This window comes from Juglans regia, chromosome 11 (assembly GCF_001411555.2).
Source record: "Juglans regia cultivar Chandler chromosome 11, Walnut 2.0, whole genome shotgun sequence".
In the NCBI taxonomy this organism is placed as follows: Eukaryota; Viridiplantae; Streptophyta; class Magnoliopsida; order Fagales; family Juglandaceae; genus Juglans; species Juglans regia.
In genome coordinates this window covers 26,810,122-26,871,069 of record NC_049911.1, presented here as the reverse complement: position 1 = coordinate 26,871,069, position 60,948 = coordinate 26,810,122, and the positions used below count along the sequence as shown (strand labels likewise).

Sequence of the window (60,948 nt, the reverse complement as noted above, 5' to 3'; positions counted from 1 at the left end):
CATTTGACTAAATTATTGGAGATCTCCGGCCGCCTCCCTATCCATGACTTTATATTTTCAAAAATATTATTATCCTGACTAAAAAACACATGACAAGAACGAGATATATAAGTCCGATCAACAAACTCATGTACGTGTGTTCATATTAGGATAATAATCCGTTCCCACGAAAACATCAACAAAAAATTTGAGATTTCTAAAGTTCAAACAAATGATTGCAACGTAAATAATAAACCCCCCTTTTATATATATATATATATATATATATATATATAAATAAGAAAGATAGGAATAAAGAAAGGACATAGCGTCACATGCATCACCAATATGGATGAAGACTTTTGGAGGTGAGGAGGCCTTTAATTTTGACTACCAAAAAAAAAATCTAAGTATATAAATGAATAGAAGCATGTCTAATTATACTTTTGCCGTACAGTTAGTGGATTTAAGTAATAATAATAGAAAAATAATAAACACGTAATATTTTTCACAATATATTTCATAATCATATTTTAAAATGAGGGATATTATTATAAATTATCATATAAAAATAACATCATTTTACAAAATATCCTCATTTTACATTATCTGTTGTGAAAAGTATTATAAATAGTATTTTGTGTATCATTGGGAGGACATATAATCTAGTAGATCTATTTTATAATAAAAATAATTTTATAATCTGACGTAGTACTATATCAAATCATATCAATTTGTAAGTTTATTTTTATATCATTTTTGTGTGTTTAAAGTATTTTTCTATATTATATAATTATTAAATGCGCTAGATGTATAGTTCTCACCGCCATGCTGAGTACTGCTGCTGAGTGGTGAAGATGAAGAGAGGATATTATGGGGGTACTGCGCGCGGCGACAATAACAATAATTGAGCATCTGATGCATCCGGGTTTGCACGCGGTTTTTAGCTGGCTCTACTCATTGACTTCCTTCCCTCTCAAGCTTCCTTCTCCGATCCTTAACCAACTCTGGACTTGAGGTGATCAGTTCACACCATGTGCCTGCGCGCCTTCCATTTCTTCGCTGAAAATACCTTTTCTTTTCTTTATTTCTTTTTTTTTTTATTAGTACTATTAAAGAAGCATGGATCCAGTTTTCTTTATGCATATGCCAATAATGAGTACAGCTGTCAGCCAACCATGCTTGCATTCAGCTCTGTTCCACTCCTTCAGCTCGGTTAATCCTTGATCAAGTTGATTGTTTCATTCCTTCCTCTTTGGTTCTGATCTGAGGAGTAAAACCTTATGTGTCACGACTCAAAAAGTTCGTCCGGCCTCATGTTAGTCCTAGACAAACTAGCTAGACAGTACTATTAAGTTATTAACAAATAGGTTTTTCCCCTCTAGAGCATTCACATCAAATTCTTTATAAAAAATTTTATAATTTAGTTAAAAATTATATTTCTTAAACAAATTTCTGAAATTTTACTCATCTTTCAAAAACCCACTGCATTCCATTAAAATAATATTTCTCTATTATTTCTTTATTACTTTTTCCTCTCCATTCACATTTAATTCTCCATAATATTTTTTATAATTTAGTTAAAAAATTATATTTCTTAAAATTTTTTCTTAAATTTTAATCAACTTTCAAAAACCTACTGCATCCCGTTAAAATAATATTTACCTATTCTTTTTTTATTTTTTTCTCACTTTCATTGAACTATTACTCTAGTGAATATTTTAAATAAAAATTTAAATTATTTTTTTGTGGACATGATAATATTTTTAAAATTAATTTTTTTGTATTTTCGTAATTAATTAAATTATTTTCAAAAGTATTATTTAAAACTATAATAAATATGAGTATGAGAGAAAATGTAGATAATTGGAAGAAAAAATTATTTTATGTATTAGAATAAAATATTGATAAAAATAGTTTAGGGGGTGAATAATAACTTTCTCTATTTGGAGAACCATTGTTCATCCCCTAAATATTTTTCCTAAAATAAAAATTTAAATGTAGAGAATATTTTGATCAAAACCGTAAAATAAATATCAAATTATAAGAAATTCGGTACTTTGGTGCATCAAATGTGAATGCTCTCAACTCTAAATTATTCTCTTAATTTCTATTTCTTACACGAAGTAAATTCACAGTTTTTATTAAGCATGTAACGTTATTTAATCGACACGGACGAATGAAACTAGCCAATGAAATGCTACGCATATGGTTGGTTGGAAGTACAATTGCATGGCATATGGAATTAGAGGGGCAGGAATGAGCACTAACCAGTGTGACGAGTTTAGTGAATGTCTGATTACTTGTGGAAAGAGTAGACCAAATTATCTTAATGCATGGGGCTTACTCACGAAGGCCAAGCCAGCCAGCCAGCCAGCTAGCTAGCCAACCTTCCGCGGCTCCACCACCTCCATTGCGGCCCTTTACTCCTCCCCGCGTTTACATAACACGCACCATGCACGCAGTTTTCATTAATTGCCTGTGTCTCTCTGTCTCTCTCTCTCTCTCTATCTATACATAGATGCAGATGTGCGCGTTCCATATAATATAATACCCTGCGTTTGCAAAGATAAGAAGAATATTGAAGCAAAGTAAAAGAAGCTAGCTAGCTAGCTACATCACAGAAGCCAGAGATCAAAGCAAGATCAGGAGAAGGAATTCCCATTCGAGAGGACGACTATCTCTACACAACTACAAGATCAAGAGGCCCAAGTACTACTGTTGTCTTTAAGGGAATTAGAAACATGAGGAGTAGAGGCAATATTGTGAAGAAACTGTTGTGCTGCGGAGCAAAGAGCTTTGCATCAGACTCGGACGCAGATGCTGTTCCAGAGGGTCACGTTCGGGTGAATGTGGGTAAAGACATTGTGTGCAGGTTTGATTTGGAAGCCAATTATCTCAACCACCCTCTATTTGAGAACCTGCTTCGGCTCTCCGAGGAAGAGTTCGGGTATTCCTATGATGGAGCCCTGAGGATAGCCTGTGAGATCGATGTGTTCCAATACCTTGTGCATCTGCTCAAGACCAGTAATCCCTCCGCTCATTACATGGAACTTCCGGATCTCATTTCCAAGTTCTACAGCGCCAATGCCAGACATTTACCTTCTCAATAACGTACACATGCATTATACGACTGAACATTCGATCTGTCCCTCCTAATTTTCTTTCCCTTTTTTTATTGTTGTCTTTTTTCTTTTGTTGTTTTTCATTTTTTGGAGTTTCTTTAGGCATACAGAAAGGCAGTATTCGTCGTTGAATGTCCATTAAGTTTGGAATGTTCTTTGGCATCTGATGTAATACATGAATTGAAAGCTTATAATTAATGAGCAACAACCAGCAACCGGCATTCTTTTCCCATTTTGAGTGGATGAGATCTTCTCCAAGTTGATGATCGTGATCATCGTTAATGCACAAACAATGGTCCGTACGTATTTTTTTAGTCATGATTATGGAGAATTCATGGATCTATTCATTATAATATTTATTAGCGCGTCCCTTATCTAACACACTCATGAATCCATGATAAAGCTTTAATTTTTCTTTTCTTTTTCCTCTACTTGCTAGTTTCGATAATTTCCAATTTATTATATGCAAATTTCGTGTATGTGTTTTTTTTTTTTTAGAACTTTTAAAAAATAATTAGTTCCTTATCTTTATTCATCTTATTTATCTCTATTCAAAGACAATTTTTTATATGTGCACACACTATTTTTATAATGTCGAAAGATATATTATCTATCTTTGCTCACTTTGTAGACATTAAAAATGACTAATCCTACTTACGGTCGATTTAAAAATAGTAATGTACCTTTTCTTACCACAATTAAACATGAATATCACAAAATTGTTCACAACTCACAGCCAATTCAATTGCAAAAATCACAATTTATGTTAATGTCGAGTTTAGTAAGCTTCTGGACCAAATTCTAGCAACTCGGATTTTCAAGCCTCGTTTGGATTTGGAAAGTATTTCATCTCAACTTATCTCATCATTATAATTTTTTCAAATTATCACACAAAATATAATAAACAATTCAACTTTTTCAAATCTCAATTCAACTTTTTTTAAATTTCAAAACAATAATAATATCAAAAAATAATATTCTAACAATATTTTTTTTTAACTTTCGTTTTTCATCTAAAACTATCGCATCCCATCTCTGAATCCAAACCAGCCCTCAAGGCTTTCACCTACACACTTAAAAAAATACGGAGAGTGGGAGGCCTTGGTAGAGGCCGGGGAGTCTACGATACTAAAGTCAGTATATCTCCTTAGTAGTTTGTGCATGAATTTTGAGGAATCAGATAGAGTTCTTCGTACTTGGGGCTCAGCTTTTATATTATGTTTCTGGGTGGAGACAACTCGTACTTGACTTCGGGGAGCTCATGTCCCTTCAATTGTTCGCTTAGTTAGAATCATTTAATGCAGCGTAGCTTCTGGGGCAGCGCCATTAATGCGACATAAAGTTTGGGGAGTGATGTCATTAATGCAATGTGGCTCCCTAACTCACTTTACTATGTGAACATTCCTTGTTAAGTCTCTCTATGTCTGTTGTTAAAAGATCAAGGGTTCATCATATTTCTCGGCCACCTGTCTATGCAGTTTTCGAGAGTAGGGTGTCATTGAGGAAGTGTTAGGGCGGCGAGTCAGGCGAGTCCCCTCTGCCCCTATCGTCCACTTTTCCCACGTGTGGGTTGTTTCATGGGTGAGTTTTGCTGTGTCGTACTCTACAAATTAAGGCCCACTAACTCCTTTTAGATGATGATCGTTGGGCTTAGTTAGACTCTCTGACTTACTTCTCTAGTAGTTTCTTGTGTGCTTGTTATACGGGCCAACGGGAATGAAAATTCCCATACAATTTACGTAGTCCTATTCCTAATTAATATATAAATATATATATATATATATATATATATAAAAGCCTGAAAAGTATATCTCGCCGTAGCTTTCTCAGCAGGATCCAAATACTATCTTTTAGGCTATTGAATTTCAATGTGTATAAAAAAAATTAAAGGTTATTTTTCTATTCTTAGAAGTTCTTGAGGTGTAAGGTTATTGAGTGAAGGACTCGGGTTAGTGACTATTAAAGATTACTTAAGTTAAATTCAACTAAGACTCGCCTCTAGAGTGCCGTTTGGATAGTGAATTGAGATGAGATAAATTGATATGAAAATTAAATAAAATATTATTATAATATTATTTTTTAATATTATTATTGTTTTGAGAATTGAAAAAATTAAATTATTTATTATATTTTATATAAAAATTTTAAAAAATTATAATGATGAAATGAGATGAAACACTTTCACTATCCAAATAAGGGCAACAAAAAAGAAAACCAATTCCCACACTTAATATGATATTTGAAACTTTTCAAACGATGGAAACCCCAATAAAAGATGGTTAATAATCTTCATGATCAAATGTTTTGGTATTCTCTTCTTCCTAGATCCCATCGAAATTTCGAAGCTTGATCTGTTCCTTGTACATAAATGCATGGTTGTAGTATATGGAACAGAGTTTCTTTCATCACCATCTGCGGAAAACAGAAGTCCAGAACGTTGAGTTGTTGATTGTGTGGACCAAGAACTCGAACGTTTTCGCCGACGCTTGGCAATATTGCTGAACTTGCTGAGAGAGAAAAAAAAGTGGGGGAAAACCTCCTGCGTAAAGACATGAAAAACTGCTCCATGGTGGGCCCGCACCGTTGATAATTTCAATGCAGGACAGATTCTTTTGTTTCTCCTTTCCTTTTTCTGTTTTTTTTTTTTTCTTTATTTCCTTTCCTCCTTTTCCTTTTCATTTTGTCCTCTTTGCCCTTTTGCTAGTACCCAAATTTACTTTAAAGGAAAAAAAAAACAAGGGAAACCATTGTCCTCTTTAAATGGAGGACATTTTCATAAAATAATTTATAAATATTTATAAGAGATTCATTATTTTTGAGAAATCTCATCCATTTAGTAAAAAGATTGAAAAAAATGTGTCCTTCATTTTCCATTTTCTAATCGTAGATTTTCTACGATTTCTCAAGAAAATTTGTTATGAATCCACTAGATAAAACTCACTCTTGAAAATTGGCTTATAAGGGAAGGGTGTCTAAGAACTTATAAACCACTAACCAATCTAATACTTTGTCGATGTGGGATCGTAACAACCATCACGCTCCGCAACCAACATCCACGGCGATCCCGACGCTCACACGGGCTGGTTGTGCACTAGGTCTTTCCTAGCCCTGGACGAACACTGTCATGTCGGCATCACCCCCCATACCGCATGATTGCAATCGTGTTAACATGGACTGCATATGTGAGGTGGCTCTGATACCATTTGTTATTAACTCACTAGGTAGAACTCACTCTTAAAAACCGGCTTACAAGAAAATGGTGCCTAGAGGCTTATAAACTACTAAACAATCTCATACTTAGTCGATGTGGGATCGTAACAAAATCTTAATAAAGAAAAAAATAATTGACTATATTTATACATACATAGAGTACTTCAGGATCATCAGACTCAATATTGCTCTCTCGTATGGTCTTAAAACCATCTTTGCTACTTAACAGAAGGGATGATATACGATAGAGAATGTGTCAAAGATTCATAGGGAAAAGAAAATTCTAGTACTGAATAAATAAATAAATAAATAGATTACGCGCCTTCAATTATCATATGGATTTTACATTTTCAATTGTCTCATGATGATTTTATCTCCGGATCTTCGAACATAAGAGTACAAAAAGAAATAATTTAGAAGACCGGAACAATTAAATCAAAGAAGCATAAGGCAATTTCTAAGATGGATGCGTGTGATGGTCAGCAGATGGAATATCAAGTCTTGCTGCCAGAAAGTAAAAGCAATACAAACTAAAATGAATTGAAACGCATAAAAATACCTGTAATCCCTAGCCACAAATAATATCCTCCTTCCCCTCGTTTGCTCTCTCCTTGCTGGCCAAAAATAGGGCAACCTATCCTTTAGACTCACCAAGTAGTTCAACATCCTTCACAAGAACACTCTCCATTCCATCTTTCAAAAGTTGGATTTCCTCTTCGGTCATGCTGTTTTTCGAATGGGGGGCTGTCTTCGTGTTTGACTGCTTGTCAACCTCCACAGCCCAACTATAAATTACCATACCGAGGACAGCAAGAATCATCCCCATGATGTTCTTGAAAGTCATTGCTGAATCGAAGAGTAGCCACCCCAGTGTGAGGACACACACTGTTTTCATGTGACCTAAAACCTGGAAGGAGACAGCTGAGAAGCGCCCAATGCATAGGTACTGGCTCACATTACAGAACACTGCTAGGGAGCATGAAAGAAGTATGAAAAACTGCACATATTAACACCATGTCATTAGACACGCTTTAAAAGATATACACTTCGTATACAGTAGTTATTAGACAGATGTAACTGGAAAAAGTATTGAGTTCTTACAATGGCACCAGAAGACATCTGGTAGTTTGTAATAAATCTGCCGGTAAGGTAGTAGTCAGCAAATGGACCAAGAATGAGGAGAGAGAGGGCTTGAATTGGGGCAGTCTTACTCAGCAATTCGAATGATCCAATTGAGTACTTCTTCTGCAGGGAGCCAATTGTCTGATCCACAAATTAAAAATAAATAAATTAACGAAATTAGAGAGCATAAAGTAGAATTAATTTTCAACGAGAGCATGAATATTTGTATTGAGAAATCATCATCCATGATTCATAACCTTCATTTAGCACCTAATTTTTTTTATGTGATCCCTGACAGGACAACTGATACAAGTCCTGCAATCTTTCACTCATGTCCCAAATAATATAACATGCTGAATATTATTTGAATTTTGCATGACAACTCAAACTGTTTCCAATATAATTCCTAACCCCATTTAAGTTCTTTCCCATCTTTCTTGTAGAACCTCCTGTAAAGCTATTAGCTAATGCAATCTTTCCCATCATCATGCCTCGCATTTTATTGCATATCACTGATCATAATATGAAAGGAGTTACCGAGCCATACAGAATTACCTACCACCTGTTCTAGGCCCTGGCAGGGAAGAAAAGTCATTGCTAAGCAATGCTGAGGTATGACCAAGGTAAAAAAGATAGGCTCTTAGGTAGTCATGTAGATATTTCTCTTAGAAAAGCTTGTTCTCAAGCACACTGAACATATCTCACATCTACGGAGGACGAGATAGGCTACTCTTACAACAGAATGATTACTCTCACAAACAATTTGCTAGGTCATTGGATCCCACATAAATTACCAGAACAAAAGTGAATTTCAGCGTTGGAGGAAACAGCTAAGGAAACTTGAGTGAAAAATTACGGAGATACTCACAATCTGCTGCAAAGATGTAGACAAAACTGCAACACAGGCACATAGAAAACCTTTGGCATTAACTTTCACATCGGTTACTGTGCAAACACCCACGCCAAGTACCACGACTACAACAGACGTCTTGACTTCCCTTGAGTACCGTTTGCTGTGAAGCATCCACTCCATCACACAGACCACCGGAATCATGCTAAGTTTTGAAATCTGCATAGTAGACAATGAGATTAATGGATGGCAAAAGGAAGAAAACCGGCCAGGCTGTGGAGATGGGGAGAAGAGCATCCAATTATGTAGTGGAGTTACTACCACTAAATGCATATTCTATACATTAAATACACTCTTCCATATCGACTAAGGCTTTGAAAGAAAATAAATAATGACAAACTTTCTCTTCGGTTAATTATGCCTTATAACAAAATATTAGAATTAATAACCGAGAGCTCGGAGCTGATGTACACAAATAGAGAAGAAACCTATAGAAAATGAAGATGCTAGAAAGAAAAGACGTTGTAATTCATACTTGGTAGAATCCGACAGAGTTGAGCATAAGGCTCAAGTTCATCCCTGTGATTGACATATTGGCAACAATTGAGAACCAGAGAAGCTCCCACATAGGAACATGCTTTGATGCGGACAAACCCGTAGCATTTGAGACCAGACCAACCAGTGCGGTTACGGCGAAGTGGAACCCAGTTAAAGTTGTAGCTGAAAAAGCACAACGCGTGAAAGGTATTAAACCGGAAGCAATTTTAAATAGCGAGACGTAAAAATCTTAAGGGGCACTTATCATAATGCGTTTGTAGGAAGGGTGGTCATGTTCTCTTCTAAGTGTTAAAAAAGACGGGCATTCTAACGCAGAACCGATAATTTTAAGAGCTAAATACAAAATCAAGCTGCAAAGGGATTAAAATTTTCAAGCGAAACTGCATAACAAATAAACAGACAAACAGGAGATCTAGCTAAAAAAAAAAAGTAGATTAGCAAGAGGAAACATACGAGGGGGCGGCCAAAACAGGAAAAAATCGAGGTAGAGGTAAAGGGTCGGAGATCTGAGATCTAAAACATACGAAAAAGAAAAGGGAAATGCGAATGAGAGCGAGAGAGAGAGGTAACCGAAGCTGAAAGCATAGCCGTTGGCGGACATGAGCTGCTTGTTGGCCATGATAATTCCGACGGAACTGATGACGTTCATGGCCCACGCTCCGACATCCGACACTGCCGCTAACTTCTTCTCGCTCTCCATCACCATCATTCCCTTCTTTTCCGTCCTACTCACAAATCACAAAACGTTTGAATGTAGGGAAAAGGGCGAGTGAGGGAAGCAATTGAAGATCCGGACTGTAGAAAAGCAGATCGAAGAAAGACGAACAAAATGAGAAGGGAGGAAGATCGTATGATACGATACCAAAAATTGCCTCTCCGGCCCTCTTCCTCACTGGGCCTCTATCTTGTTTTTTGAAAATTAAATTATAACCGAAGAAAACAAGTATCTTCCTCCCCCGTATAAGCTTAAATTATATCATAAACTATTCACAAAAGAAATGGAAAGGGAAAGGGAAAGGAGAAAGGAAATAAGGGAGGAAGCAGCGCTCGGAGATGGTGGAAATCGTGGGCAGATTGTTTCACAGTTGGAAGCCTTGGCAGATCTCTCACACCCAAGCTGCAGTTCCTATAGAATAGAATAGGCAGCCACGCAACTAACTATACGGCTCTACCCTTCCCTATCCTCTGTCTGTCTCTCTCTCTCTCTCTCTCCTCTAACACCCATGCCACCACAATCCCAATGCCTTCTTTCTTTTGTACTTACTATAACACCAAGCCACCATAATAAACTACATCATAATCCTCCTTGCCGACTTGTCATTAACCTTCCAAGTTTATGAAAATTGATATAATTTTATATAAAATGTCATATATATTTTATAATAAAAATATTTTTATAATTAGACATATTAATTTATAAATTTATTTTTTTTATACAAATTTTAAAGATCAAACATTTTTTCATATCGATATCAAGATATGTTTAGATAATACCAAAATTTTCAAAATTTCTCATAACTTCATTATCAATTATCACTAAAATATTTTTATTTAAAGTTTTTTCTATTATTTTTCAAAACACAATAAAATATTTTCAATCAAACTATTTCATTAATATTCTCACCGATCAGGCTCTTTTTTTTTTTTAACTATTTTTTTCAAACATTTTTTTAAAGTATTTAAATATTTCTTAAAAAAAATCATAAATTTATTTACAGTTCCACTGCAGAGCCGTCCGACTATTAGACTGAAAATAGCAGCCCACCATTCACATGATGACATGTAGACAAAAACACAATAAACTAATTAAGGGCAGGTTTGGGGCCAAAACCAAAACACAAAATTCTCATCTCATCTCATCTCATCATTACATATTTTTCAAATTCCCATACAAAATATAATAAACAATTCAACTTTTTCAAATCCCAATACACATTTTTCAAATCCCAAAACAATAATAATACCAAAACTTAATATTTTAAACTTCAAAACAAAACACAAAATTCTCATCTCACCCCCCAAACCTACCCTAAGCCTCACCACACAGGATCACCACAAACAATTCACAGAAATCATATTTCAAGCCTTTCTTATTCTTCGTCTCCAAGCACGAGAACACTATCAAGAGAGATTCCACTCTTTTTAATAAATATATATATATATTTTTAATAGTGGACCCTACTCTTTTTCAAATAAATTGCATAACGCTTACACACTCCACGACTATATATAATATTATTCTATATAATATGTGGCAAATGGGGAGGAACTATCTTTGCAAGATAGAGTATACAACTCTCTCGATGGCAAACATTAATAGCATTTAATATCAAAATGAAGAAAAATACAAACCATAAAACATTGCAACAAGTATGAAGCATACAAATTTGCAGCATATAGGATGAAAGGGGTAAAACATCCAACAAGAATGCTTTCCTTGTCCCCTAGCAATAAAGGAGGATTATAAATGTTACATCTTTGACTGATGTGAAACTCAAACCTATATTGATTAAGCCAAATCCATTGTTTTTTGTTAAATAAATTGACAGACAAATGAAATTAAATGATGAAAATCAGTCTCAGACTTTTTAGGACCATATGCAACATTGGAAAGCCTGATTAACAAGAAAGATACTAATTTGAGTGAGTGTTAACCCATGGGAATTGGGAAGGTTACTGTCTCCATCAAATCACGAACCAAAAAAGATACTAATTTGTGCTTGTGGCTCTGATTTGGACCTATCAAATTACAGAGCTACTTGATTTGAGATGAAGAGTGGAGGGAGGATGACTTACCAGAAACTTTAGAAACATAGAGCCCCAGAAGTAAGAAAAGCTTGGGCAGTCCTAGCAATTGAAGGAAGCCTCAATTTCAGCTGAAATGCCTAAACTAATCTGGAAGCTGTGACCTGTGAATGGACCAATTGATGAAACAACATTAAATTTAAATTTCCTTGACAAGGTCAATGATATTGAGGGGCTCCACGCCACGGCTACCCCTTTCCACGAATTCTAATTCGAAACCAAGAGGAGCAATGCTATTGTAGAACGTTTGTGAAGCATCATGCGGATATATAAGACGCACCCCACACTCTTTCACCTCAATCTCGCCACTCCAACCACGATTAACGTTTTGTGTTGTAATCGAAGTTATAATGTAGCTCCATCCATCCAAATTATTCCATCGTTCTGAAAACCACTGAGCTGATATGTACACCCAAAACCCAATCGGCCCAACAAAAGAAACTTGAGGGCCTCGAATGGAAACGGATCTTTTTACAGGATCTTCATCGGTTTCAAAACTAAACCAAAACCAGATGTATGGACCAAAATCACAATCAAAAATCCTATAATTCGAATTCTCTGTCTGGTCATGGACTTCATAAAGAATAAACAAAGCACATCCCTTCCACTTACTATTGTGCAACTCAAGTTTTACAGAGGAACCAGGACTTCTATTGTCAAACCACTTTGGGATTCCATGTACCAACGACCAGCCATATAGAATCTGCAAAGTAAAAACAAAAAGATTTTAATTGCAGTATTTTAAACAGCCACTTCCAAGAAAACTGTTCACACAACGGGGATTTAGTGAGTGTGTGTGCGTGTGTTGAAAACTTGAAAGTTAGGGAGAGAAAGAGACTCACATCATAGTCATACATCAATGGATTGCCTATAGCCCGCAAATAAATTCCTAGTCCATGCAATATACTGTCGCCTTCACCTTTATATTCAACATAAATGGCATGTGAATAGCATTCTGTACTGCAATATGATAAATAAGAGACACGGATGGGATCTGAGCTTTTTTTTGACGGGTAAAGATGGAAGCGCGAATCTCTTGATTTAGGTGGCAAACCTTTGCATCCACTAAGGTGTAATTCTTTGATGTTCTTTGGACGTAGACTGGGGGATGGCAATTGTGTTATAGCAGTTTTCTCCAATGCAAGCAATTTCAGACATTCCATGCTACTCAAGTCTGGAAATTTCTCTAGTCTTCGGCAGTCACATAAATCCAGTTCTGTAAGAGATGACAAACTATATATAACACTCGGGAAAATCGAAAGGTTTTTGCAACCTCTTAAAAACAATCCTTTAGAAATGCCGGATAAATTCTTAAATGATAATGGCAATTCTTTTATGGCAGTACAACCCAAACTAACTTCCTGCAAAGATGTCATATCTCCCACAATATCTGGAAACTTCTCGAGTCTTGAACAATAAACAAGAGAAATTTTTTCAAGAGATTTCAAATTGATTTTGTCTGGAAGGCTTCTAAGACGTCCGCAGGAATTTAAATCCAGCAATTTAAGCCGTTTGAGAACTCCAATGGATGGGTGGACCTTAGACAAACTTCTACACTCTGAAAAGTTTACTGTCTCAAGATTTGGGGTTCCGCTGAAATCTGGTGTCTCGATCAGGTTTTTGGACCAGCTCAGGTCAATGCGTTTCAAGCTTCCCAAACTCTGCTATGGACCAAAATATAGTTGTTAAAAATTAAGAAACTTCTTTGAAAAAATAAAAGAACAAAAGAAGAAGAAGAGAAAATCTTACCTTAGACCCCTTCCATAGTTGTTTAACTTGGCTGTGACGCATGCTGAGATCAATCAGATTATCGGATTGGAAATTGCTTGGAAAGGATTTCAAAGGATGCCGAACTAATTCTATGACTCGCAACTCATTGGATGACAAGGATTTTAAAGGATCTCCATTCCATTCAATTGCTGATGAGTTACCATCAAAGCAGTAATGGTCAATCTTAAGAATCCTCAACTTTGTCATCTTTGAGAGGGCTTCAGCTCTCAATTTTTCACTCTTTTGAAAAGGTAAGTTTAGGACTATGCCTTCGACCGGTTCGTTTCCCTACAAGAACAATAAATTAGTTGTTGTGGTGGAAATATTTGACAAATACTTGAAGAATGTGTATAGCAAAAACATATTGAATGTGTATAGCAAAAACATATTCTTTATGTTCCTGTCTACACTAGTCACTCACGTTTTTACTCTTTAATACACGAAGGATGTCCTCGTAACACCACAATCTAGTACGTCGACCAGGATCTTCAGGACACTCACGACGAACTACTTCCTGACCCATTTTTCGTAGCAAATCATGCATCGACAACCTCCCATATGAGATGGTTATGAGGGACTTGTCCATGAGAACATCAAGGTTGATGCCTGGATAGTAACCAAAACTTTCTAATACATCCATTAATTTGGTATCAAGCTTCTCTCCTTCAAAGAAACATGCGATATCCAAGAATAACTTTTTCTGCAAATACTCCAGCCCATCAAAACCTATCTGAAGTACATCCAAAATTTCCTTATTAGGATTTTCTTGTAATTGATCCCAGGCACTTTTCCACGCATTTAGTGTTCTACCAAACAAGAAGGAACCCAAAACTTTAAGAGCTAAAGGAAGGCCTTGAGCATAATTCGCGAAGTACTTGGACATATCCACATAAATTTCTGTAGGATGGGTTTTCTTGAAAGCTGACAAACTAAAGAGTTGCAAAGCTTCATCGTCATTCAACTCCTTAACCTTATAGATATCACTCACATGTCTTTTCAATAAATGACCATCTTTGCTTGTTATAATGATTCTAATTCCTATACCAAACCAATCGTGACTCCCTACGAATCCTTCTAGTTGTTTTTCACAATCCACATCATCAAGGATGACAAAAACCTTTCTTTTATGTAGTCTTTTCCTTATCACATCGATTCCGTCACCATCATCCCATACATTTATTTCTTCTCCCATGATCTTAGAAAGAAGTTGTTTTTGTAAGTAAACTAGACCACCATTTTTAGTTTCTTCTCTACCACAAGTAATAAAGCTCCTAGCTTTAAATTGACAGGAAACTCTTTCATAAATGACTCTTGCCAGAGTAGTCTTGCCGATTCCACTCATCCCATGAATTCCTATAAAGCGAACATCATCCAACCCTATACCAAGTAAGTTCATCATTTCCTCGACGCTAGAGTCTATTCCAACAAGTTTCTTGTAATCACTTGATAATCTACAATTCAATCCAATAAATATCTTCCCGGTGATTTCTTGGATAAGTGGTGATTCGTAGCTGCAGAAAAGATTGGACAATTAATTTTGATGCAAGAGTACATGTGATAGTCATAATGAAGAAACAAAACTTTAAATAATGCGCCCTGTTTGGCACCATTCAGCAGAGAAATGGAGACTTCTTTAGTTCATACTAAGGTTTAATTTGTATGGTTAATCAAATAAGGTACTCCTAACTGAAAGTCTGAAACTATGCGGTTTCTTGTAGCAATAAAGGGTCAATAATTTGAGAATGATAGAGGCTAAAAAGATTTGTCATGTCAGTCAATTGCGGATGGTTAAGTGCCAATAGCATTTTAATTCATCAGTTCTTCATTGCTCGACTATAAGATGCAAAGTCTTTTCGTCATCTCTATTGAATTAGTGATCATTAATCGTATCAAATCTTAGTACTGAAAGGTTGGGATAGATCGATTAAATAAAATGAAATGATGAAAGATGTTTCGAAATTATATAGGTAATAGAAAATCAAAGTTTACTATTTTCCCAAGGTTTCCAAGTTATCTTTGATCTTAGTGAAATAATGAAAGAATATATGTTACCTATCATGCAAGTGCCATCCAGAGAGATTCCCCACCTCTGTCAAAGCATCTCTCCATGTTTGGATCTTCTCCTTGTCAACCTTTAGGCTTTCTTCATGCATAGAAAAAGCTTTTTCAAAAGTTCCCGTTTGATTTCGTACGTCGGAGGGATCCACATGGTAGAATATGGGATAAATTGTCAGCCTCTTTTCTCTCATGCATTTGACGATCTCGGCAAGTTCCATCAAGCACCATTTGGAAAAGGCGAAGTTTCTTGATATGACGGCAATCGCGTACAAAGATTCTTGTATAGCTTTCAAGAGTTCTTGAGAAATATTTTCTCCTTGTTGAAGTTTTTCATCATCTCTAAAGGCGATAATGCCTTTCCGTGTCAAATCTGCGTACAGATGGTCCGTAAAACCCATGCGGGTGTCTTTGCCGTAGAAACCGAGGAAAACCTCGTTTTCCCACCCATGCTCTGACGGCGAAGATGAGGTGGAGGCTGTTTGAGTGCTCGTGGAAGCCATTGGAGACTCACAAGCTTAAACTTTAAGGCAACACCAATTTTTCAGACTAAATAAGAAAACGGGGAAGAAGAATCGAAGATTGCAGTAATACATGCAAGTTTAATTAATTAATTAAATTCCTCTGGCTTTCGGTTCTGCGAAACAGTCTACGAGAGGCCAACTTGCAGAGTAGGTGGGAAAATCACCATAAACGCGTATTTCAAGAGTATTATGTAGAATGTATTTTTTGGTAATGTTGTTTGGCTAATGAATTTTGCATGGGGTCTACTTTCTAGGACTACTTTCGTGTGTATGACCACTTTATTTTGGCAAATCTGTTGATGGAGTCCTTTTGGCAAATCTGTTGATGGAGTTCTTTGCTGTTGATAGAGCTCTTTTGACAAAATGACCACTTTCTTTGACAAGGTGTCATCTTCTCCTTATTTTATCATGGAGTTCTTTGCTGTTCTTAGACATATTCGTGAACCATTTCTCCGCAAAGGCATAGATTTGTGGTAAAGTGTTTATAACGCCTCTCATATACTGGATGTTGGGTGTTATGGTGACCATTATAAATTAGCTTTTCCTCCTAAAATCTTCTTCGTAATCTCATATCTGCTATTAATATTTGGTTGGAGCTGAAACACTTGGAACTTCATTTTTCATTTCATTTGGTTGGAGCTATTAATATTCGTGAAACACTAGGAGCTGAAACACTTGAAGGTGAGATATTGTTCAGTTCAATTTCATTTTTGTTTCTAATAAGCACCTATAAGGAGGGAAAACTGCACGTCATGACTAACCAAATCCCAATTAAAGTGATATATTTAGGAATAATCAATGTGGTCTAGGTTTAGGAGAGGAAATGGTTTTCTGAAGTTGATAAAAGAAATAACAGTTAATTTATTGTATGCCTGAAGTATTCAAATATATCTAGTTCCACGTTTGTGGATTTGTCTTGTGAGCTTTCATTTTCAAGAAGCCTGATGCTTTTTCTTTTTTTATAATCATAGTGACTTTCTTCGGGTATAGCTATCATCTCTATGTTTATCATCATTGTACACCTTTCATGCTAATCCATTTTGATATTTTATCTATTTGGAAATTGGAATTGGTATGTTATATGTATATCTGCCAACCACAAGTTCAGAAACTTAAACCACAATCTCACAGCCACGTGATCAGCAAAAATGTACACTTATTAGCTCTAATAATTGTATTGTATTGGAATAATTTAGGAACAATAGTGAACTAGAATATAATTTCTTTGTGAAGATTCAAACTTTGTCTCAGATTTTTGCATCCTGATGAAAGGAATATATCATGACTTTTCTCTACTGTTGGTTCAGGTGTCAACTTGGCACTCCTCTCTACTAGGGTCATGTCATCCCGGCTTTCCCATGGAACCTATAATGGTGGACTACTTTGAACAGAAGCTAGGACAATTGCACGAGTGAGATGACTATGGCTGGATACTTGGGTCAGAGTAGACTCTTGAATGTCACCCTACTTCACTCTTCATTTGCATTTCCTCCATTGTGGCATTCCATCGAAACTCCGAATCTTTGGGAAGGGTAATAGTTTTGGCAAAAGAAGCCAAATATAAAACAATGGAGAAAAGTATAAGGGAATCTTAAAAGTGTTGTTGACATCGTAGTTGTCGTTTATTGTGATTTTTTATGTAATTTTTATGTATCCCAAAAACATGTCTGTATGTCAGGCAGTGCTTCGACTCATGTAAGCTATTTTAGTTTTAGACAACTGATTGTAATGAACATGTGATGTAATTAGTCGTGTTTAGTAACTTTAATGAACATGTGATGTAATGAGTTGACTTTTGTCAATGTTTATGAATGTTATGGACAGGTTTTGACATAAGGGCCTTTTCACTCTCTCTCTCTCTCTCTCTCTCTCTCTAGTGCAAAATGCTCAAGATGTAATGCATGCAGATAAGTGCACTTAAGCATGCATTACGAATATATACATGCAAGCAAGAATATACGGCAAATTAATTAAGAATAATCTTGCAAATGCTGTAAGAGAGGCTGTATATACATGCAGCAACCTGTAAATCCAGCAACCTTTTTTTGTTTTTATTTTTTTTTATGTTTTTAAAACAAAATAACTAGTTATGTTATATACCAAAATGTGCCATACCGAAATTGAAAAATATTGGAATGCAGCAAAACAAAGCAAAGCTCAACCTAAATGAGCAAAACTCACATACAGTCAACCTGGTGCATTTATAATAAATGAAATGCAGCAAAACAAAGTATAACTCAACCTATAAAAAGCAAAACTCAACGCTAGCACAACCTCTAATAATCCCAAAAACATTCCACCAACAATTGTCACATACAACCACAATAGCGAAATAAATGTGCACAAAATACTTCAAGATTTCTATGATTTTTATAATAATGATTTTTATACAAGTACTGCATTCGACTATCTGTACATTCTTTACAACCACAACCGCCAACAAAAAGGCTCCAGCATTTTACAAAATACTTCAAATAACCCATCAAAAATATAATAATGATTTTCATACACATTGAACACCCACAAATCTATATATTCTTTACAACCACGACCTTCAATAGAAATACTTCAAGAAACCCATAAACAATGCTTCACAAATTCTCATCATTGTCCGATGGTGTTTGTTGTGTGACAATACTATATTAGGTTCCAACAACAACATCTTCAACGTTAGCACCAACTTGGGGGGCTGGGACCTCAGCAACTCCAACTTGTTCATCATCAAATATTTTTCTACAAGTCTAATTTCCAAAATGTCAGAAAATACACATCTATTAGAAATAAAACAAACATCTATCCAACATATATACAATTAATAAAAAAAACCGAGTACATGTTTCTTCTTTCTCTTGGTTGCGGCCTTCTCCAATAGTGAAAATTATGTTTATCGCTGCTTTCTATCCAATGCAATTCTATAAATCTCTCCCCCCACTTCTCCCATCCCTTGGTAAGTAGAATTTTATGAACCTCAATAGATTCTACTTTAGTGAATCAATAGACAATCACCATGTAAATTTTCCATTAAAAAAAACTAGTATAAAGGAATCATAGTTTTGAAATGAATTATAATGGTCTGTTTTAATAGGTAGGAATCCCTGCACTGCATGTTTATTCATAAATGTAGCCGAGAAATATAGATATTAGTTGTTCATAAATGTAGCTGGAGCAACAACAAAAAAATGATTACTCGTACATTTAAATTACATACATCATACATTTGAAAACTAAAATAAAAAAAATAATTGACTTTTAATGCAATTTTCTCATACTTACTTCATCAACTCTGTTACACAGCGCATCAAAAAAATAAAACACCTAGCAACGGCACTCATATGTGCAACCCAATTGGCTTTTAATGCAATTTCCACTCTTACACAAGACATATAAAAAAAAAATTAACCTACACTAACACCAACCCTAAGTTCCAAGTTCACAAACAAATTGAGAAATGAAATCTATCAAATATACTGTGATTTTCGGGCAATAGTAGGAAAAAAAAAAATAAAGCAAAGAAAAATCCAAACTTTATCTACTGTGATTTTCGGTGCTCTGTTTTCTTTGCAAGAGTTGACACAGGGGGTAAACCATCAAATGAGAGCTCCACGTAGAATGGAACAAGCAGCACTGATCTGGAAGCGAGCTGAAGTTGAAAGAAAAACATAAAAACGAGATTGTAACACATAAGAAAAACGGAAATGGCTCAAAGATTATAAAACAGAAAAAAAAAAAAAAAAAAAAAAAAAAAAAAAAAAAAAAAAAAAAAAAAAAAAAAAACCAGATCACCTTTCGTGTGCCGTATGAGAAAAAGGGGAAGGTGTATAGAAGGACAGGCTGGCTCATGAAACGAAGATATTGCCATAAAGTATTGGATTCAACATCATATTTTTTAATTTTTAATTAATATATAATTTTTTATTTTTTAATTAATTATTTAAAATTTATATTAAATTAATCATCACATTTTCTATAATAATAAAATTTTATTATTTTTTATTATTTATATATTTTTTAATTAATTTTTATTTTATTTCTATAATCTTTAATAATTTCCAACAATCATATTCATTTTCATTTTCACAATCTAACAATCTATAATATAATAATCTCATATATATAGATGGTAAAATCTCATATGAATAAAAATCTCATATCTATAATATAATAATTTTAAAAAATACTTTTAGATTTGTTATAGTTCTTTTCATATTGGAAAAGAAGAATAGATTTACTGTAATTTATATTTTGGATGAAAACAATTTAGTTAATTCAATGTGGAGTAAATTCAATGTGGAGCATATATAGATGATATTTGTTAAATTTAAAGATGAAAGTACATTTGACTAATCCAATAACAATGCACACATAATTATCCCCTACTCAAAATCTTTTAAAAAAAAACAAAAACAAAATCGGTGACCACATGAGCCACGGCCATGGCTCCTGCGATCAACAAGAGATCTTTCTTTCTCCGGCTGACTCTCTACTCTCCGCCTCTCCAAGTGGAAATGTAATAATATCAAACTCAAATTCATTTCAATGCAATGCCACAATTATTAAGATCTCATAATTATTTTTAATAAATCACCAATGTAAAAAAGTTTCACTACAATCTTGGATAACGATTTTAATTTTGATTTTGATTTTTTTTTTTAAATCTAGTAATCAACCATCAATTATATGTATGTATGTATTTACATGCAATTATGAATTGGTTTTTGTTGATGGTGGCCAACTGCTATCCAAAAGCATGTGGTATAACTTGATTTAAAATATAAATTTTAAATTATACAAATCAAATTTTAACATTAGTGACCGGATGGTGTGCTCTATACAAAATAACTCGTATAAATATAAATCTCTCCAGATCTCCATGCAAGTTTCAATTTGAGGTGACATAGCATTTCATCGAAGGAAATAGTCGCCTTTTACTTCTATCTAAATTGGAAAATGCTATTTAACCCTCTCAATATTTTCGCTCAAAGTTACCACTCGAGTATTTTAATTTTTTTTTTTTTTTACTTAATGGTTAAAGAAATGATTATTAGTGAAGTTGTATATTTTTTAATTTTTTCTTAATAGTTAAAGTTGTTAAAAAATATTTAAAACAAAATAGAAAAAAAACAAAACAAAAGTTCCAAAAACAGAAGCTGGGTGGCCCCCTAGCATTGTCCATCTAAATTATGGGTGATACATTGATAACCAAATGACTCGAGTATTAAGCAAAATCCTCGAAACTAATTATGAACAAGTGAAACCGAAATACAAGAATGACAACCCATCAAAAAAAAAAGAAAAAAATCACATTAAGTGGCAGCCAATCGCAGCCAGAAATGGTGACAAATGAAAAACAATACCTTCCTTCTACAACCATCTCCTACTCCTATATGCATATAATTATTTGTCTGCCATAGATACATACATTACAGCATGCGCACTCAGCCAGAGGTGGGATGTGCTTTCCAGCACAATCAGCTATTCATACAACCACGACATTGATACATATGAAAGGTATTATACACGACAACCATTTCACACATGACATCAAACCTCTGTTCCATCACTCCCTGCCCATTGAAGAATGTCTTGGCGCACCAGGTGGAGCCGTTGGCCTTGGGAAGTTAAAGCCTCCAATGTTGGTGGGGGTTTCCACATAGGGGCTCTAGAGCGTCCAATTGTTCCAAAAGGAAAAGGGGGAGGAAAGAGCATAAGATAAGATGAAACAAAAGAGAAGATAAATTAAGGTCTTCATCCTAGGCATATGTAAATTGGCACACTATTTGGGCCGATGCTACTGTCTTTATCTGAAGTGTGCATGTTCAGTAGCGATCTTCCAAATTCACCCCTATGCTTGTCTTAGACTCCATGAGAGAATGGAGTAAATTTTTTTACCATAAGAAGATCATCAATTGTCTGTGCTCTTCTTCTTCTTTTTTTTCTTTTGCCTTTTTTCCTTGATCAATTGTCTGTGATAATGAAACCAAAACCTACAGCTACCTAATAAAGTAACAAAATTATATCCAAGGAGGATCCTGCCTACTTGGTGGGAGCTATGCCAGTTTTCGTAGTCTTTTAAAACTTTCCTGAACTTCCATCCTCTCGATTTTGTTAAAAAAAAAAAAAAAGTCCAATTTGTGACCAACTTTTTGTTCATTTCTTTCTTGAGTGTCACACAATAAAACATCTACCGATATTAGAGAGTTGAAAAGCTAATTCTCGAAATTCGATGAAAAAATCTGGACAGTTAATACAACTCAGTCACGTTTGGGATTAAACATATGACATGTTGAATTGATTAAAAAAACTCATGAACTTATTAGAGGGAAAGAAAGGTACCTCTGGTACAGATGTGGAATAAGATGGATCTTTAGGATTTGAAAATTTCGGTGATGTACTAGGAGAAGTAGCATCATTGCTCGATTCACTTCCATTCATTTGGCTTGATTCACTCCCATTCAATTTGCTTGATTCACTTCCATTCAGCTTATGTAATCCACCATTTAGCATCATTTCACTATCATTTCCGTTGGCTGATTTTACCCTCTATATGTATAGCACAGTATCTGTTAGCCATCTATGGTGAGAATTTTGATATTAACCACACGAATTTGTGGAAAAGGCACCCAAAAATATACCTGGAAGATTTTACCAAGAGTTTTCAACCCCTTTGCTCGTGCACGGATCTCCTCTTTCTTGGCATTGTTGTCTTGAAGAACCTAAGTACAATGTATAGATTACACAAAACAAATTTTGACCAAGTTTCTACTTCAGTTTTCTACTACTGGAAATAACAAGAGTAGAAAAACAACCATCTGACAAACACGTGAAAGAGTGGCCTCAATATCAGCTACGTTAAGCTTCCACAAAGAATCAATCATCAGTTTTTTGTGAGATTGCAGGTAAGCTTCGAGTTCGTCCTCTGAATAGTTTCCTTCTGCATTCAATTGCTTTTTCATGTCCTCCTGTAGCTGGATCAAAGCAATTGCACCTGGAGCCACCAGCAAGAAAAACCAATTCATCATCATATGCAAATATTTCCAAGGTGGTCAATCTACACAGAGGGTAGTCTTTCCCTATTTCCGAGCTTGGTTGGTTAGCTCCTTTCTTGCTTGTATTGTATTTGCTTTTCGTTGACTAAACCGCTGACCTATCCTAGATCTTCCCATTTTCAAGAAGATCCCGGGCCCTTTCTCAAGGCATTTCTTTAGACAAAAACTCTGTTTTTTCCTCTTTTCAGAAGTGGTAAATATTTCTCAGAACATGAAGTGTGAATCAAACCCACATTTGAATTGAAATTGAGATACTGATGCAAGTTCTTACCCTCTTAATCAGATAGATTCATCTGAAAAAGGTTTACAATAAGTTCTTTCAAAATTGACTATTTGTCCCTCTGTTAGAGGTGTTCCAAAAATGTCTGCGATCGAGTAAATAGCTCTACGAACGAATGGATCAAATCGAATTGGAAAATGTAAAGATTTGTACAAGTTATACCTTTTGTCACCACTTTGTGGAAAATTGTTAGGTATGAATATGTTAGAAACCTATGACTCGATTGGTGAAATAGTATCTCTCTCCAAAAAAGCATGTTTTTTTACCGCCGCACAAAGAAAACCTCTGACCTATCCTAGATCTTCCCATTTAATATAGCCAAATTTGAATAAGATGAATGAGTGACACGAAGGACCTCTAGCTACTCTACTACCGCCTTTCCTACTAAAAAGTTAATCCAACCGAAGGAAATTACATAAGGTCTGGAAAGGGCTATACATAATCTAATTCCTCCCTCCCTTTCTTCCCCTGTTTCGGAGATAGATATAGCCCTGACCGAGAAAAACAAGTTCCAGAGGCATCTTCCATTCATATCGATTTGGGTTTTTGGATCTGCCTCTTCTTCAATCCGGCTGAGGATGTTGAAGATTTCTTCAAATCTTTATTAGAGCAAGGGTTGGTTGATCTCTCTGGTTGGGGCTGCATTCATTTATTCAACTTGACACGTGGGAAGCGCTTACCCTCCTAGTGGCTCGGCTTGGTCTCGCTCCCTACACAGTTTATACACACAAAGAGCACCCCAGATAAATGCTACCTCGCACCAATTGCCCCAACCTAATTAATGATCTAGGTGTCATACATTGGTTTGACCCCACACAAAAAAATATTTTTTCGTAATAGTGGATTTTATAACATAAAAGAAGGCATAGCCCAAGTACACGGGTTGAACAAAGTTACCAATGCATTGCAATGAGACACAGATCTAGGGTTTCAAGGACGATGATAAATTATTAACAAAATAGCAATCCTAAATAAACAGAAAGCTACTCTATTGATTCCACCGTTAGCCAGATATGACCTGAAGGATCAAGTCAATGGGTAGATTTGAAGACACCATCACAACACAAGTAGATGTCGCCATGGGCCAAAGCTAGCAATATGCACTAACCTGTTGCTGCTGTTACTTGGGATTTAATGAAATGCCCTTTATTTCTAAACCATTCAGCAACAAATGGCACACCCAAATATATTGCCTTCTTCCCTAGCTCTTTGGCAGCCTGCCTTGCATATATATAGCCAATTGTATTCAACATATCACTACCATAAGCTGTAGAAAAAAAGACAATATAATTCGTGAGAAAGAATCACTTGCAATGCATTAGTAAAGATATAAAACAAAATACAGAAAATAAGGATATGTACACCAAAAGATTCAGACTGCACAAATAATATACAAAACTAGATCTTTTCCACACACCCCAAGTCATTGCACGACTTGCTTGCTGATATGTAAACCTAGCAAAAAAAATCTCTCAAAGATAAATCAACAATTCACTGTACTTTGAATGGTCTCCATCAACTAACCCACCATACAGATAATGACATTAAATGGTGGTAATTTTATTTGCAAAGTCAATTTTTATGTTTATAGACCAATTTCATAATGAAATGGTCATCTGACTTAATCTCCAGATTAAATTTCCTAACATATCTAGTTGGATCGAAATTTTTCAAACAGAATAATGCTAATGAACATTAGAAATAACTAGATTTTTTTATATAAGTGAACAAATTAAAGGCAAAAATATGAAACAAATAAAGGACTAAAAATAACTAGATTGCCCAAGGAGTAATGGCAAGAATTACCCGCATTGGATAGCCTCACCACTTCAGCTTCAGCATGTCTCTCAAACTCCTCCTTGTTTCCTTGCACATATTGGTTGAGTCGATCTTTCAGTAGTTCTGCAAGCTTTTCTTCTCTTTCCTTTTGAACAATCTGCACAAATGAAGAATTTGCAAAAACAATCCAAATGAACATGGGGTTTTGCACATCTAAGACAGAATGAACATAAAATAAACAACGGTTGTTTGCTCATTTCTATTATTATTTTTGTTGTTGTTTACATTGGTAAATACAAAAAAAATTATTTGTGATTGGTAAATAACTACACGACACCAGACTTGAACCTATGACTTCAGCCACACCTCATAAAGGAGGTGATGTCATGGGTTCCTCACCACTTAAACGTGCAAAGTTGTGTGTGTGTGTGTGAGAGAGAGAGAGAGCGAGAACATCCAATGAACTTATTTCATATACCAATAAATAAAGCAAAAAGTAACAATCACAAGAAAGGGCAGAATAGTAAAAAAGGTATTCATGCCACCATTCTGATAGAGTTCAATTACATTTCACTGCTACAGACATGCAATGTCTCTGATAGGAGAAAATTTCCCTACCATATTACCCCAACCAATCATATGTCATTCTCCTCTCTCATTTAGTATGCTAACCAGCAACAAGCATAACTCCCTAAGAACAACAAGAAGATGGTACTTGTCAAGAAACAACACGAAGACAGTAGACGAGCATGGCAATGTTGGGATCATCAATTCATTGCAGCTGCACAGCCCAATACTTTTGGACTTCTCTATTCCACTACCACAACGACTTCAATAGCATTTGTTCTCAATGTTGTGGTATTAAATAGGTTGTTCTTCAACTTCTATTAATTTCATATATATTTTTCCGAAAATATCAATTGGCATGATGCATATGTTGCTCGTCCTAGTTGCCAATAATACATATTGGACGTATGTCCATGAGAGATTTTTTTTTATTTTTTTGGCACCAGGTGTTTGAGAACAGCATCCCAACTAATCCCAGGGGTGCACAGGCCCTCGGCAAAGAGTTTCCCGCAAGTGCACCTCGGGTAATTCAAATGGAAAATCCCCCAGTCTGATGGCCCCTAGAGATTGTTTGCACCCAGTGGGATTTGAACTTTGGACCTTGAAGGGAGCATACCACCAAGACCAAGGCTTTACCACTTGAGCCAACCCCCCCTAGGGGTTCTTAATAATGAGAGAATTTTTTTATATATAGGTAACCAAAAAGTTTTATTCATAATAAAAAGCATAGCCAAGTGCACAGGACATATACATGAGTAATACCTAACATGAGAAAATTGAAAGATGTCAATAGCACAAATTTATTGTCAATTCTCGAAAAGAATAGCCAGAAATGGCGACCTGTCAAGAAGTAAATCACAACCTAACCATTTGTGTATGCAAGAAAGGTTCAAATATTGGTATAACCTCTCGATAAGTAAATTGCAATTGACATAAAAAGGTAAATTGCAATCTAACCATTTCCATATGCAAGAAAGATTCAAATATCGGTAAGTTAGTTCTACTTAAAATGTATGGATACACCTTTATTCACCTTTCAACATTTGTTTCTCTTCAAAAGTTTTGAGACCACTTTTGTTCAACATTGACCCCTAGGGAATGTTTGGACACTATAAGAATTCTCAAAACTTCTCATAATTTCATTCTCAAACATCACTCAAACATAGGGCTGCAAACAAACTGAGTTGAGTTGAATTCGAACAAGAGTACTCGAGCTCGATTAGCATGTTTACTCGTTCAAACTCGACTCGAACTAAACTCGAATATCTTTGTTCAAACTCGGTTCGTTAACCATTAATGTTGTTCAAATTCGGCTCAAGCTCAACTAAAAATAAACAAATGACTCAACCTCGAACTCGACCTCGATTTTTTTTTTTTTTTTTTTTTTTGAAAATTTTAAATCTTATCTTTTGATTAATATAAAATTTTAAATTTTACAAAAAACTGTAACCATTTAACTATTCAACTAAATAGTTTTGATTAAAAAAATTTTATAGTATAACTTTTTATAAAATAATTTTTTTTATCAGTAAATAAGTTTTATTGATCGTAGGAATAAGCAAAAGCCTAATTATACAGGTCATATACAAGAGCAACATCTAGGAGTGATGTTCTAGTGATACAAGAAATTCATGTATGTTCATGCCATTAAAATCTATTACAGTCGACCATTGGAACAAGATGTTAAAAAAGAAGGTTCTAAGTTCATCCAATGACCATTCTCGATCTTCGAAGCTTCAATCGTTCCTCTCCCTCCAAAGACACCACCATAGGCAAATCGGACCCATCTTCCAAATTGCAGCAATTTGAGAAGTGCCTTGAAGACCTCTCCATGAAGCTAAGAGGTCGATCACCCTTCTTGGCATCACCCAAGCTACACCCACTCTTGCAAAACAATCATTCCACAAAGTCGTGGCAATCTCACAATGAATTAATAGATGATCGATGGATTCTCCTCTCTTTTTACACAAACAACACCAATACAAGACTATGATTCGCTATTTCCTTAGGTTGTCGATAATGAGAATCTTCTCCCAAGAAGCTATCCATACAAAAAAGGACGCCTTTAAGGGAGTTTTTGTCTTCCAAATGCTCTTCCACAAGAATGGGTTTACATTACTCTTAGATATGGATTGGTAGAAGGAGCATACTGTGAACTTCCCTTTCGCCGAGGGTCGCAAAAAAAGCTTGTCTTCACCTCCACCCCTCATAAGAACAGAATATATTAGATTGTAAAATTCAAAAATTGCTTCAACTTTCCAATCATGGACAGCTCTAAGAAATGTGATATTCCATTGGGAAAAGTATAGTTAGATTGATCACGGAGGTCCGCAATCGAGGCTTCATTCTTGCTATACCAAAGAAGTCGGGATAAGTTTCCTTAAGTGCCCTGTCACCACACCATATGTCATGCCAAAATTTGATTTGGGACCCGTCACCCGCCTCAAAACGGGTAAATCTAGAAAATTCAGTCCATCCACGACGAATGTGCTTCCAAAGCCCCACCCAATAGGATCCACTCACCTCGGTCAAGCCCCAACCTCCCCATGCTCTACCATATTTTGAGTTTAAAATTGTTCTCTACAAGCTCCATGTTTTATGGGATACCTTTATAACCATTTGCCCAACAACGCCTTATTAAAAAGCTGCAAATTGCGGATACTCAAGCCTCCTTCGGAAATTTGGATACAAACGGTGGCCCATTTTACCAGAAGAAATTTGAACACATCATTCATCCCTCCCCATAGAAAATCCCACTGTATTTTCTCCATGCAGTGAGCCACCTTTGATGGAAGCGAAAATAAAGAGAGGATATAAATCAGTAGGTTAGAGAGGGTACTTTTGAAAAGTCTAACTCAGCCACCTTTAGATAAATACATTTTTTTTTTATAAGTGTAAGTATATTAATAAAAGAATAGGCAAAAGCCATGTTCAGTACAAAGAATGTCCTAACTAAGTAGGAGCATTAGAAACAAGGAAATCTTGGCAATTAAAGTTAACGGCATTGGCCCAAGTACAAAGAGTTCTAAAAAAGAAAGCATTTAGTTCCTCCATTGATCTTTCTTTGTCCTCAAATGTCCGTTCATTGCGCTCCTACCATAAACACCACATGACGCAAATAGGCAACATCTTCCATACAGCCTTGATCTGTTGGTTACCTCTTAGATCTGTCCATCTTGCCAACATCTCCACTACAAACTCAGGCATAACCCAACCCAAGCCTAGTCTTCTAAATCCTCCATTCCCTATCCCTCGAGCTACCTCACAATGTAGTAGAAGATGGTCCACTGATTCACCCTCATTCCTACACATGCAGTACCAATCTGCGATGATCACCCCTCGTCTTCTCAAGTTATCCGTTTTGAGGATCTTACCCAAAGAAGCGGTCCACACGAAAAACGTTGCTTTGAGAGGCGCCTTGTGTCTCCAAATCCTTTTCCAAGGGAACTGAGTTAGAAGTTCTTGTGACAGAGATTTATAATACGAGCGAACCGAGAATAAACCTTTACCCGAAGGTATCCACCACAACAAATCAGCTTGATGGTAACTATGTTTGAGTGAATACAAGAAGCTGAAAGGAGCTGCAAAACTGTCCAGTTCCCAATCATGTGCCGCCCGGCTAAAATTAATGTTCCATTGGATTTGTTCCCCCACTATCGCCATAACTTCAGCCACAAAGACATCATTGGCACTTGCCACCCTAAAAAGAACAGGAAATAGATCCTTTAAAGCACCATTACCACTCCAAGTATCATACCAGAATTTGATTCTAGTCTCATCTCCAAGACAAAATCTTGTGTGCCAGGAAAAGACTCCCCATCCTCTTCTTATATGTTTCCACAAACCCACACCATATGCCCCACTCACTTCATTGGTACATCACCCCCCCCATAATTCTCCATATTTACTCTCAATCACCATTTTCCATAAAACCTCATGTTCTTTATGGTATCTCCCCAACCATTTCCCAAGTAGCGCCCAATTAAAGATTCTCAAATTTCTAATGCCCAAACCACCCAAAGAAATAGGACTGCATACTTTCTCCCACTTGACTAGGTGAAATTTAAACTCTTCACCCAATCCTCCCCACAGGAAATCTCGTTGAAGTTTCTCAATACGAACCGCCACACTTGCTGGAATAGGGAACACGGACAAAAAATAGGTCGATAAATTAGATAGCGTACTCTTTATCAAGGTAATCCTACCGCCTTTTGACAGATACAATCTTTTCCATCCTGCTAATCAATGCTCTACTTTCTCAATCACTATATCCCATAAAGAAGCCGCTCTTGAGGCAGCCCCCAACGGAAGACCAAGATATGTCACAGGGCCTTTAATACTCGAATCAGATTATTATCTGCCTCACAGAAGATAAGAGTGTCATCTACAAACAATAAATGCGAAATATTAATAAGTCCACCACCCGAGGATCCTATCGAATAACCAATCACACACCCATTTGCGACCAGGGCTGAGGTCATTCTGCTCAAAACCTCCATTACAATAACAAACAGTTGGTGATAGCAGATCTCCTTGTCTAAGGCCTCGTGTGCTGTTAAAAAAACCTGTTAGACTTCCATTTATCAGAACTAAAAATTTTACCGTAGATATACACCAACGGATCCAAGATCTTCATCTCTCCCCAAAACCACACCTCCTTAGGAGGTCAAGTAGAAAGTCCCAATTAACATGGTCATACGTTTTCTCTATGTCTAGTTTGCAGATAATCCCAGTATTGCCAGCTTTCAGTCTACTGTCCGGACATTCATTTGCCATAAGGACTGCATCTAAGATCTGTCTATCCTTTACAAAAGCATTTTGAGGCTTTGAGATTATCTTTCTCACTACCTCACTAAGGCGATTCGCTAATACCTTAGAGAGACTCTTGTAAACCCCATTTACTAGGCTAATGGGTCGGAACTCTCTGATCTCCTCTGCCCCAACCCTCTTCGGAATCAAAGCAAGGAAAGTGGCATTTAGGCTTTTCTCAAATTGTCCAGCCGAATAAAACTCCTGGAACACTTTCATGAGATCATCCTTTAATACCTCCCAGCATGTTTGAAAAAACTCATAGAAAACCCGTCAGGACCCGAAGCCTTGTCTTTGGCCATCTTTTTCACCACTTCGAAAACCTCAACCTCCTTAAACGGCCTCTCCAAACGAATACCATCCATAGGCCCTATAAAGTCGAAAGCTAGCCCATCAGGCTTTGGTCGCCAACCCTCCTGCTCGGTAAGTAGTTGTTCAAAGAAGCCAATTACATGATCATTAATTCTCTGCTCATCCTTACAATATGCCCCATCTATCTTTAGCATCTCAATATTATTATATCTCCTATGAGAATTGGTTACCCTGTGAAAAAACTTAGTACATCTATCTCCTTCCTTCAACCATAACGCTATCGACTTTTGCCGCCACGAAATCTCTTCTAAAAGAACGATCCTCTCAAGATCTGCAACCAACACTAGCTTTTTAGCTAATTCCTCCTGTGTTAAGGTCCTGTAGCCTTTCCATTTCTGCGATCTCCCTTGTCTTGGTTTTCTTGTGTTCTCCAATGTCCCCAAAAGACTGGCTATTCCACAACTTTTAAGTCTTGTTTTAGAGCTTTCAATTTACCCGCCAACATGAAACTTGGAGTGCCCTGAATCTGATAAGATGACCACCACTGTTTGACCCTATCAACAAAACCTTCCATTTTTAGCCACATGTTTTCAAACTTAAAAGTACCGACATATTCTTTGAATCCCACCACAATCCAACACTATAGGCCAATGGTCTGAACATATCTGAGGCAATCTCTTTTGCCAAACCTTCGGGAAGTGACTTTCCCACTCAGGAGAAATTAAGAATCTATCTAGTCAAGACCACGTCTGATTATTGGTCCACGTGCATAAACCCCCCACCATTGGTAGATCCACTAAATTCAACTCAAATATACATTCTGAAAAATCAGACATAGCTGGGTGCAATCTTCTATTACCGAAGCTCTCACTAGGAAATCTTGTAACATTGAAATCTCCATCAATACACCATGGAAGATCCCACCAACTATATACACCGGCTAGTTCATCCCACAATAATCTACGATCATTGTCTGAATTAGGACCATAAACCCTTGTCAATGCCCACAAAAAGCCATCTGAAACGCTCGTTAAAGAGCATGCTACCAAAAATAACCCCATGAACTCATCTTTTTTCTCCACCACCCTTTGGTCCCACATCACCAAAAACCTCCTGAGGCCCCGTTAGCTGCCAAATGTACCCACTCCACGTGTGCGCAGCTCCATAAACTTCTTTCAATTCTTGTGGTAATAACTTTCAACTTCGTCTCCTGTAAATAAACAATGTCCGCCTTCCACCCTCGCAACAAGTTTTTTACTTGAAGACGCTTACTCGGCTCATTTAGACCGCGGACATTCCATGAAACAATTTTTGGTTTCATTTGGGAAAGGACAGCCCCTTTCCTTTAGTCCTCTCCCTGCTAGCGCTACCTTCAGAGTTCATTGACTAAGTCAACCTCCTGAGTTCACGCTGTTTCTTGGAACCAACTTTCTTTTGTTGTTGATGACCCGCTTTGATAGCCGTGAGTAATGCCATGAACTGCTCCTCGTAACCTTCACACTTCAAACCCACCATTTCCTGAATATCCTTTACTGTGTTAAACACCTAGTCTGATACACTCGACTGATCTGGAAACAAACACTTCAACAGGATAGGATTTTGCATTCGAAATTCCGGTTGTTCCTCCATATGCTCTTCTCCTAACACCAAACTCACATCCCCAACAGAGTTGTTTGACACCTGAATAAGCCTCTGAGGCCTCGTTTGTATTCGTAACCCATCTCAACCCACCTCAACTCATCTCATTTCATCATTACAACTTTCTCAAATTCCCACACAAAATATAATAAACAATTCAACTTTTTCAAATTTCAAACAACTTTCCCAAATTTCCACACAATATAATAAATAATTCAATTTTTATTCTATTATTTACAAACCATTTCAACTCATCTCTGAATTCAAACCACTCCTGAGAGTTCTCCTCATCAGAAAGGAATAACTTTTCACTGGTCGAGTCCCCTATTTCATTGTCCCCCATTAAAACGACATCGTTGAACAACACAGGGGCGCTCGTCGGACCCTCGACGCCTCCCCCACACACAGTCAGTAGTTTTTGTGCACTCCTCAGAGGAGGAAATGCACTCGGTGGTGGTGGAAGGTCCACTTCTAGAACTGTCGCATTCTATTTCGTCTCCTGCAGATTCATTCCGCCCTCCAATTGCTCCACCACCTTCATCGACGGCTTCTGAGGGCGTTGCGACGAGGACTCCGGCAAGTCCACCGCCCTCTGGTGGTGGCACGGCGACAACTCCCACTAAGAAGGCTTCCTTCCTCCACCCGCAAAAACTGCCCTAGGCCTCCACGCATTTCGGGCCTTTGGATTGGGCCTCAGCCTAACAGCCCTCCACCCTTGTCCATGAGGGTCACGGGCCTGGACCAGTCTCGGCCCATAATGGCCCAACCGAGTATACAAGGCCCTTGACGGCCCCTTGCTGGCCCTTGAAAGCCCCTCCACCTTTCCTCCCCTTAAACGCCCTGTTTCACCCATCTCCATGCCATCCCCAACAATACTCAACAACTTGGCCATTTCCCTCTGCAAATTCCCCAACTGCAACTGCACCTCCCTCACCATGCATAGTACCTACTGCACTTTGCTTTCACACTCTCTTTCCCGAAAGAAGCCCTGAGGCGCTCGAGACTCTTCACCATTATACCCTCCCCTGCCGACCCCATTTCTTGGCACATCGAAGGTCACCAATGGAGATAATGCTTCTTTATAAGATTTCGAATGCACCACCTCCCCCCACTACCTCCTCTGGGCATCACCACCAGACCCAGCTCTATTTCTAACCACCTAGGTGACCTCCCTCAGCACCTCCCTCATTCTTCTCCATCCCCTTCCCCCCTCTTCTTCAGGGATGATGATAAAACTACGACGGCCCCCTTCAGCATACACCGCAACCTCCAAGAATCTACCACGATTATTCGAGCATCTCTGCGCAATGAAGCTCCGATAACCCTCCCTTAATGACGAGTAATAATCCTTTCTTTCACCTTTCTCACTCTCCTCCAAAGCTCTCTCAAGCCACTGCACAGTGCTCAACCCCAGCAATAACTCCTGCTTAAACCTCCTACCTCTCTCAGTGATACGTACCAGACCACCTTCTCTCACGACGGAGAAAAGCTTTGATTCAATGACAAGTTCCCTTGTGCATCCCATCTTAGCCAACGTCGACGGAGTTGATAAAACTAACCAACCACCATCCTCGACGGCAAACAAGGGAAAGAAAAAAAATTTTACTTTTTTCGCCCACGTACGGAGAGAAAAACCAGAGCACGGAACTTTTTTTAGGAACCTTTGGATAAATACATCCGCATCCAACTAGCAAGTTTCCGCCCCATCTTTTCTAGTCCATCATTCCAAATGGATATCGATTTGTAATGAGCACCCAATGAGAGGCCAAGATATTTCATAGGTATATGAGATATCTTACATCCCAAAATAGTAGCAATACTACCACATTATGCACATGCCCCAACGAAACAACCTCTGATTTTCCCAAGTTCACCTTCAAACCGGAAATGACTTCAAAGCATAGTAGGAGAGCCCTCAATGAACGGATATGATCCTGGCTGGCCTCACAAAATAACAAAGTATCATCGGCAAATAAGAGATGAGAAATGTTGAGTGAGCCAGTATTTGTGTCCCCCACTGTAAAGCTGGATATAAAACCACCCGCCACGACCTCATCGATCATTTTGCCTGCCATTACTAAAACAAATAGTAATGGAGATAACGGATCCCCCTGTCTCAATCCTCGTGAGCTCCAAAAGAAACCATTTGTTGTGCCATTAATCAAGATAGAGAAACGTACCATAGAGATGCAATGTTTGATCCATGAGCACCACTTCACCCGGAAGCCACATCTCTCGAGCATATAGAGTAAGAAGCTCCAATCGACTCAATGATAGGCCTCTTTCATGTCTAATTTGCAAAGAAGCCCTGGCTCTCCCAACTTGAGTCTATTATCCAGACATTCGTTAGCAATAAGCACCGGACTGAGTATTTGCCTCCCCTTCACAAAGGCATTTTGGGGCCTCAATATTACTTTCCCCACCACCATGCTTAACCTGTTCGCCAAGACTTTTGAGATGATTTTATACATCCCACTCTCCAAGCTAATAGGGCGATAATCCTTAACCTCAACCACCCTTGGTTTTTTGAAATGAGAGCAATAAAAGTTGCATTGAAACTTTTTTTGAACCATTGATTTACATGGAATTCTTGAAAGGACCCCATGATATCATCCTCGATCACTTCCCAACAAGACTGAAAGATCGCCATAGTGAAGCCATCCGAGCCTAAAGCTTTATCCCCTACCATGCCTTTTAACACTTTATGAACCTCCATTTCTTCAAAATGCCTCTGGAGCCATCCTTTTACTTGTGGGTCGATGGTATCAAAGGTAAGCCCGTCTAAGCTCAGTAGCCAAGAAAATTGTTCCGAAAGTAAATTCTCATAGTAGTTGACAATATAATCCATGATCTCATTTTGGTTAGAGATAGTCACCCCATCTGCCAACAGGGAATCAATGGTGTTGTTCCTCCTATGTGAGTTATCCACCCGATGGAAGAACTTGGTACATTCATCTCCCTCCTTCAACCATAGGGCTCCAGAATTTGGTCTCCAAGATATCACTTCCATAAGGGAGACCCTTTCAAGTTCTACAGACACTTGAGTTTTGCAAGTACCTCCAATATGTTCTTCATACCCTTAAGTTCCTCCAAGAGTAGTTTCTTCTGGTCTTCCATATTACAAAACACTTGTTTGTTCCAACTCTTCAAATATTTTTTTAGTGCCTTCACATGCCAGAATATAACTTGGAGTTCCCAAGAATTGATAGGAACTCCACCATTGTCTAACTTGGTTGATAAAGCCCTCAGACTTCAGCCACATATTCTCGAATTTGAAGTACCTTGGACCTCCATGTATTCCTCCACAATCAAGAATTTGAAGTACCTTGGACCTCCATGTATTCCACAACCAAGAATCTATCAATCCTCGACCAAGAAGGATGTTCACGATTGCCAAGTGAAGGAACCACCTATATGCTTCCATGAGTGCATTATAAGCATACACATCTGGCTCATGCCCAACTTCTTGTAGCTGCTCAAATATCTCTTTGTTTTTTTATGAAATAAAGTAACTTATAGTTATAAATTTAAAAAATAATACATAAGATAAATGTAATACAAACTAAACAATTTAATATATATATATATAATATAATAAAACAAAATTCCTAGTTGTATGATATATTAGTATACAACTTATCCTATACACACTTTGGGAACATAATAAATATATTAAATAAGTTAAACTATAAATAAATTAATAATATATAATTAAGTATATAAAACATAACTAGCATGTAATACATAGAACACATACATATATAATACATATTACAAGCTTCAAAACGAGCTCAGAGAAGTTAAGTTGGGTTTATATGAGCTTCACTCACAAGCTTAAACCGAGTCGAGTCGAGTTTATACAAGTTTTGCTCGTTTAATATTAGTGTTTTAAGAACAACTCATTTATTAAATGAGCCAAGTTCAAACCGAGTATACATGAGCTAAGCTCGAACTGTTCACGAGCTACTCTATTCATTTGCAGCCCTACTCAAACACAAAACACTTTTCAAATTCAAGTTTTCAACTTTTTCATCTAATCATTACCTAATCATTATTCAAACACAAAAATCAATACAAATTTTACAACCTTCAAAACACAAAAATTAATGCAACTTTTACAAACTTCAAAACAAAAATAATATTAAAAAACTGTTTGAACTTTATTATATTTTTATTCAATTTTTTCTCTCTCCTTTCCCAAAATCCAATAAAACATCTTCACTCAAACCATTTCACTATTATTCACAAAATTCCGAGATACTCCAAGTGTCCAAACATGCCCTTAGTTTCATTCCTTGAGCCACATACAAGTAAGTATATCATTATTTACGATTACACTCCACTTCCTTATAAAGCCCTAGCTGCATCTTCTCTTACTACTCAAAAGGCAAGTCTCATTTCTTCCATAACGCTGAAATGTTAAGTGTCATATTGTATCATTGGGCGAATGTAAAAATAAAAAAATAAAATTTTGGTATGGTGTTATTTCGTTAATTCTTGAATAAGATGCTTGGATGGTACACTGATATCAGTCAAATAATTGAGGTCTAATCGCCAAAGCATCCATTTCAGAGCCATAACAAGATCACCTTTATGGTGCATAACAAATAGGGTTGTTCATGAGCACAACATAAATCTAATCATATGCTATACCAAGATTTTAGTCTAAGAATCACCAGCTTTGGAAGTGAAACTAAGAGAATTATATCACACTTACTAGTGTGCAAATTCCCTTTCCCTTCTTTTTAATAAAGCATTTTTATTTCCATCATGATTAAACACCCAACTTCATGTTCTCACAACAGAAACAAGACAAGACCTTAGCAATGGTACAAATAAAGAGTACATGAGGTCCAGTACAAGATAATATAAAATAATAACAAAAAGCTTGAATTGATGAGGCATTGTAAACTCATACCCTCATTTTTTCTTGCAGCTTTTTAGTGTCAAACTGTTCCCCTTCTGTAAATATGTCTAGTGAAGCCATTGATGCCATCGCAAGCTGGCCTATGTATTCCTCAAAAAGCTCACTGCCAAAAAGCATCGCAAAGATAGCTGCAGGATCGATAATTCCTTCACTGCAATATTAGGGAACCATGCTGAATCAAATCAAATTTGACAAAAATTTTATTGCATTCTACCTACATATAGTACAAGAAGACACACACACCATCACTCTTGAAATACATCTATTGATAAATTGAGAACAAAAAACTAACGTCGAGATTCCTGATTTCCCATAAGTGTCATATGCTTCTCGTTGGGCTGGATCACTCAATACTTGGTAAGCTTCACCCAAAACCTGAATCCAAATGAATGAAAGAAATAAATACATATAAATATTTCCAATGGTTTGGAACCATATAAGAGTAGATGAAACATGGGAATTAGCACTGTTCCTCAAAAATTTCAGACTGCAAAAGTATCAATCCTAATGTTCTTAGTAGATTAGTGGCCAGTGATTATTTCCATGTTGAATATGCATGTAGAAGGGAGGGCTATGGTCACAATTAGAAAAAACTGGATAGGCTCAATTATATAGAAATAATAATGATGATATTAAATTCCCTATAAATAAATGAAGAAATTTGAGAGTGACAGCCAAATGGATCAAAAAATACATATTGGGCTTGGGAAGAAACCAAGGAAGTTTGAAATATCGATCCTGGACAGTAGGCTGCTGAAACAGGAGCTTTTGTATCTTCTAGGTGCAATACAAAACACAACTTACTTTAAGCATTTGCAGTAGAATACAATATTCAATAAGCAAGAAGGGAAATCTTACCTGAAAATTCTGTGCCGCAAGAGGATCATCTGGGTTTTTATCTGGATGAACTTGCCGAGCCTGAAAGCAAGAAATAAAGGATGATCCATGAGAGCAAAGAATTAGTTCATTCTTAGCTAGTGGTCTTCAGCATTACAAAGCATGGCAGGAGTCGATTACGCTAGACATGAATGAAAGAATGCATATTAAAGCTTATGCTGGCATGATCTTTCCGACAAATAAACTTTAAACGGCATCATTTACAGTCACAGTTTTGGCCAACCTGATGAAAGTTTCTTTAGCAATTAATCAAATATATAGCAGTCGTATATTTGATGAATAAGTAATCAGAAAGCTGGCAAATAAAAACGCGATAGAAAGAAGAAAACAAAGAGCCAAAAAGAAAAGAAAAAAAAAAACACAGGGGGAGTGGGGAAGACGGTAGCGGGGAAGTCAACTCTGTGCTGCCAAAGAAGTCAAATGTTAATAGATCCAACCGTGCGACCAGGGAAGTTGTAGCTAGAACACCATAAGAAAAGGGCAATAAAATCCGAGGCATGCCCTAAAAATTGAGATTACTAACAATCAAAGATATCGTAAATTTCTAAAACTTATCGCAAATAATCAAACCTAAAAGAATTCCTCGAAGATATCGCCATTTCTCAAATTTGTCACAAATAATCAAACCGGAAACCAAGAAGATTAGATTCACCTTTATGTAATAAGCTTTCTTGATTTCGGCCTCCGTGGCTGTGGGGTTCACTCCAAGCACGTCGTAGTAATCTGTCTCCTTCACCATCTCAGACTTTCCTCTTCCGATCCGATCGATTATATGCAGCTACAGATTCCCCCGTCGAACGGTCCGGAAGAGAATGAGATTCACAGACTAAGGAAACGCGTCCAGAGAGAGAGTTCAGAGATCAGATTATGTCAAAACAAAAAAGGGCCTATATAGAGAGCGACAGCAAGATAACAGGAGAATATTATTCACCGGGTCACAATTTTTTAAAATTATTTTTTTAACGTCCGTGACGTTTCTCCGCTAGTTTAGGATGTAAATGCATAGTGACGTCTATAAAAATTCATTTTTTAAAATAATTAATAATTTATTAACATTATATGGTGTATTAAAGATAATTTTGATTTACCAAGTGATTGTTTTGCCAACATTTCTTTATTATAATATTAACGGGAAAGCATTAAATTGAAAATTAATAATTTATCACAACAAAATTTTTTTAAGGAACAAAATTACCCTATGAACCTGTTCAGAGACCAATAAACAAATTTAATTTTTATTTAATAAATAAACCTTTCATTAAAACTAATTGTGGTTCAAGTATCAATCAAGTTATTCGTATCAATTCAATTCAACTAAATTTGTATGCACACAAATCTTATATAAAAAAAATTACATGGCATTAAAATAATACATTATATATATTTTATAAATAAAAATATATTTATAATATGATATATCACGTTAAACTATGTCAATGTATAAAACTTTTTATGTGAGATTTGTGTGTAACTAAAAATATATATATTAAACAAAACCTTGAAAAGTTAAAAATATACATATATATATATATCAAAATAAGCAAATAATTTAAAAATAATCTGAAAAATGTAAAAATAGAAAAAAAATTAAGATATTATTCAAAATCTGTAAAAAATATTTTTTAAAAAACATATAATGTTTTAGTTTTCTTCAAAACATTTTTATTTTTGAACAACAATTTAAGAGAAATTTAATTTTTAAATTAATATGAGTTTTTTTAAAATAATTCTATCATTTTACTAAAAAGGGTACATTGTAATCTTTTGATTGTTTGGAAGGGGGTGGTAAAAGTTGATAGTTTTGGATTCCTTATAAAAAAAAAAATTTTTAGGGAAAGTGTCATCATTCATTCATAAGAGAAATTTACATTCATAATCGGATACATTCTGAGATATCTCCATATCAAAATGACATCATAAACCAAAATAATGTGTTTAAAACTCTACCAGTACACTATTTGTAATGCCCCGGTCTCGGGGGTCCAGAGAGTTAGATATTATTACTTAATATCAACTCCAATATCACAACTATAAAATTTAGAAAATTCCATAAAATACTAATTTATTTGTTCAACCTAAATATCCATGTTCCTTCATAAAGATTTGGGGATAACAAATAAATTCTCAATAAAATAAATTAAAGACTCCCTAAAGATTTGAAAATATCATTAACTCATCGTATCAAAATAATCAAAAATAATCAATTTACTAACTATGACTCTTAAATAAATATTTGTACCATCGAACACTTATTCCTCTACGAACATCAAACTTCTCTAACACTGTCTACTCTTGCTCTCTAGCAAAACCATCATGCTCTCTAGCAAAACCATCATGATTATCTAGAAAATGTTTAGAGGTAAGGGGTGAGTTATTAACAACTCAGTAAACAGAGAACATATACTAGTATGCAAACACGAGCATTTATAGAGTTTAGAATGCAGAAAAAAATACTTTTTTATTTTTAGAATGCAGAATTAGAACATGTTATTAAAAATATTTGAGTGAAAGTTAAAAAATATTCATAATCAAAATTCATTTGGCATAGCATAAACTGAAACATTACATCACATCTTATCGTATCAGAATAAAGACTATGTTTAACCCTCGTGGTAGGGTTGTGCAAACTCCGACGGCTAACTAAGCAAAAACAAAATGTGAGTTTTCTCATTATTATTCTCGGAGCTCCGAGTGTGCACACAGGAAATACCATGCAGAAAACCACTTTGCTTCTAAAGTGGGTGCACCGAAAACAAAAAAATTGGTACCAACCCGAACAGAGATCACAGTTTTACACCCGTGGTAAGGTCAGAACAGAACATAAAAATAAAGAAAATATCATACCAGAGGTTTTCAAAAATCACATCATATCATATCAGAGTAGAGAACATCTTTAGAACAGAACAAAATCAGATCACAAAAACATAATTTATGCACAAAATTTAATATTCATTTTCTTTTTTGCACAGTTCAGAAATAGGATGCCAAAATAACTCATGTCTACACCAGTCATACTAAAAAATATTTTATTCTTATACAGAATTTCATGAGTAATGTATAACAAATAACCGAGGTTGTTCCAAATTTCTTTTTATAACAAAACATGCATATTTTTTAAAATTGACCTAATTCCATTTTATTTTTATGCAAAAGCTAGTATAGGAATCTCGCTTGCATGGACTTCTTAACTTTTTGAATTTCTTCACAACAGTTCATAAATATATGAGATTTACACATTTTTCAACACTTAACCCGAAACGCTAGGTAACCTATTTTCCTAAAAATATAAATTAATCAAAGCCCTAAAATATCATAAATTTTCAAATACATATATCCATTTAGTTCATCCGACTAATATATTAATTTTAAAATATTTTTGTACTAATATAGAGTGAGAATAGGCCCACTAAAAATATTATACCAATTTTTTGCAACCCAAAGGTCCATGAAAATTTCACACCCAACCTAAAGATATAGAAGTTCAGACTTTGGCTTGTAAAACTCAAAGGGCATAATCGTACTTTCATCAAAATTTTATGTTCACTTTACAGGCAATGTAGCTACTTCCTGCTTTGAAAACTCAAAACAGAACTAGCAAAGGTGGAACAGCTGAGACTTACCGAGACGGAAAGAGGCGCGACAGAGCCTAGTCTGGGTGGTTGAGCATGGAGCTTGTGAAGGGTGGTGGCTTCATCGTGGGAGGGTTGCCTTGCGAGACAACAATTTGACTATTGAGAGGTTGTTGATCTGTACAGTGAAGGATGAGGGAAGGAGACGACAACCCTATTATTGAGTTTTCTTCATGCACAAAAGATTAGGCAAGTATAAATAAGCGAATGAAAAACTAAAAACAAACCTTAGAGGAATGAGGGAAGGAGAGACGTATGTGCATGGGGTACGGGAGTCGTGTGAGGTGGGGGGTTTAAAAACTATCTGAACGTTGGTTGGCTCTCACGGGTTGGGTTTTGGGATGATCGGGTAGGGCCCACTTTAAATATTTGGGCCCACATTTTTGGGTGGCGTAAGAAATTAATAAATGGGTTTTTTCCTATGTTTTGGGCATCGAATTAATCTCTAAAAAAAATAATCCAACTCGTCCAATAGATTTTTCGGCCCATAAAAGATTTTAACCTAATTATCAAAACTAATGAAAAATCATAATTCGCCAAAACAAAGTTATGGGCCCGAGGCCTATAACCAAAATACTCGTTAAAAATATTTCAAGTGGGCTCCCTATACATCTCAACCTTTGGAAAAAAAAAAATTACAGAACGCGCCTTGGCCTGGGTTTGGTGCTGGACCCGGGTGTTACACTATTTCATTTTGTGACTGATCTGGTCTTTGCTATTGTTGTAACTTTCTACAAACAAACGTTCAAGAAACAATATTATCTGCCTAAAAATAGACTCAACCCCACCTTCCCTAAAAAGGGATGACTCAACCTCTACAGACAAACGTGTGAGAAATGAACAGTTTTTTTTTTAATTAATAGTAAAGAAACAAAAAAAGAAAGTAGTAATATTGATGCAAAAAGGACGGATTATAGTTTGGACCAATTCCGATGGACTTCAAAATCTGTGACGGCCTATGTAGGCAACACAATTGTCTCTATTCAGACACAAAAATCAAATTTGGAAGGTATGATGGTGACGAGTCTGGTGATCTGGCGCGTATGTCAAGAAGAGCTGTTAGAAGAGGTGGCGCATGAGGACAATGCGCAGATGTGGGGGACACATGAGAACCACTACCGATGATTTTTGCAAAAATCACCACTTTCCTCTGAACGATTTTTTACTCGTGAATTTGCTTGTGCCACATGTGTCTCTCTCTCGAGAGTTGTCGGAAAAATATAAATCTATCTTTTTTTACCTTGAATAAAGTAAAATAAAACTAAGTAAAATAAATATTGATAGACAAAGTGGATAAATGGGAGAAAATGAAAAGACATGGAGGAGGAGGAAGAAGTCAATACCTCCTCCCCCTCTGGCAAAAATCATAGATGGAACCCTTGATTTTTTTTTTTTTTTTTGTGAGAGAGAGAGAGACAGCTTATAAATTGGATGGTAGTTTGATAGGAGTTTAGGTAATTTACTTAGATGTTATTGTATGCTAAATACATTGCATTGCACATTAATTCAGCTAATTGGATTTATATCATTTTTTCAGCAAGGGAGTTGGATTTATATTGGCTACATGTTTGTACTTTACATTATGTATATTTATACGATTATACTATGCACATGTTAAGACCATTAAAAAATGATTTTTTTATGTGAATTTTATATTTATCCACTATTTTCAAATAGAGTATGAAATGCTTGCACGATCTAGGACTATAAATATAATTTATCTATCAAAGTAATATGCATTATAATATTTGTATTTATAGTCATAGGTCATGCAAGTCTCGTGCATTCCTTTTGAGTAACACCCTGTGATAATTTTTTTAGTTTTGCTACTTACAGTCATTTTTGCATATTTCTTACGCACTCCACTAATGTGATTGGTCAAAATAATTATTTTATATTAAAAAAAGTGACACAACCAATCACATTAGTAGAGTGGATAATGAGTACGTAAAAGTAACTGCATATAAAATTTTTATATTTTTTTTAATAATGAAATTTACTTTTTTTACATGTACAACTCTTTACACAATTATATTCTAAATTTAGAGTATTGTATAAACACTATTATTATTTTTTAAGTTATATTACAAAAATATCTATAATTTAAAACATATGTATATAAAGAATTGTGAAAATAATTATATGTGTATCATTTTTTATTGTAATTTTTCTAAAATGCTATTACTCTTATATGATCTGTACTTGTTTTATTTGAATGATTTGCTGGAGATTTTTCGTAAAGGGTGGTGCTGGAGCCACCGATAAAAGGTAACAAATTCGATACTAACGTAAATTTTTTATTTTATCTGTTAAAACATTTTTTATGTATATTTGTATACAAATAAAAATAAACACAATACTAAAAATTAAACAAATACAAATCCTAAAAAGAACACAATCGGTACATTCCTTTCATAAAATGATCTTTCGAAAGGTTTGATATGTTTTTTTCTTTTATTAAAGCATTTTTATGTATTTTCTTTACAAAAAATAAAATAAAAAATACAATACTAAAAAATAAACAAACACAAATCCTTAAAAAATAAAAAACAAGATCAATACTAATGATAGGTATACTATATCATTTTACTTTAATAAAATGTTATTTCAAAAGGTTTGATGTGGTTTTTCTTCCTTCAAAAACGATATGATTTTCTAATTTCATTATTTTCTTGAAAATTTGGGTTTTTATTGGGATTACATGATACATCTCACGATTAATCTCGACATAGTTCTAGCATAAAAATCTGAAAGTAGTTTTTAATTTTTCAAAATTTTAAATTATATATATATTTTAAATTGTCCGTCTTCATTTCATTACTACTTTTATATATATATATATATATATATATTTAAAATTGGTTTTCAAAAAAATTCAAATATAAGTTACTGTTTAGAAGTCGCGTAAGACGTTCCTAACGGCGTTACTCTACGCGTAACTACATGACCCGGGTGACCTTGTTTGTACTCGTTGACAATTGACATTGACCGCCGTCTACGAGGTGGTGGTTTTTTGTTGGTTGAAAGTACGTACTTTTTCTAAGGATTTCTTGGACCTGGCAACGGGAATTGCAACCTAAGTGCATGGGACCGTCCGACATTGTAGAGCCTGCAAATGCAGTACTCCCCAAGATATGACATAGAAGACAACTATGCCTAGCCAATGATTAATTCGAAGTTCTAAAATTAAAATGATGTCCAGTTAGCAGTGTATTTGTAGTAACCTATGCATCTTCATATATAAAATTATATATTTTAAAGATTAATTTTGTATGTAAAAAAAAAAATTTATATTGAATTATATATTTTTGAATTAAATAATAATAAAATATTTATTATTTTATTTATTTTTAATTTTGTGTCCAGGTAGGTACATTTTGCCATCTAATTATTATTAAGAAAAATACTATTCTTATTGCTTTTTTATTGTTCTATTCTACCGTTGTGTGTTTTTTTTTTTAAATTTTGTTTTTACTTAGTGATAAGAAAATTTATTTTTAATAATATTATGATTTTTTTATTTTTTAAAAAATATTTTAAAAATGTTAAAAAATACATGTAAAAAAAAAAAAAAACACAATTTGCCTAACAGTAGCTCCCAACATGAGTTCGGAGCGGTGAACGTAGCACGTCCCTTACTTTTAATGATTTAAATTTTCATCAGCCTGTAAGTTCCATTAAAGTCTTGTTTTTCGATCTGTAACCTCTTGATTTTGCAAGGTAGTAGTAGCTTTAGGATTTAATTCTTAGGTTCTTAAAATAACAGCAAGTATTTTCAATTAAAAGGTCAAAGTTTTTCACTTCATAGGGCTGATATGCCTTTGTCGAAGAGAGAGCAAGGAGAGAGAGATGCCTTTGGAGTCGAAGAGAAAGAGAGAGCAATGAGCGAAAAATATTCGAGAATTATGTAGGAGAGAGAAAAAATAATAAAAATAATGTTTGGAGATAAATATTTCTTTAAATTTTGAAGAAATGCTGTTCATAGTTATGAAAAATTTTGAATATGCATAATTCAATGCAGACCAACGTGAAGATATATTATGAAAATATAAATATGAATATAAATATGCATAAGTCATTACTAATGCTCAGAGAAAAAAAAAACCAAAAAATCATAATAAAATATACCGTACTAATTATTACACATTTTACACTTTATATTTTAAATTATCAAACTCCATATATTACACCCCAATATTTAAAAAATTGCAATTTATACTATGCATTAACATCTCGGGTTCAAAACTATTGGGGATAAAATGAGCGTAGGTGTACAACTCATAAGATAGATGAAAGTTGGATATGTAAAGGAATAAGAGAGAGAGAGGGCGTAACAAAGATGAGCTTTGATCGGACAAAAATAGATAAATTTATGTCACTTGGACTGGCGTCTGTCTAAGAAAAATGTTATTTTGTCCACTTAATTTGTTCACTCATTTTAATATTTTATGTATTTTAAATTTTTTTATTTGCTTAATAATTAAAGAAGTCGTTGTTAGTGTATTTATATATATATTTATATTTTTTAAAAATATTTTAAAATGATAAAAAAATCTGAATAAAAAAATTAAAAAGAAAATAAAAAATATTTTTAACTTAGCAGTAAGTTTGAGCTGTGCACTCTGAGCGGTAGAGTAGCACTGCTCTATGTCCAAAGAGTAATGCTACAACTATAAAAGGGATTACACAATTAATTCTATAAATTGACGTGTCATTATGTGATTCATCAAATCTATTTTATAGTAAAAGTAACTTTACAATTTAATAAATGATAATAAACTATATTAGTTTGTGAGATTATTTTTATATAATTATTTTGTGGTTGAAATATTTCTCATGTCGAAAACTTAATTGTGAACTAGATTTTTAGAGAGAGATTTATATTTAGGGAAGATAAGGCATTGAAATAAACAACAAAGATTATTTTTATCTAATAAAATACATAAAATTTGAAAAGAAAATATAAAAAAAGTAATGCACTTAAATGTTGAAGTGAGTTGAGTTGAGATGATAAAATATTGATAAAATATTATTTTTAATATTATTATTATTTTGAGATTTAAAAAAATTAAATTATTTATTATATTTTATGTTAAGATTTAAAAAAATTATAATAATGAGTTGAGATGAGTTGAGAGTAATTTAATAACCAAACGCAACCTAAGTGTTTTTTTCCAAACTCAAAACTTACGATAGTTACCGCCAAAGTCACTCAGCTGCTTATGCCTTTTAACTATGCGGACAAAGAAAATAAAAGAAGTGAACGTTAGGAAATGGATATGACAAGTACCGATACCGCATAGGTAGGTTTTATGAAGCAGGGCTCCAAGTTTTTGGGAGCAGAGACTGATTTTTAGAGAATAATTGAGCGATGTCGAACGCAGTGGCGAATGGGTTTGCCGGAGCTGGAGGTGGAATCATCGCTCAGATCATTACTTATCCCCTCCAAACGGTACCAGATCCCACTCTCCTACCCCCCTCTTGTTCTGCACCGTTGTAGTTCTCGCCGTTCTTCCTTTTTTTGTTTCTTTGGAATTCGATTCTCAGCTCGTCTGAAGGATGTGATCCTGTTTGCTTGCAGGTGAATACGCGTCAACAAACTGAGAGAGTAGCCAAGAAAGGCTTACGCAATTCCGATGGGAGTTTGCCCACTTCCAAACGCCATGAAGTTGCTCGTCCCACTAACACTCTTCTTCAAATCATCCAGGTTTCTTTTCTGTTTTCTTTTTTCATTTTTCTTTCATTCTTTCTTTCGAACAAACGGACGAAAGTTTCCCCAATTTTTTTTTGGTTGGATGGATATCAGGTCATAAGAACCGAAGGTTGGGGAGGACTTTATAGTGGTCTTAAGCCGTCTCTGCTCGGAACTGCTGCTTCGCAAGTTGGCTCATTATTCTTTCCTTTACTTACTCAATTTGATTTTATTTTTTTTTAATCGATTACTATATTTTATCTTTGTTTTATGGCCTTTTACTCATTTATTTATAAATACCATAGAAAGGAATGCATAAATGACAAAATCCCCTGTTAAGTTTTAGTTGGGAAGATGATATATTGCTAGAATTACGTATGCGCCTCATCGATTGGTTCAAATGACAAGTCTAGAGCATCATAAAACAATATATCGATGACATGACAGTGGTTACAATGACTAAATCCTTGTCCAGAAGGGTATTGCCATTGACCAGTATTATCATGTCTGTCTGGTTTTCAGGCCTTGCATGTATGTCTTCATCCACATGAATAGTGTTGACACAAAAGAGAAAGAAAACGCCCTTCTTCCTTTGTATTTCCTCATTGTACCATATCCCGGACCATGCAAAAGAAGCATTGTGGTTGACCTACTCATACCTTTATCAGCACTTCTAAGTGGTATCTATGTCCATTAGCTAATCAGGTTGTCTCTGACACTAGATTCTTCTGCCTATATCTAACTGCTTCCTTTTTGGCTTTTTGTACTGCCAGGGGGTTTATTACTATTTTTATCAGGTCTTCAAAAACAGGGCAGAGGCCATCGCAGCTGCTCGTAGAGACGAAGGACGTGGCGATGGTACTGTTGGCATGCTCTCTTGGCTTGTTGTTGCAGCTATTGCTGGGTAAAGAATCCATTCTATGTTAGCCTCAAACATTACTTTATTTTCATAGTAATTACATGTTGAGGGACTTTGGAGGTTCATATGAAAGCTTTGTTGAGCCATGGCTGGGGGTTAATCAGTCCTTGTCTGGCTATCACATGAGTGATAGTTGAAGTCAGGATTTAGTGTGAACAGGTAGATGTAGTCCCCTCCTTATTTATTATGAATCAGTTTTACTTTTGAGTAATAACTTCTGAAAATGTCTTATCTTGCAGCTCCTTAAACGTGCTGTTCACAAATCCTATATGGGTTCTTGTGACTCGTATGCAGGTGCCTTTGCATTTTTGAGTGTACACTTTGCTTCTTTTCAGTTTCTAATGCTTTTAGTTAAATCCTTATTGAAGGGGTTTGCATTTAGTTTCTCAAAAATCTAACTCTATTACTGTATGTGTCAATTAGTAATAAAAATTATATACGAGCAATTTAATAGTATGGTTATGCTGTTGATAACTATTTGCATATATTTTTCATTGTTTTATTGTTACCTTACTTCTGAAAGAAACAGAATATGTCTGCATCTTTGCAATGTGATGGATGGCTGAAAGAAATGCTTACTGATGTTTTTTTCTCAGTTCAGTGATCCATGACTAATGGCACCACAGTCAATCTTTTTTAAGTGCAAGTGATTTTTGAATGAAACCGGGATTCATAATTGAATCTAGGGAAGCTTCAAATTGACTGTTTTTTTTCTGTGGTAATGGCATAGATGACAGATGTGGCTAGCTTTTCCCTGAGTCAGTGTGTGTGTGTCATATAGCCTGTTCAACCCATAGATCTTCTGTTTGAATCATGGAAACCTCGTTTGTTCATTGTATTTATTTATTTATTTTTGCATATACAAGGCCCTTCTTACACAAGTCAAAGAAACACGTGTGCAAACACATCATAGACACACAAGACACTGAAACACGCATACTAACACACCTATGCATGCGTAGAGATGCATATGAATGTACACATTTATACATAATGATGGATATAGGGAGTATTTCATTAAACCTTTAGATGCTTCAATTGAAAATTATGTATTCCTTCCCTATAAGCATTTTAATTCTTTACAAAGCGATAATGGCTGATTCCGGGTTCTCTCTCTCTCTCTCTCTCTCCCCCCCCCCCCAATATTGTTTAGACACACACTCAAGCTGAAAGAAAGATTATGGAGGAGAGGAGGGAGGCTCTATTGAGGGAAGCGTCTGAAAGAAGTTTAGTAGATTCAACTTTGTCAGATAAATTGGCTGAACTTGATTCAGAAAAACCTCGTCCATATGGCACTCTGCATGCGGTTGGTTCTTCCTCACCATTTGTCCCTTTTATGGGTTTTGCTCGCAAGATAACTCATGTTTTGGATTTATGGTTGCTCTTACATCAATTCATTGTGAGCTACTCTAAGAACACACTTCAAATATGCCAAATGGAAATTAATATTACCTCTGCCAGTGCTGAAGTAATTTGTTTTGGATTGGTTTCAGTTTCACCAATGAGTAGGCAGATTTTGTCACAGTATTATGGTGAACAGGAATAATAGCTTCATCTTGAAATATAATTTGCAAAGTACCAACAATGAAATGGAGTCATCTGACAACCTTGCTTTGCTCACAAGCTTTACAGTCAGTTTCAAGCTCTTAGCCTGAAATCTATGAGTTCTAACTTTGTTCACATAAATTGACCAGTGATTAATTGGGCCTTATAATAGGTCTTAAAAATCTAAAAATGATATTCATATGACTTAGCGGAGCAGTTAACTCTATCACTTAACATCAACGTGGGCTAGGGCCTAAATTTCCAAAAGTTGAGTTAATAATATCTCCCAAAGAAGATTTATATGGTTAATCTGTGAAGATTGTAACTGTCAATAAGAAAATTGAAATGTGGTTATCATGAACTGATACTGATGTTGACTAATTAAATTGCATGATATGGTGAAGACAGTTTAAACAAATTTGAAGTAAATATCCGGTGGAATAAAATGAATATGTTGATGTCTCATAAACCATAATGTTGTCAGCTTGCCATCAACCATATCTTTGACATGAAAATGTCCTGGAGAACATTTTAAATATGAAATTCATTTAGCGTAAGTGGCATGTGATAATTCTTCTCCATTTATAATTTGAGAAATATGATGATAACAAATGAAGTGTTGGTTAGATATTTTGTTTAGGACTGTGTTTCTAGTGAAGAGGAATCTCTCTCTCTCTCATGTCTGCCATTTATTTAAGCTGTAAACTCCAAATTCTTAACATCTTGTTTAACCTGTCCTCATTGTTTTAGTGCTTTTGATTTTTTGTGATTTATGTATTTGCTTCTCATCACCAGTCCATGTGCATGCATTGCTGGGCAGGCACGCGAGGTTTACAATGAAGCAGGAATTGCTGGATTCTGGAAAGGAATTGTTCCAACACTTATAATGGTTAGCCTTTATTGATAATTGAATCAACTTGTCATGCATGATTGAATTACTTCTGGCATAATCAAGTAATCCCATTCCCAGGTGTGCAATCCTTCAATTCAATTCACGATTTATGAAAGCTTGTTAAAGCATCTAAGGAGAAAGCGTGCTGCAAACAAGCAGGGATCAAAAAACATAACTTCTTTGGAGGTATAAGATCCCTTTCAAATGATAGTCGGAAAACACTTACAATCTTTTGCTAGTTTTCTGACATTTTTAATGGCAACAAGAATTTCATGATTTTCTGTGGACAGTCCTAAATCTCTTTCTTTCTTTTTATCTCTCTCTCCCCCCCAATTTTTTTAATTCTCTTGTGAAAAAGGTTTTTCTATCGGGGGCCGTGGCAAAGCTGGGTGCAACTCTTGCAACATATCCCTTGTTAGTTGTCAAGGTAAGTAAATTCTAGCCTACTTTCTTACTCTGTTGAGTGGAAAAAGAAAAAAAATGCTTCATAAACAGTTTGCTCAAGTGAAGAGACTGACTTCTCTATCTTATCGTCTTATATCATATTGGTTAAGAACTCTCAATATGTTCAGTGTTCTTGTTTAATTTGTAGTACTTAGAGCACTAGTAGTGAAATAGCTATAGTCAAATTTTGGCAAAAGTTTAGCTAAGTTGCATAAATTATATGTACATCAAACTCAACAAATATACAGTATTTTTAACCAACAGCAAACTCACTGGCCAAATCTGGCCAGCCCAAGTTGCTGGCCAAATCATATTTTGGTCATAAAATATTCCTTCCCGCTTGTATTCATCGTGCGCCAAAGCACACAAAAACTCCAGAAATGGTGCCATCACATTTCTTAGATCTTGCTTGTAGGTTTGAAGATATCCTTTTGTACCCTTGCAATACGCTTGAGCTGTACCTCCACCTACACTGGGTCCTTTACTCTTGCCTTCTTTTTTCTAGTAAATTTACACTGTGTTTTGAATCTGAATTGATAAGTGCCATTTTGTGAAAAAGCAAATGATCCATTGGGAGAAAATGAAAAAAAAAAAAAAAAGATTTGAGGAAATGTTATGTTTTATAGTGGAAGAATATAACCGTTGGAGAAATATAGCCATTAGAGAAATATAGTGGAAAAATATATCCATTGGAAGAATATGAATGTTGTAAAAAAAAAAAAAACTGTTAAAAAATTATATTTGTTGGAACAATATAAACGCTAGAAAATTAATGTATATTTTTTTAATAATGAATAAATATTCCAATTACAATTAGAATTAAAATAAATGAAAATATCAAAATCAATATTTTAATATAATAGTGATAGATTTGGAGAGTTTGTTATTTGGTGTTGTTGAAAAGTGGTTAGCTAAATTTATAAAAGTGAATTTCCTAGTCAAAATTTGGCCAAACTTTATCTAGGCCACTACTCGTGCTCTTACCTGTCAATTTGGATTGTCTATCAAAAGATGAATCCATATGTTAAGCTCTTTGATCGAGTGATTTCTTTGCATCCAACTTAGTATGCTTTTGCCAGACTATATGTTCTTTTTGAAGCTGCATCTTGATTTTTTCACTTTGAATGCCTATACAGTCAAGGCTGCAAGCAAAGCAGGAGATTGGTGGGAATATCTCGTTAAGATACTCAGGTTTTCAGTTTTCTAAAATTTATCAGTATTTTATTCTCATCCTCATTATTATCCTCGTAACATTTGCATTTGTTAGCCTGGACCTCATAAAACAATATGCCAACTTGAATGATGGATTGTGATTCTTGTCAGGTAGTAAACTTATTTTCAAATTTTGCCAGAGATGTTAGAATGAAAATGAAAACCGGGTGACTTCGATTTTTCATATTATCAGTTTGTGTGTATATATACTCTGGTGCATTCCCTATATCATGTATTGGTCAGTTGGGTTTAAATCTGGAAGAGGAGAGGCAAGGCAAGTCAATTTTGTCTTTAATTTTTGCATAAAATTGGGTTTTTCTTTTCTTTTCTTGGACATTGGGTCACTTAGAATCTTACAAATTTCTTTCCCAATTTGTTTGTTGAATCAAGCATTTCTCCTCGTGCTTGCATCAGCAAGTCGTTTGGACCATCATTGCCTATCCTAGTCAATAAATGGATTGTACAAAATTGGCCTAATAGTTTAGTTTGATGCCTGTGTAAAAATATACTCCGCAAGCAACTATGCAGAACAGAAATAAGATCCTTTGAATCTGACAATCAATTCTAGTTTTGTCAGTTACTTTGTTTTGGCTTCTTCTCACGTGATGTCTAGTCTTATGCCTTGTTGGAAAGATTCAGATTATCAGATACACCCCTCTCCCTCCTCCCTCTTGTGAGTCAAAATAGAGGTTATGCCAAATCATTGTGCTGTTTCTTGTGACTACCTTTTTTTAAGGATAGGGGGTTATAAATTAGAATGATCTCCTCTAGGGTTTTAGTAATAATAGTATCATGAGAACATTCTTGTTTACTTTTATGAAAATTTATTTTCCTCAAGATCAGCAAGTCATGACAGTTGTGCTCCTCCGTTGAACTACCCCAGAAATTAGATGTTCTGTTGAAGCCTTGATAAGAATTCCTTTAATTCCAAAGATGCCCCTAATTTTATCAGAATAGCTGTATAAATACCATTTGGTCATTGAAATGAGAGCGTCAGTTTCATCTCCAAGCTTTGAACCTAGTCTTCAACATGGGTCTATTAGACACACGAAAACCTTATCTACCCTTACATTGCTGACTAGCCCATATGCTAATTAGATATTTCTTCTGTTTGTATTATTTGCAAATTTCTTTCCTGTTTCATTGGATTCCACTGAGTTCCTTCTTTTGTGTTCACTTTACACCTTGTAGTTACTTCTGTCCTAATATAGAGAGTGAGAGAATTTAACTGATGAGTTATCCTTCTGAGTTGTTTCAACTCCAAGAAATATTCTGTTTCTACTTTTCTCTGAATTTTAATTTAATCAAACAATCAATTTCATTGATGTGCAAAGTTTTAACCAGTATCCAGTATCTTTGCCGCACAGGTACTCTTGATGCGATCATTAAAATGATCCGCTATGAAGGCTTGCCTGCCTTTTACAAGGGAATGAGCACCAAGATAGTGCAGAGTGTTTTTGGAGCTTCTGTACTTTTCATGATTAAGGAGGAGCTTGTCAAGCTTTACATGATGCTGGCACATAAAAGCCAGAAAGCTATATTGAACTTGGTGAAATGACCACTTTACTACAGAAAAGGGGATAACTCCGTCCATGTGGTAAATAGTTATATAGATTATAGAACCATGATCGACACATTGCCACTATAGTCGTAGGGTGGATGGACACCAAGATGGAGTAGACCTGCTAATGTGCCCAACGTCCCTGCTGCAATATGTCAGGAGGCCATTCCTCCCAGCACAAATAAGGAAGGTATGTGTGACCTGGTGCCACTTTCTGCCACTTTTTTTTTTTTTTTTCCCCTCCTGTACTCCTTTACCCCGTCAAGTTTCATTTCGTGGTGCCTGCTGACTGTGTTACTTGGGACAATATGAGTGGAGGATATGATTCAAAACTGTTTTAATTAAGAGATGAACCAACATCAGATTTGAGAAATGGCTCTCATGATTTAATTTCAGGTTGATGTATCATTTGTAATTATTGTTTAAAACTGTTACATGCTTTATGCCTTCATGTTACTTGCTTGAGCTTGTGCGGTTTGTTTAAAAAAACAGATTATTTAAGAATAGCGTTATACACCTTTACATTTGTTGACTCATCCTGTTTCTGGTATTAATAATGTTATTTAACTTAGAGGATATGAAAATATTTGTGAAGAAACTTGATTGTAAATTAACTTAATTAGATGGTCTCTCAAATAATTATTCAGCTAATGATCAAGTAAAGATTCGCTTGATATTACTCCTTAGCAAAGTGCCAAAACTTGCCAAATCCGCCGACATAGAAATGGCATGCTCTAGACATTAAGGCTTAATTTGGATAGTAAAAGTGTTTCATCTTATCTTATTATTGTAATTTTTTTAAATTTTCATATAAAATATAATAAATAATTCAATTTTTTTAAATTTTAAAATAATAATAATATTAAAAAATAATATTTTATTCAATTCATTTAAAATTATCTCATGAGAGAGCTTAAAAATATAATCCAGTTTTTAATTCAGTTTAGGGCTAAGATAGTTTTAAATGATATATCGAATTCATTTAAAACTAATCCAGTTTATTAGCTTATAAACATGCCTCTATATATTCATATCGACAAGGGTAGGATATTTTTTTACTTTCTAAAAAAATTAATGTAAAACTTAGAACAGGGCTGGGTGGACCGGGTATGGGTAACCTGGTTTGTTAAAAGCACGATCTTTTTCTTTTAAGCATTTTTCAAACATTCTTAACTATTAAAAAAAATACAAATTTATTAATAATCACTTATTTAATCATTAAGAAAGAAAAAATTTATAATATGAGTGAACATATTTGGTGAACACATTTAAGTCATATAAGCATTTTTCATACATTTATTTATCTCCTCAATTGTAATGTAATTTCTGGTCAGAATTGAAGATTGCGAATTTGGCATAGGACATGCTCTATCATCCACATCATGCCAATCAAGACAATTCTTTAGCCTTTTTAAGCATATTTTTAACTGAAACTTGTTTAAATGTTAATATAAAATAATTTTAGTAACTAGTTATCCAATATAAGCAATGAAATGACTAAACTGTAGTTACTGTCTAATGTACAAATTCTTTTTGAGTAACTGCAATGGATATGTTGCAAACATGAAAAATTTCGGAGCACAAAAAAAAAAAAAAAAAAACTGATCGATCGTTGGGGAAACCATGGAATTCGTTCACAATTTAAAAGAAATCTGGACGACTTCTCTGTTAAATCCAATATACATGTATATATTCCAAAAGTGATTTAGTTCTGCCTTTTTCATTTTAACAATCGATGAAAATGTAGGGGAAGAAGATTACAGTAAGCATTTTTTTTTTCAAATCACTGTTGACAAGAAATTTACAAGGCACATCTTCTAGCTTACCCAAAAACAGTTGCCATTATCACAAGGTTGGAGCAGAACCAGCTGCTGGAACTCGGAGTACTTGTTGCAGTAAGCGAGCGGCAAGACGTTGAGTGATCCCACCAATAATACGCCCACCTAGACTGCGTGCTTCGGGTTGTTGAAGGACCTACTCATGTATTTTTCAACAATTACCCTTAGAAACAAATATAAATAAGTTGAACTCTCTCAAGTAAAATAATTTTTTATTAAAGCAAGTATCATTTTTTTTCTCTGTGATTTCAATACATCATTGGCGTTGTGCATTCTTTATTTCCTTTCCATATTAGATCTTTCAATTTACTGAATAAATTTCACAATGGAAGACAATTGAAACCTGGAGACTCTGCTGAGGACAAAGCTAACAAATAGCACGAAGAGGTTTACGGTAATACAAATAGAGAACTATTTATCTCACCAGATATAAGTGATAGGAATTGCTTTGTATCTTACATTTAATTGTGGAAGCTCCAAAATATTGGGATTTGTTATCTTCTATCATTAGTGTGTTCTAGAGCGAGTATCACCCTTTTTCAGCCGTTCTGATACTTATGATGCAATTATTTCTCAATATCATACCCTCCCAAACCTAGAAAGGATAAAGAAAAAGATAATCATGCAGCAAACAATGGTTCTTACCAGTAAAATAGGCTGCAAAACAGCTGGATCAAACTGTTCCGAGGATTGCAGAAGTCCCCAGATCCTTGAAACTTGATCTCGAAGTCCTATCATGCTTTCCTTTTCGACGTTACTCATCATTAGAGGTCCAGTTGCATTGCCATTAAATATTAGACTCCTCGGAAGATCAGGGATAGAATTGTATGTATCAATTACTGTGCCTAAAGCAAAAGCTTCAGTAACACGGATAGCCTCTTTAGTAACTAAACCCCGTAGCTCTTCACCATCAGGACCCAACAATAGCTTCAACACTGGTTGCAAAGCCTCTTTTGCAGTAAAGTCTCTATCTTTTCTTCCCTGTTCCAGTAGATTTTCAAGTCTGTTCCACCTGCAATGAAGAAAAAAATAAGCTATTCTTCAAGTGGGAATCTTTAACACCATACAGTATCCAACTCAAACAAGAAGAAGTATAAACATAATATAGGAACAAAAGCCATACCTAAATTTCCCATCCTTGAAAAGCAGCTCAACAAGAGCATCTCTGAGATATGGGTTAGGATCTGTTAGAAGCCTTTTAGCAAAGTACGGATATGATGCTGCCAGCACCTTGAAATTGGGATCAGCGTAAAGTGCTAAACCTTCCAGTACAGTAAGTGACCTCAATATCAATGCATAATATGCTGGAACTGCATTAATAAGCCAAGCCATCAAAACAGCAAAAAAGTAGTGAGGAAAGCTTCAAGTTCTTTACGGCTGTACAGCTATAACATTCTGGGATTGCAGAAGATAGATTCTGAACTCAAAGAAATCAATCTTGTACTTTTTTTTATAACAATTATAGTCAAGGCCAAGGAATCAACATAATGGAGCACAGACCCACTACATATAACCCTTCATACAAATATAAATAACAACTAAATCACTCCCAATTCAGTTGCAAGATCCACCACATTAATTAGCTACTTAACAACCAATCAGGGACCATTTCCCAAATCTGCTGTAATCATACAGATGAAAAGAAGCTTGCAGATTACTACTTGAAAATCATTCATAACAACCATATTGACTCACCATTAAATGGATATTGATATAGAACAGCACCCAGACCATCCACTATTGTTTTGAAGTTTAGTTCACTCACAGTTGAATTAAGTGCACCGTCAAAGAAGTCTCGAAGTGCCGGCACAATTGGAGAAACGTCTACATCAGGTGACAAGAAATCAAGAGCATAGTAATCACGAGCCATAGCTTCATAATCTCGATTGACCATGTGAACAACATGACCGATGATAGCAGATCTTGCTGCTTCTGGAGTCTCACTCATCATTCCAAAGTCAAGAAAAGCAAGCTTTCCATCAGGTGTTGCTAAGAGATTACCAGGATGAGGATCTGCATGAAAATAACCATATTCAAGCAGCTGTCTGAGGCTGCATTGTATACCGGTGTTCACCACATCCAAAACCCTCAACCCTTGTCTCTCAATGGCCTCTTGCTCATTTAATTTGACTCCATCAACCCACTCCATTGTCAATACTTTGCCACTGGTGTAATTCCAGAAAATATCTGGGACAAGGACATCTTCCTTGTCTGCATACAATTTCTTAAACCTCCTTGCATTCTGCCCCTCCTGCAGGGACCTGTCAAATTAACATTCAAACCCCAAAGAATCTCGTACAAGTACGATATTTAAGGCTTAAGTGACATGATGCCCCAATTCCGACAGCATGCATGCTTTTTGTAGTGCAGAAATATTGTTAAGAAAACTAACCTGTACATAGTTGAGCTCTTGATAAACTCTGCGTGCAAATTCATCAATAAGCGCAACAACATCACTGGAGATTATGTCAACATATTTATTGATTAGAAATCCTAGAGCTCTTATCAGGTAGAAATCAAGTCCGATAGCTTCTTCAATACCAGGGCGTTGCACCTTTACCGCAACAACATGCCCAGAATACTTCAGTTGGGCTTTATAAACTTGACCTAAACTTGCAGCCGCAATTGGAGATGGAGATATGGATGAGAATATGGATTCAAGTGGTAATCCCAGCTCCCTCTCGATGCACGAAAATGCCTCATCATCTGGGAATGTTGGTAAAGCATCCTGCTCAATCACAATGAGAGTGATATTTGTCTTAGCATCTGAAACAAAGCTCTGCATATATGCTTGTAGTTGTGGACGAGAAACCATGACATACGATTTCATAACAAAAAAATGAATCATTTCAAGACTTGGACTCAATGGCGTTACATCAAGATATTAAGGTCGATGCATATCCGCATTTGAGCTAACCACCTAATAGAACCAACCAACACCACTGTTGATGTCGTGAATTTTTTGAGCCCCTAGATGAAAGAGAGAATAACAAAACTTGTGACGTGATAGTAGCAAAACCAACAGCCCAACACCTTGGTCTCCTTTCCAAACACCAAAATAACAACAACAACAATGATACGAAAAACAAGGAAAGAGAAGCAGGTTATTGCAGGGAAAGTATTGTAGGGAGACGGATATATTGGATAAGGAAGAAGACTATACCTGAAGTTCAGAGAGCTCCTCAAGATACTCGGGCGGGCAGAGGTCGGGCCTGGTCGACAAACCCTGACCGAGTTTGACAAAAGTAGGGCCCAGTCGGGTGAAGATTCTTCTCAGCTCCACGGCCCTAATTCTCTTATTCAGATCGAGCTGGCCATTCCTTTCGTCGACCAACAGTTTTAAGCCGAACGAACCAAGCGCAATGAAAATTTGCAGAGTCCTCCGCAGTACCTAACCACAGTGAAAACGAAGAATCAATCAGATAACCTTTACTGGCGAAATCGAAAAAGAAACACGGAACAAGAACAACCTTGAAAGGGCGAGAGCCGTATTTGAGGGCAAGAAGCTCGGGACTATAGACGGAGGCATTGACGGCACGAGCCATGGCCTTTGCCTCGGCCTGCAGATCCTCCGCTCGGTTCCCTCGAAAGACCAGCCCGGAGGCGGCCCCATTCCCAGCCCCATCTCTCAGCGCAGGCACTGTTCTTGGCGTCGCCTCCACCAAAGCTGCTCGGGTTCGAACCAATCTTCTTACTCCGCCTCTACTGTAGATTTCCTTCCGAACCGAACCGCACGGGCACAAAGAGAAGGGCTGACCGGCGGCGAGAAGAAGACTCATTGCTGTGGAGTGCTGGTGAGCAAATGGCGAACGGATGAATTTAGTAATTTACCGAATCCCAAGCCAACGCGGCAACGCCACATGTCTTTGTCTTCTTCCCCGACATCTGCTTCCCTGTTGGCCACTCTCGTGCCACAAAACCCTCTCAATATAAAACAAAAGAAAAATGGCAACGCTTAAAACAAATTTACTTTCTCGTATAATATTACTAACTTAAAATTTTAAATTGAGAAATAATTTATATAAATTTTAAATAGATAAATTTTATATAATTCAGTGGATCTCATTTTAAAAAATAAAAAAAAATTATTATTTATTAATATGACTCACGTTTTTACAAAAAAATTTATATAGAATTTGTATATTTAAAATTTATATCTAGCATAACTTTTTTCAATTTAAGTTTTAAAAAATTAAATTGATAAAATAAATCTTATATATAAAATTATAATTATTTTCCTTTTTTTTTTATCTTCTTTTCGATTATTAGACGTAGAGTAAATTGAACATGGGTATAGTTCTATTAGATCTTAACAGTAATTTTTTTTAAAAAAACTTTTAAAAATTATATAATTATTAATTTATTTATTGACTTACAGGAAAAATGATTTATTTTTAAAATCAATTACATATATTATTTTAAAAAATATCTTTTAAAAACTTGTTTTAATATTTCATTTTGTATCATTATAAGTAAAAAGAATCTTTGGCTTCTCCAACGTGAACTTGGTTCCTCAGGGCCACTTGGAGATTTTTAAATGTCACAAGTAACAAGAAGTTGGTCCTAGCACGTTGTACCTATACCACACGCCTCAACTTCAACGTGCATCACATACCATTTTTCTAATAAATTTTGTCCCTCAGGATGAACAAAACGATCACCCATTGATTTATCCTCGACAACAATCACCACCATTGAAGTAGTTTTTGCAGCATAGATTTCGTTGGATATGAAATTAATTAGCATCCAACTTATTACCAAGAAAAAAAACAAAGAAATAAAGATAAGAAAAGTGAACGGATGAGGATGACATATGGCAAGAGCACTCCCAATTACTCTTGTAAAATATATATAATATAAAGAAAGATATCCAAAAGTTCATTCTATTGGAGCATCTATTCTATTTTTATTTTATATTTAGTTGTAATAAATTCTCTATATATAGAGATAATTATTCATTCTT

General features: G+C 35.5%; 6 protein-coding genes across 7 annotated transcripts; 2 read left to right on the top strand and 4 right to left on the bottom strand.

Annotated features, from left to right (window-relative positions):
* Nucleotides 1–2,523: 2,523 nt before the first annotated feature.
* Nucleotides 2,524–3,353, top strand: LOC109007710 (indole-3-acetic acid-induced protein ARG7-like). The gene has a single exon (XM_018987494.2). The coding sequence runs from the start codon at nucleotides 2,724–2,726 to the stop codon at nucleotides 3,090–3,092; it is 369 nt and encodes a 122-aa protein (XP_018843039.1). The 5' UTR covers nucleotides 2,524–2,723; the 3' UTR covers nucleotides 3,093–3,353.
* A 3,257-nt stretch (nucleotides 3,354–6,610) lies between these two features.
* LOC109007748 (UDP-rhamnose/UDP-galactose transporter 1-like) lies at nucleotides 6,611–10,081 on the bottom strand. 2 transcript variants are annotated; one of them, XM_018987565.2, is made up of 6 exons: nucleotides 9,707–10,081; nucleotides 9,415–9,569; nucleotides 8,822–9,006; nucleotides 8,305–8,505; nucleotides 7,416–7,577; nucleotides 6,611–7,311 (listed from the first exon to the last, which is right to left on the bottom strand). In XM_018987565.2, exons 2-6 carry the CDS (start codon nucleotides 9,551–9,553, stop codon nucleotides 6,949–6,951), a joined length of 1,050 nt encoding a protein of 349 aa, XP_018843110.1. In that variant the 5' UTR covers nucleotides 9,554–9,569; nucleotides 9,707–10,081; the 3' UTR covers nucleotides 6,611–6,948. The 2 variants fall into 2 exon arrangements, with proteins under 2 accessions (XP_018843110.1, XP_018843109.1); XM_018987564.2 differs by having other exon boundaries at nucleotides 9,415–10,081.
* A 1,707-nt stretch (nucleotides 10,082–11,788) lies between these two features.
* LOC109007749 (disease resistance protein RPV1-like) lies at nucleotides 11,789–15,977 on the bottom strand. The gene is made up of 5 exons (XM_018987567.2): nucleotides 15,472–15,977; nucleotides 13,841–14,930; nucleotides 13,399–13,707; nucleotides 12,492–13,310; nucleotides 11,789–12,352 (listed from the first exon to the last, which is right to left on the bottom strand). The coding sequence occupies exons 1-5, from the start codon at nucleotides 15,975–15,977 to the stop codon at nucleotides 11,789–11,791; spliced, it is 3,288 nt and encodes a 1,095-aa protein (XP_018843112.2).
* A 5,158-nt stretch (nucleotides 15,978–21,135) lies between these two features.
* LOC109007750 (chaperone protein dnaJ 10-like) lies at nucleotides 21,136–39,144 on the bottom strand. Its single transcript, XM_018987569.2, has 10 exons — nucleotides 38,906–39,144; nucleotides 38,215–38,274; nucleotides 37,649–37,731; nucleotides 37,348–37,507; nucleotides 25,131–25,260; nucleotides 24,433–24,591; nucleotides 22,805–22,983; nucleotides 22,631–22,711; nucleotides 22,332–22,538; nucleotides 21,136–21,657 (listed from the first exon to the last, which is right to left on the bottom strand). Exons 1-10 carry the CDS (start codon nucleotides 38,990–38,992, stop codon nucleotides 21,556–21,558), a joined length of 1,248 nt encoding a protein of 415 aa, XP_018843114.1. The 5' UTR covers nucleotides 38,993–39,144; the 3' UTR covers nucleotides 21,136–21,555.
* Nucleotides 39,145–47,163: 8,019 nt separating this feature from the next.
* On the top strand, nucleotides 47,164–54,603 carry LOC109007752 (peroxisomal nicotinamide adenine dinucleotide carrier-like). The gene is made up of 11 exons (XM_018987570.2): nucleotides 47,164–47,334; nucleotides 47,464–47,589; nucleotides 47,689–47,763; nucleotides 48,348–48,478; nucleotides 48,733–48,787; nucleotides 49,647–49,799; nucleotides 50,859–50,927; nucleotides 51,009–51,116; nucleotides 51,289–51,357; nucleotides 52,511–52,565; nucleotides 53,954–54,603. Exons 1-11 carry the CDS (start codon nucleotides 47,254–47,256, stop codon nucleotides 54,142–54,144), a joined length of 1,113 nt encoding a protein of 370 aa, XP_018843115.1. The 5' UTR covers nucleotides 47,164–47,253; the 3' UTR covers nucleotides 54,145–54,603.
* A 1,184-nt stretch (nucleotides 54,604–55,787) lies between these two features.
* Nucleotides 55,788–59,868, bottom strand: LOC109007753 (protein ACTIVITY OF BC1 COMPLEX KINASE 3, chloroplastic). Its single transcript, XM_018987571.2, has 7 exons — nucleotides 59,456–59,868; nucleotides 59,149–59,376; nucleotides 58,378–58,713; nucleotides 57,681–58,236; nucleotides 57,109–57,295; nucleotides 56,631–56,997; nucleotides 55,788–56,121 (listed from the first exon to the last, which is right to left on the bottom strand). The coding sequence occupies exons 1-7, from the start codon at nucleotides 59,762–59,764 to the stop codon at nucleotides 55,993–55,995; spliced, it is 2,112 nt and encodes a 703-aa protein (XP_018843116.1). The 5' UTR covers nucleotides 59,765–59,868; the 3' UTR covers nucleotides 55,788–55,992.
* Between the last annotated feature and the right edge of the window lie 1,080 nt (nucleotides 59,869–60,948).

What these genes read in the sequence shown, in the direction of transcription:
- LOC109007753 (XM_018987571.2), bottom strand. Translation starts at nt 59,764, where the DNA reads ATGAGTCTTCTTCTCGCCGCCGGTCAGCCCTTCTCTTTGTGCCCGTGC. An exon ending in ACGGCTCTCGCCCTTTCAAG is followed by an intron (nt 59,377 to 59,455) that starts GTTGTTCTTGTT and finishes CACTGTGGTTAG; the next exon opens with GTACTGCGGAGGACTCTGCA. An exon ending in AGGAGCTCTCTGAACTTCAG is followed by an intron (nt 58,714 to 59,148) that starts GTATAGTCTTCT and finishes GTGATTGAGCAG; the next exon opens with GATGCTTTACCAACATTCCC.
- LOC109007749 (XM_018987567.2), bottom strand. Translation starts at nt 15,977, where the DNA reads ATGGCTTCCACGAGCACTCAAACAGCCTCCACCTCATCTTCGCCGTCA. An exon ending in GTGTATTAAAGAGTAAAAAC is followed by an intron (nt 13,708 to 13,840) that starts GTGAGTGACTAG and finishes TTGTTCTTGTAG; the next exon opens with GGAAACGAACCGGTCGAAGG. An exon ending in AACTATGGAAGGGGTCTAAG is followed by an intron (nt 13,311 to 13,398) that starts GTAAGATTTTCT and finishes GGTCCATAGCAG; the next exon opens with AGTTTGGGAAGCTTGAAACG.
- LOC109007752 (XM_018987570.2), top strand. Translation starts at nt 47,254, where the DNA reads ATGTCGAACGCAGTGGCGAATGGGTTTGCCGGAGCTGGAGGTGGAATC. An exon ending in TCGGAACTGCTGCTTCGCAA is followed by an intron (nt 47,764 to 48,347) that starts GTTGGCTCATTA and finishes TTGTACTGCCAG; the next exon opens with GGGGTTTATTACTATTTTTA. An exon ending in TTGTTCCAACACTTATAATG is followed by an intron (nt 50,928 to 51,008) that starts GTTAGCCTTTAT and finishes TCCCATTCCCAG; the next exon opens with GTGTGCAATCCTTCAATTCA.
- LOC109007710 (XM_018987494.2), top strand. Translation starts at nt 2,724, where the DNA reads ATGAGGAGTAGAGGCAATATTGTGAAGAAACTGTTGTGCTGCGGAGCA.
- LOC109007748 (XM_018987564.2), bottom strand. Translation starts at nt 9,553, where the DNA reads ATGATGGTGATGGAGAGCGAGAAGAAGTTAGCGGCAGTGTCGGATGTC. An exon ending in ACTCTGTCGGATTCTACCAA is followed by an intron (nt 8,506 to 8,821) that starts GTATGAATTACA and finishes TCTACTATGCAG; the next exon opens with ATTTCAAAACTTAGCATGAT. An exon ending in CTACATCTTTGCAGCAGATT is followed by an intron (nt 7,578 to 8,304) that starts GTGAGTATCTCC and finishes TTTGTGGATCAG; the next exon opens with ACAATTGGCTCCCTGCAGAA.
- LOC109007750 (XM_018987569.2), bottom strand. Translation starts at nt 38,992, where the DNA reads ATGGTGAAGGAGACAGATTACTACGACGTGCTTGGAGTGAACCCCACA. An exon ending in AGAAAGCTTATTACATAAAG is followed by an intron (nt 38,275 to 38,905) that starts GTGAATCTAATC and finishes TCTTGCTTTCAG; the next exon opens with GCTCGGCAAGTTCATCCAGA. An exon ending in GGTGAGGCTATCCAATGCGG is followed by an intron (nt 24,592 to 25,130) that starts GTAATTCTTGCC and finishes TTTTTTCTACAG; the next exon opens with CTTATGGTAGTGATATGTTG.